The sequence below is a fragment of the Acomys minous genome (assembly GCF_964271855.1).
Source record: "Acomys minous genome assembly, chromosome: 14".
NCBI lineage: Eukaryota > Metazoa > Chordata > Mammalia > Rodentia > Muridae > Acomys > Acomys minous.
Window position 1 is genome coordinate 93,063,320 of NC_140496.1, and position 72,089 is coordinate 93,135,408.

At 43.2% G+C, this 72,089-nt stretch overlaps 2 protein-coding genes across 3 annotated transcripts; one reads left to right on the top strand and one right to left on the bottom strand.

The window, feature by feature from the left end:
* The first annotated feature begins 397 nt into the window (after window positions 1-397).
* LOC311582461 (alcohol dehydrogenase class-3) lies at window positions 398-14,973 on the top strand. The gene is made up of 9 exons (XM_084755626.1): window positions 398-524; window positions 2,876-2,977; window positions 4,716-4,857; window positions 5,550-5,637; window positions 9,356-9,575; window positions 9,707-9,967; window positions 12,494-12,629; window positions 14,050-14,188; window positions 14,531-14,973. Exons 1-9 carry the CDS (start codon window positions 513-515, stop codon window positions 14,553-14,555), a joined length of 1,125 nt encoding a protein of 374 aa, XP_084611752.1. The 5' UTR covers window positions 398-512; the 3' UTR covers window positions 14,556-14,973.
* A 4,949-nt stretch (window positions 14,974-19,922) lies between these two features.
* Window positions 19,923-53,564, bottom strand: METAP1 (methionyl aminopeptidase 1). 2 transcript variants are annotated; one of them, XM_084756258.1, is made up of 11 exons: window positions 53,345-53,564; window positions 46,967-47,018; window positions 44,390-44,499; window positions 42,252-42,312; window positions 37,987-38,078; window positions 36,664-36,747; window positions 33,814-33,952; window positions 30,126-30,257; window positions 27,431-27,574; window positions 22,285-22,350; window positions 19,923-20,299 (listed from the first exon to the last, which is right to left on the bottom strand). In XM_084756258.1, the coding sequence occupies exons 1-11, from the start codon at window positions 53,456-53,458 to the stop codon at window positions 20,136-20,138; spliced, it is 1,158 nt and encodes a 385-aa protein (XP_084612384.1). In that variant the 5' UTR covers window positions 53,459-53,564; the 3' UTR covers window positions 19,923-20,135. The 2 variants fall into 2 exon arrangements, with proteins under 2 accessions (XP_084612384.1, XP_084612383.1); XM_084756257.1 differs by having other exon boundaries at window positions 44,390-44,502; window positions 53,345-53,563.
* Between the last annotated feature and the right edge of the window lie 18,525 nt (window positions 53,565-72,089).

A 72,089-nucleotide genomic window follows, 5' to 3' on the forward strand; every position in this document is an offset into this window, starting at 1 on the left:
TGTACTTCTCTCACTTCTAACGAACAACGACTGCACTAAAATTAGATAGGAAAATAGCACAGAAAGGTTTTGCAGCGACTCAGTCAGGCCAGCCAGGAATAAACAGCTTCACCCCAAGACAAAATTGGCCTTTGCACCAGCGGAGCGCCGGAGCCGAAATCCGTGCTCCACTCCTCCACACTAGTCCCGCCCTACCGGCCCCACCCCTCACGCACGCCCCGCCTCTCGCACTTAGCCCCGCCCATCACGCACGCCCCGCCTCTCGCACATGGCCACCGCCACCACACACATTCCGCCCCTCCCATCCCACGCACCCCGCCTCCCGCACTCAGCCCCGCCCATCACGCACGCCCCGCCTCCTACACTCCGCCCCTCTCCTCTCGCACCCGGCCCCTCCCCTCACGCACGCCCCGCCTCTTGCACTCAGCCCCTCCCGTCACGCACGCCCCTCCCTTACCCGGATTCCGCTACACTTGCTGCGAACGTTCTGCGCCCGCATCCGAGCTTGCGGAATGGCGAATCAGGTATGGAGGCACGCGATGGGCCGGAGCCGAGGAGGGGAGCGCCGGGGTAGCTCGCTGCCGCCCACCGGGGATGGCCAGCGCAGCCGCAGCAAGGCCAAGGAGGCTTTGTTTCGGCCTCGCGCTTGGAGAGCAACTTTGCTTTGTGCTCTTTTCGGCCTGAGCCGGTGAGAAGAGGCCCGAGGCCCGCGCCCTCCACGCGGCAGGGAGTAGCTTGCTCGGGTCGCACTTGCAGGATGGCGGAGCTGGAGCCCGGGCTGAGCTCAAAACTATCAAGCAAAGTTAGTCTCTTCCTTCGGCTTTCGCTTCCTGTGTGCAGCACCATGTACATGTTTCTTTAAATCACGGTATTGACTTTTAAGCCCATCTCCTATAAACCCAGTGACTTGGCAACCTTTATTCTGTCAACACATTTCATAAGCATCAAGTGAACTGATCAAAACCCAACCTTCTTCATTAGGCTTGCCTCCGCGGTAAAGGAAGGCCTACACTGAGTGTAAGCGCTGTGATAGCTCATTGCTTTAGGGGCACGATTTAAATTGCATACGGAATTTTAAACTTTCCGGGAAACACATTAAGAACACATAAAATTAATTCGATGGTATGTTTACCCAGCCTACTAGTCAAAACAGTATTTCAACATGTTATCAGTATTTTTAAATATTTTTACTCTTAGCCAAGCGTAGTGGCACACGCCTTTAATCTCAGCACTCGGGAGGCAGAAGCAGGCGGATCACTGTGATTTCAAGGCCAGCCTTGTCTACAAAGCGAGTCCAAAAAAAAAAAATTTTTTTTGTTGTTAAGGTTTTTCGAGACAGGGTTTCTCTGTGTAGCCTTGGCTGTCCTGGACTTGCTTTGTAGACCGAGCTGGCCTCGAACTCACAGCGATCCGCCAGCCTCTGCCTCCCGGGTGCTGGGATTAAAGGTGTTCACACCATGCCCGGCCAAAAAATATTTTTACTCTTCTATGCTTTCAAAATATTACATTTATAGCCGATCTCGGTTCCCACTGGCCTTTTTCTTATGTTCGATAGCCACCCATGGTAAACAGCTAATGCAGTAGCTAGCACAGTTTTTAAGAGATAGTTGTGTTTTTACATATCCCGCATTTGGATATTTCTTAGGATCCTTTCCACTGTGCAGTTTTGCACTAAGGCAATGTTTTATAAGCGATCTCAAGGAAAAGATTATTAGGATACATAATAATAAACTTGTGATTTCATGAAGTACTTGCCAAACCTTCTGACAGGACCCGGAAAGGGGGATTTTTTTGTTTGTTTGTTTTGTTATTGTTCTTTGCTTGGCTTGCCTTTTGCTGTGTGTGGCATCAAATACAGGGCCTTGTGCAGTCAAGGCAGATGCTCTTCCACTGATCTGCATCCCTAGCTTAGGACCTGTATGCTGTATTCATTCTTCTCTCTCTCACTCTCTTCCTCCTCCTCTTCCTCCATCTTCTACAGTTTCTCAACTGTGTGTTGTGTGTGCCGCTGTGTGTTTATACACACCACATGCATGCAGGAGCTTCAGAAGCCAGAAGACACAGGTCCTCTGGAACTGCGATCACAAGTAGTTGTGAGCATGTAGATGCGGAGCACTGAACTGAAGTCCTCTGCAGGAGCAGCAAGTGCTCTTAACCACTGGACCATCTCTCCATTCCTTCAGTTAATTACACACACACACACACACACACACACACACACACACACTGTTGTGGTTGGTGGTGGTTTTGAAAGGAAAGGTTTGAGCTGGATCTCTCTGTGTAGCCCAGGCTGTCCTGGAACTTGAAATGTAGACCAGGCTGGCCTCGAACTCCCTGAGACCCACTTGCCTCTGCCTCTAAGTGCTGGGACTAAGGGTCTACCTCACTATACCTGGCCCTTTAATTATATATATTTTTAACTATATTATTTATATGACACCTAAAAACAATTCTCCATTTCACGTAGAGGTAATACCTCTTGCTGTGAATGTGCTGTTCCCTTTATTTTAGTTAGTTTTGCATGTGTCTGAGTTTGTAGTGTGTGTGAGTGTGTCTATGTGTGTTCAAATGTAGGCACATCGAGGTCTGAGGCTGACATCAGGCGTCTTCTTGCAGTTGCCCTCCACTGTGTGTATTCAATCGGGATCTTTCACTTGAACGCACAGATCACCAGTCCAGTTAGTCCAGCCAGCCAGCTTGCTCTGAGGAGCCCATCTCTGGCCCTCAGGCTTGCACAGCCAGGGCTCTGCTCACTGAGCCCTCTGCCCCACCCTGGCAGACCCTTAACATTAGCATTCATCATCATCTGATCTGACCACGGAGTAATTATTAATTTAGGAGGATAAAGCATTTACTCCTGTTCTCCCCGCTCCAGGTGATCAGGTGCAAGGCTGCGGTCGCCTGGGAGGCCGGGAAGCCTCTCTCCATAGAGGAAGTAGAAGTGGCCCCTCCGAAGGCCCATGAAGTTCGAATTAAGGTAATGTTACAGCTAAGGCACTGTGGGAAAAAGCTTACAGCTAGGTCTCCGGATAGAGGAGTGGAGCTGAGGCCCACAGAGGGTAAACCCCGAAGGGCGGTCAGTGTCTGGGAGAAAGCACTGGAAGCCTTCCAGCTGCAGAAAGTCACGATCCTTCTCCCACCTGCCCCCCTCCCTCCCAGCAGCCCCTCTGCACCTATTTGTATTTGCTCTGGGGCTGAGAAGCCAAACCTATGGATTAGCGGGTTACCACAATATAACTTTATAGTTTAGGTTTCAGGTGACTTTATGCGGTCCACACCCCACCCCCACCCCCACCGCCCCCTTTCTGCCGATCCCCGTAACTCACAAAGCATGGTTGTTGGCGTTAGAACCAAAGAATAGACACAGCCTTCAGGTTTGCTTCCAGAAAATTACAGAGAGGTTCTTGGCTGTTTACGGCAATGAACAGATGAAGTTCCCGTGCCTAGCAAGCTTTAAAGTGCCCTGCCCCTGATGGACAAGGTAGGGCGCCCTGCTCCTCACCCTCCTCCACCGTGGCTGAGAAATGACCCCCAGAGAGAGGCAGAAGACAGCATTCCCGAGACTTTGACCCCTTGACATTTATAAAACTTTGTTTTGCTCCTCTGCTCCCGGCTTGTTTATGATAGAGTTAATGCTTAAAGTCATAGCCGTTGTATGTGTTTGTTCCTTAACATTCTGGAAAAGTGTTTCCCGCAAGGAAAAGCTCTCCTGTACCATCATGTCAGGACTGTGCACACTAGCCTGCGTCCCAAGGGTCGCATGTATCCGATTGAGACACACAAAACCTTTCCATGGCCCTTTTCAGCCAGGGTCTGAGAATCTGAAATGTTAGCATACTTTGGGTATTTCTGTTCATGTTTGGAAGCTAAGCTGATTGTGCTTTTGCCAGTAAAGAAGGCAGCTTGTCCCAGATATGCTAAAGATAAGTAGTGTGGCCAGCGACGGCTTCCTCCCCAGGAAACGTCTGGCTTACAGCAGAGAGTGGATTCGTAGGACAGAAGCAGAAAAGCACACATACAAACAAGATTTTGCCTTTAGTTGATATTTTTTTCTTCAGTGTGTATGTTTATGTGCCTGTGTGAGTTTATGTGTGCCACATACATGCAGGTGCCTGAGGGCACTGGAGCCCAGAGGAGTTGCAGGAAGTGAGCTGCCTGTTGTGGGTGCCGAAAACCAAAACCTGGCTCATCTACAAGAGCAGTAAGCGCTCTTAACCACTGAGCTGTCTTTCCAGCCCCCAGATATAATTCTTAGAAGGCAGAGAAAGGCCAATGAAAGGAGTGTGCATGTTAGCAAAAGGACTCAGTCCCACCAACAGCAGTATAAGCCAGACAGGCGTCTCTCAGAAATAGTGCCATCTTAGGCATCACGTTCCCCAAGTTTGAGGCCCTAGTGGGATGGCCCCAGCTGTTTCCATCCTCTCTACAACTGCAGAAGGCACAGTGCTGGTGAAGCCACCAGCTTATTCCCACTTGCTCACGTTGCACCAAAAAGGAACCTAGCTGTGCTGCACCGCCTTGCACTACAAGGGCCACTACAAGGTCCTTAAGGGTGCCATGGTTGTAAGCATGCTGGCCTGGAAGAAGTTAACCTGTAAAAGAAGTGTATCTACAAATGGGCACAGTGTAGCATGCAGCACGGGGCCTTTTCCTCAACTCGTGTCTCTAGCTAAGTACGCACGCACACTTAGATGCTTTTCTGAACATCCTGGCAGATCATGGCCACTGCCGTGTGCCACACCGATGCCTATACCCTGAGCGGCGCTGACCCCGAGGGCTGTTTCCCGGTGATCTTGGGACATGAAGGTGCTGGAATTGTGGAAAGCGTTGGTGAAGGGGTTACTAAGCTGAAGGCAGGTAAGGAAGGCGTTTAAAGCCCTCGAGTGGCTTTGGCTTGTTTCTGTGCGGACACTACAGCTATTTATTTATTTATGAACAGTAGTCGAGGTTAATTTCACTCCTTATCTTGGAAGAACAAGTATTTGGGTTGATTTTGTTCCCCCTCTGATTTTGTAGTGTATTCGTTTTGAATACACTACCAAAAGCAATTCTGGGAAGTTAAGCAAGAATTTTTGAGTCACATCAATGAGTTGGTACTTTTGAAATACGTCGTTATCCTCCACAATTATTTAGAGTTTCATTTAGATCAAAAACTTTGAAACGTACTTTTGTGCATGGCTGGTCAGTGTCTGAGCCATGTTCTCTAGTTAATGTTCCTAAAAGCCTTGAGGCTGTTCCTTTCCAGAGTCATCTGATGAGAGTAATCGGACCGCCATGGCCACTTAGAGCAGTGGTTCTCGGCCTTCCTAACGCTGCCACCCTTTAATACAGTTCTGATGTTATTGTTACCCCCAACCATAAAATCATCTCATTGCTACTTCCTAACTGTTAATTTTTCTACTGTTATGAATCATAATGAAAATAATTGATGTGCAACCCCTGTGAAAAGGCCATTCAGCCCCCAAAGGGGTCGAGACCCACGGGTTGAGAACCACTGACTTAAAGCCAGCTATATCATTTGAGATGATAATTTTACATTTGCTTCTCAGGTGACACCGTCATCCCGCTTTACATCCCACAATGTGGAGAATGCAAATTTTGTCTGAATCCTAAAACAAACCTTTGCCAGAAAATAAGGTTAGTATCTTTTTATATTTGCATATATATGTATGTGTATACGCATACATATATATACATAAATACATATCTTTTTTTGTGTGTGTGTATTTGAGTGGGGGCGTATGTGCCCATGTCTTTGATATATCCTGGGGCCACAGTAGGACATCAATGAGGCTCCTACCCCCTACCCCCCACCTTCTTGCCCCTGGTGTGTGGCAGAACTTTTCCTGGGAGACAGCAACACACATCTATTCATCCCAGATATGAAGCCCGCAACAGACCAAAGTTCAGCTGCCACCAGAGTCCACCTTGGTGAGCCAGCGGGTTTTGTTGGGGTTACTTAGAGAAATATGGGTGAGGGGTTCCTTAGAGGAGCGGAAACACTCAAAGACAGCTGCATCAGCCTGCGCTGGGTCAAGGTCGCCTGATACGACCTTGAGAAATTAAGTCAGGGCGGCTGGAAAGTCCACAGCACTGAAGCTGTTTTATTGAGAGCAATCAGATATTGTATACCTTTATCTGAAACAACATAATGGCAGTTGCCAGGATACAATATACTTTGCAAGCTACATAGAGTACACAAGCTTAATGTCTAAGGCCAATTGTCCTGTCAGGCTTCCGTGCTTCCCTGATTACTAAGGGAACACAGAAACACAAAGAGGCCTGACTACTGCCTGAGGGAGTGTGTTTTGGCCTCTCGGGAGCTGGAAGGCATATCTAACCTAAAAACCCATGACACAATCAAGGCAGCAGGCCAGGCCAGCTCCATGGCTCCCTTCACCAGCAGCGTGCTCAACAAGTCAGAGAGTGTCCTTTCCAAGAGGCTCCGATTTAAACCTCTCTTTCCGGGCAGCGCTCTGGTCTGAGAGGGTTCTTGGCAGCTTAGCTCTCTTGTCTGAGGGATACTCTCGACTTTTATTGCTTCCGCTGGCAGGGAGGAGCCTAGTGGATCTGGCCAGTTCCAGGGACCTCCTAGTGCCAGTTTGAGTTGTTTGCCTTCCGGCTAAGGAATTTCCCTACGGAGTGAAATGTTTCAATCTCGGAGAAGAATGTCACATGGCCTCCCCAGCCCACACCTTTGGCCCAGGGTCTCTTACTTAAACTCTGAAGCTCTCTGTTTCAGCTGTGCTGGCTGGCTGGCAAGCTCCTGTGTCCTCAAGGCTGCATTCCTCTTTCCCCTCAGCACTAGGGTTACAAGCACATGGGTTGGTGCCTGGTGTTTTACATGGCCTCTGGGCTTTGATCTCAGGTCTTCATGCTTGTAAGTGCTTCGAACTGCTGAACCATCGCCCCAGCCCTCTTTTAATATACTCTTATAATAAGCGGTCTCATTAATGTTAAGTATAGTGCTAGAGCGATGGCTCAGTGGTTAAAAGGACTTGTGCAAGTTGCCCTTCTGAGGACCCAGGTTTGATTCCTAACACCCACATGGTAACTCACAACCATCTTTAGCTCCAGTTCTACAGAAAACACCGCCCTCTTCAGGGTGTCACACACACACACACACACACACACACACACACACATACACACACACACACACACACACACACACACGGTACACGTACATGCATACAGGCAGAACACCCATACACATACAAAAAAAAAAGGAAGATCTCAGTGTAGTGATTTATACAGCACATTTACAGGAGTTGCTTAATGCTGTCTTTAAAGAGGCCTTCCTTGCTGTCAGTGTTACTGAGCTCTTTCATTTCAAGCATGAGAAAAATCAAATCTCAGCAATCTCAAAGTTTGCCCGTAATCACCAGCCATTAAGATATAAAACAGAAGCTTGTTACAAGGCATGGTGGCCCAATCCTGTAATCTCAACACTCAGGAAATAGAGGCAGGAGGATCACAGATTTGAAGCCAGTCTAGAATACAGATATGGCCTTATTTCAAAGATTCAAACACCGGGGGAGGAATCAAATTTTTCTCTTCCTGTAACAATAAGCTAAATTTGCAGGGAAAGACATGTTTTTGAAAGTGAAATGAAGTCCTTTTTATGAGCTGTTTTATATTGTTCGTTAAAGCGAGTGTGAAGCTTGTAGGACATAAGAAATCCCTTGACACAGAAAGGGTGCTTCTGTTGTTAGGTGTGGCCCTCCATTTGAGGACCCTTTGAGGCCCTTTAGAGCTTGTTTGTTGCCTTTTTTCTTGATATAGACCATGCCTTAATACAGGACTCACTGCTGTGGCCAATTTAGAAGTGTGGCCCCATAGATACTTACTACTATGCTATAGCTATGATGGTGGGTCATATTAGCTAACCCACTTTTACAATCAATAAAGACACAGACACCTGATGTGTTTTAGAGTAAGCCTTTAGCTAGGACAAGGCAGATATTACCTCCTAAACCATCCTCCAATAACTCCCAGTCTCCATCCCATTCCATCTGCTTCTAACAATTTCTATTTGGGCTACCTCCATAATCCCATCCATAATGCCAAAATTCTTGCTAATGTTCTGCATCTCTTTCCATGTGGAAGTTCAGAGTTCCTCCTTCTCTGGGGCCAGGCGGCTCCTTTGCTATCCTATAGCGATTCTCCTCCTCCCTCCTCTGTGCCATCTTCTCTCTCCCAAGATCCTCTCTGTCTTCAAAGCCTCGAACCTTAGGCATGCCTATCCCATTTGCCTGCCCGGGTATGTTGGTCAAACAGGAATAAGTTTGTAGACAAGGTTGCATATCAGATACTTGGGGCACATTAAAAGACAGCAAGCAGTGGGTTAGCATCAAAATACACCAGACCAACCTCCAACAACTCATGGTACACAAACTGTAAATGTGCAGCGTGTTGAATGCTTGCGTGTATGCATACCTGCTGGATAGACAGACGTTTCTCCCAGATCGCTGCCAGCATCCCTCTGTTTTCTACATGTCCCTTCCGAATTCACACCTGACTCCTGTGGAGGTCGCCATTGTCCTGGTAGCTTTCCCTGTAGAACTTTGTAGTTGGAACCAGGGCCGTGTGCTGTCAGGTTTCTTCTTCCATTCGTGTCTCTGAGCAGTGTGCGAGTTCCTGTTGCAGGTCTGCTTTTGTGTTGCTCTGTCATATTCCACTCCAAATAACCAAGGTTTGTTCACTTGCCTGTTGGTGGGCACGAGGTCATACCGAGCCGCGCTGTTAACGCCAGTGTCTTAGGTGTTTCATGTTCGGTATGTGTCTATCTTCTCCTGTGGCTTCCTGCAATTTGACTGGCTGAGGTGTGAAGTGTACACACATAGCTCTCCACTTGTGTATTTATTCATGTTACATATGTCAAAGTGTCCATCTAAGTGTACATTGGGTTATTGTGCTTATTAGAAAGGATGAACATTGGTGGCTCAGTTGGGAAAATTCAGGTCCCCAGAAACCACAGCAGAGCCGCTGCAGAAGCACCCGTGTGTGAACCCGGCGTGCCCATAGGGAAATGGAAAGAGGAGACGGGCCTGTACCTTATCAATTAAGGCCAACTTCCCCTAAGCCCCTTACCCAATTATGTCATACTAAGGCTGGGAAAACCCCGCTTGCGGTTTCTGCCTTTAAAAACCTTGTATTGGAAGGAGTCAAGGCCGCCCACCTTCCTCAGCCTCTGGGGAACGGACGGTCCTGGCTCAGGAGCAAGATCAATAAAAAAGACCCTGTGTACATTGCATCTGGCTGGTCTCTGGTAGTCTGTGAAGTTCGTGACTTGGGCATTGCAGTATAGAGTTAAGGAAATGAGTCTACCCTTCTGTTTCTTGTCCTCCTTTAGAGTCACTCAGGGCAAAGGATTGATGCCGGACGGTACTAGCAGGTTTACCTGCAAAGGAAAGTCTATCTTTCACTTCATGGGAACCAGCACATTTTCCGAGTACACAGTAGTGGCTGACATCTCCGTTGCTAAAATTGACCCTTCAGCGCCTTTGGATAGAGTCTGCCTTCTCGGCTGTGGCATTTCCACTGGCTATGGTGCTGCTGTGAACACTGCCAAGGTAAGAGACTGGCCCCTGGCTTCGGCTTCTGCCTACCTTCAGTTCAATGAGACCTTGCTTGAACCCCGTGGCTGGCTGGGCGGGGAGGCTGTGACTCTTCGCAGGCTGCTTACAGCTGTCTCTGATGGTAGGTGGAGCCCGGTTCTACCTGTGCCGTCTTTGGCCTGGGAGGAGTTGGATTGGCGGTGATCATGGGCTGCAAAGTGGCTGGTGCATCCCGGATCATTGGTGTGGACATCAATAAAGACAAATTCGCAAAGGCCAAAGAATTTGGAGCCTCCGAATGCATCAACCCCCAAGATTTCAGTAAACCCATCCAGGAAGTCCTCGTGGAGATGACAGACGGCGGTGTGGACTACTCCTTCGAGTGTATTGGCAACGTGAAGGTCATGGTGAGCATGTGTGCCTTTGTTCTTTCTGCGCTTACACTACTTTTTTTAAAATGCAGTTTTCTTAAGATTAAAGGTTCTTTTGTTTTAGAAGGAACGGCTTTGACAGGAACTAATTCTAAAAGCAGGGGATGGAAATAGCTACTTGAACTACTAGGGCTATTTGCATGTGAAATGATAAAACAAGGGCTCAGGGAAAGATGAACAAATGAAAAGTGTTTCTTTGCCTTTGGGTGCCTGTCTGCTTGTCTCATGCAATGAAAAGTTAGGCGTGAGCTTTGGGACTGGATATGACACGGCGTCTTGAGGGAAGGGTGCAGATTCCAACAGCACGTGGCTAACATGTTTAGATTTGTTTCTATGTGTGAGTGATTTGCCATGTGTACCACATGTGTGTGCCTGGTGCCTACAAAGTCAGGAGAGGACATTGCATCCTCGAACTGGAGTTAGGGGGTGGTTGTGAGCCAGCTTGTGGATGCCGGCACCCACACCTCTGTAAGAGCAGAACGCGCTCTCAGCCACCGAGCCATCCCCCCAACCCTAAAGTCTTTCATTTTGCTTTTGAGTTAGGGTTTTAACCCGATATCTAAAAGCATAAAACCTGTGCATTTTGATGGATTACCTGGTAATGATCAATCTTTTGTGTACTGTGTCCATGTGGCATCTTTTATGGGGGAGACTTTGAAGGTCGCCCAGCTTTGGTACGTATGAACAGCAGCTGGCGGACGCATAGGCTGTGCTGCAGCAGACACGGGCTTCTCTGCTCTTGTCAAGGTCAAAATCCCCCTCGATGATGGTGAGGCCCCTGCACATGGTATTGGCATGCTCCGTGATGTCCTGGCATGTCCTCGTTTATCTCACCTGTGATGTCTCCTCCTAGCCTGACAGTCTGACTGAGGCGAGGCGATGAGCGTGACTTGGTTGTGAGGAGTGGGTGTTGACTTTTAGGAGCTGTGTTGGAGGCATACCATAAAAAGGTCTTTTCATCAAGTAAAAAGTAAAAGCATGGTCCGTCTCATGTGTCCGCTGCCTCCAGTCCTAGTCCTTGGTCTTTTTCACCAAATCATGTTATCTTCCAGCCATTACCTCAGTGGCAGGACAGCCCTTCCCTGCCCTCTCTCAGGACTAATTGGCATCCCAGGGCCTGGCCAGTTGAGACCACACTCTTAACAGCTCCTTTCTTACCACCTTTGCCTGCGTACTGTCACAAACTCTTGCAGAGCTGTTTTCTTCTGGACCTTCTCCAAGGTTACTGAGAGCTGCTACGCATTTCCATCTCTCCCTTTCCTGTGGTTTCCCTCCTCTTCCAAGAACCATTATCCATGCGGGGGCCCAAATCCCCACCTGCCAAAGCCCAAATCCCCACCTGCTCCATCCCTTTTTTCTCCTCCTCCTCCTCCTCCTCCTCCTCCTCCTCCTCCTTCTTTTCTTTTTAATAGAGACAGCATTTCTTGTGTAGCCATGGCTGTCCTGGACTCGCTTTGTAGACCTGGCTGGCCTTGAACTCAAAGAGATCTGCCTGCCTCTGCCTCCCTGAATGCTAGAATCTGGCACCTGCACCATCCTTAGCTGGCTCCTTTCCTCTGTTGGCATATAATTCCCTTGTGTTAGAATCAGAATCTCAGAAGCTTGAGAAATCTGTTTAAGCCTTTTTTCTCCCCCAGTGGCCCCTGCCCACCCCCACCCCTCCCACCCCCGTTTGATTTCTCTACTGGCCTTTTGTAATTCCTCCCAGATAGCATTGTGTTTGACTATCTCTAGCTACCACGCCCAGCTGCCGCCAAAAGAAAGTCATAGTGTTTTTTTTTTTTTAAATGTATATGAGTACTCATCTACATGTACACCTGCATGCCAGAAGAGGGCATTAGAGGGTATAGATGGTTGTGAGCCACCATGTGGTTGCTGGGAATTGAACTCAGAACCTCTAGAAGAGCAGACAGTGCTCTTAACCGCTGAGCCATCTCTCCAGGCCTGTAAGTGGTTTTCTTAACCATATTTAGTAGCCAATGACTAAGCTGAGGCCAGAAGGGTGGACAGCTCAGACAGCTCCTGTTCCTTCTCCTTTCATGCTGAATTCTAGAAAGTTCCTCTGCAACCATTCTGATAACTGTCATTCTTACTGAAGTGGGTATGTTTTGGTTTTGAGTCCCACTAGTGACTAGTGATGCTGAACAGTGTGTTTCCTGTACCTGTTTGCATCTGTGTCTGGTTTTGAGATTTTTTTTTTTTCTGTCCCTTGCCCAGGCTGTTAGTTGTTGCTAGGTTTTTAGGAGTTTCTTGTAAATTCTGGGTATCAGCCCATTGTCAGAGGCATGGCCTGCAAATGGTGTGTGCACCACTTCTGCGCTCTGTTGTTTTCTAAGATACTTGTTAAAATATAATTGCTCAATAAAATTAAAATAGCTAAACATGAAGATTGGGTATTTGTTGCTATTTTTTTAAAAGGTTCTGTGTCGCCCCAGCTCTACTTAGGTGTCTGGGGACGAGGGCGTTCTCAGTGCGGTTCATGCATTGTCTCTGTGCTTGCAGAGAGCGGCCCTTGAGGCAGCCCACAAAGGCTGGGGCGTCAGTGTGGTGGTTGGTGTAGCTGCTTCAGGTGAAGAGATCTCCACTCGTCCGTTCCAGCTGGTGACAGGACGCACATGGAAAGGCACTGCCTTTGGAGGTAACACAGCGGATGAGTAGCTTCTCTCTAGCCTGTTTCCAGTGGCATAAAGTAAATCCCAGTTTCATTTTCTTGTATTAACACACACCATTATGAGTTGTCTTTATCATGAATTGTTTCATAGGAGGCTTAAAGAGGCTTTCAGAATCAGCCAGTGTTGACTGCTGGTGCTGGGGTGACATTCAGCTTCTTACAGAGTACAGAACTAAACAACACAGCACACGTCATCAACAGATGAGCAAGAGCCGAATGTGACCATGCATGCCTTTAATCCAGCACTTGGAGGCAGAGGCAGGCTCAAGGCCAGCCTGGTCTACAGAGTGAGTTCCAGGACAGGCAGGGCTACCTAGTCTTTCTGAAAAAAAGAACGAGAAAGGGAGGAAGAAAGGAAAGAAAAAAGAAAGAGTTAGTGAGCAGGAAGCTGGAGTCGGGCTGGGTAAGCTGTGCCCGGGGCTTCTGCGTGGTTTCCTAGTTATCCTTTTTGCTCCTTTCATAGAGGACACAGCTGTCACTTGATGTGATTAGGCCTCTTTCCAAATAATCTTGGTTTCCATAGTAACCGATGCTGAGTCCTAAACTAAACTATTGACAAAACTTTTTAGCAAATTAAAAGGTTATGAAGCTGATCATTTCCCCTGGTGTGACCCTAAGAGGGGTTTGGTCGTTTGACGTTATCCAACCATAAGTAAAGGTTGGGGTCCTTTTGTGCTGCTCAGCTGGGGAGAAGCTAGTAAAGCATGTCTCGCAAATGTGTGACCTCCACAGTTCTAGGCTGTCGAAAAACTGAATATCCCAGGCCTTCTGAACACTCTGAGAGACCGTGTGCAGAGGTCTCATGCTGTGTGTTGGGCCAACCTCTTTGAAGCACATAAGAAAAGCTTTGGAAAGTAAGCTAAAATGAGGGCGTGGCCAAAATTCTCCTTCTTTGTGATACACTGTTTACCTTAGAAGCTGTCAGTCTAATTAACTGTGGTTTCTAGTGTCCTGGACTATTTAACCAGCACACGTCCTGGGGGCACCAGATCTCAGGGCCTGAATGTGAAAGGGCCTTTGAAGCCAGGGCTGCATATACTAGCCAAGCAAGTGCCCTCTATTGAATTGTACTGTAATTTATTTGTTTGCTTTTGAGACAGTTGACCAGGCTGGCCTTAAACTTGTATCAACCTCCACTGTAGCTGGCTTTTCAGGCCTGTGCCATCAGGCCCAAGTGTTCATTAACCCTAATGTAGGAAAAGAACAATTTTAAAACGTTTACTTTTTCACAGCTAAGGATATGTCTGATTGTTCTTCTAGAAATGTCTCATTGCCTTTGAATTCCACTTCATCTGTGTCGCCTCTGTGTCACCTGGGAAGGGAAATGACTAAGCAAACTGTAGACACTTGTGGTGTAAGTTTTCCATAAGAATGTGATTTCTTTTAGGATGGAAGAGTGTAGAAAGTGTTCCAAAGCTGGTGTCTGAATATATGTCCAAAAAGATAAAAGTTGACGAATTTGTGACTGGCGATCTGTCCTTCGACCAAATTAACAAAGCCTTTGACCTGATGCACTCGGGGAAAAGGTGAGTTTTCAGTTCAGCTGCGTATTAAAGAATCAGTAATGACTTGACACTCAGAAAGGGAGGGAGGATCAAAATGAAAAGAATGTTGATCTTCAAAGTTCACCAGTTGGGGCCCATGAGGTGGATCAGCAGGAGAAGGTGCTGGCTGCCGAGGCCAACAGCCCGTGATCCCCGGGACCCACATGGTAGACGAGAACTGACCTCCACAGACATGCCAAGGTGTAAACACACACACACACACACACACACACACACACACACACACACACTCATAGAATAAATAAATGTAATTATTTTTTAGTTCATCTTTCAAATTTTATTCATACTGCTTCTCTTTCACAGCATTCGAACTGTTCTAAAGATGTAAATTCTGAAGAGAACACTGTCCATCCTGTACTTTTCCTGTGATCGGATAGGAACAGTCTGACAGAAGATTTGCAAACTAACAGCCTCTTAAGACTTCAAAACCTAGTAGAAGGAATGTGTGTAATCATGGCTCTAATCAAGGACAAGGCAAATAGTCACTTTCTGAACTCTCCACATAATAATTGCTGCTCATCAAGGAATATTTTAACATAATAAAAAGATTTTCTGCATTTGTGTAGAAGTTGCCCAGTAAGCTGATGATCAGTGGTGTTTAGAAACAGTGCTGACCAAAAGAAAGGCTGGTTTTTCATTAATCAGCACAGGTTTAGTTAACAAACCAAAATCAGAATATTCTTTCTCCACCAATACCTTTTAGAAATGTGTACTGTCAAGTATTCAATAAACTTTTGTTACATTTTGTTGGCATAGTGTTATTGTATAAAGATTACCCTTGAGTTGTTCAAATGCTGGTTTCTCTGCCTTCCTTTCTGGTTGCAATCTGGACATGGTGTTATAACGCTCATCTTAAGAAACTCATCTCAAATTCGTGTAAACATTGTTCCCCACTTACTCTCTGATTTGTCAATAAAACTGATCAGCCAATAACTGAGCAGTAGAGAGATAGGGCTGGACTTCCAGCAAGAAGAGGCGCCAAGGGGATTCATCTATGAGCAGAAGTCTAGGAGAGAGGATGAGAAAACTGCTAGAGCCGAGAAAGCCATAAACTGCAAGTATCTCGGAGATTTATGCTGGGGGGCTGTTAGATTAGCTTGGAGGATAAATTTAGACTGGTGTTGCTCAGTTACTGTCTGTAAAAAAAATGTTGAATAAAACTTGAGGCTCTGTCTCAATTATTTGGGGCTAGCTGGGTTAGATAAAAACTGCCAACTTTAAAATTCATGCATTAAAGTTTATTTAGGAAGCTATTCTGATAATAAATGCATACTATTGTCTTGACAACAACCAAGTAGCCAGGCGAACCAGCCATGCCCGCTCCATAGGGCTACTTTTGATAGAATTCTGAGAACGAAACAGTGGACTCAACTGAACACTGACAGTTGCTATGTGTGAGGTAAAGGTGCTCCTTGCAAGTAAGGTGCATGCAGAATGCACCAGAGGACTACCAGCCACTTAGATGTGTATTCAACGACTCCCAGCAGCCCAAAACATGAGGCTATGCTGTGGTAGCCACAGAACAGGGCTCAGAAGCATGACTGTCATTTGTTCTCTCTGCTCTCAAATACACTGATATAAGTTTAAACGGGGGCCCTCAATTAACTAGTGGCCTACCCAGCTACTGATAATATAAACTGGCTTCATAATCACATTGTCATATAAACTGTTGCTAGGCTTTGCCATCAATGCACAAAGGTGTAATTTGTTCCCACAGCCAGGCAGTTCAACTCAGATCCCTGGTGTCTTGGTCATGTGCTTCTCTCAAAACACCATAGTACAAACGTGCTCACAAGTTCTTGAAAACAGCACCTTTGGCTTGTTACTGGAAGTTGAGTGGAGGAGGTGGAAGACTGTAACGGGGCTTGTTACTCAAGAACAAAGTAAGTTTGTAAAATAAAAGCTTCGCTTCTTTTTTTTTTTTTTCCTTTTTTTTTTTTAAGCTAGACATAGGGATTTCTCTGAATGGTCTTCACAGAAGCTTCTTGTAGGTGGCAATTAACAGACCCTCAACCTGTCAATTGGCAGAATAACTGGATTGCTCAACTGTAAATGAGATGTTTCGCACCCTTAAGAGACCTTGTAGAAGATGAGGTAGAATTAAGAGCCAAGGGTGGTGGGATGACTTGGAGGGAACTTTTCCAGACACAACCTAGAAGTTGAACATTGATGGCAATTTGTGACAACATGCCCAAGTCCTGCACATGCTTCCCATCACTAGCTGAGGAGCTATTGGCCTTTGGTCGCTGCTGGGAGAAGTGAAGTCAGATTTAATGACATGACCCCTGGGGTCACATCTCATGGCAGGCCTCTACTCTGAGCAGTTGGGCAACATGAGTTGGACTCGAAACACAAAGTTGAGTGGGTCTACTCAAAATACAATCAGATTCTCAAAAATGTTAGCAGTGCAGGGCAGTGCTGGTGCACACCCTTAGTCCCAGCACTTGGGAGACTGAGGCAAATGGATCTGTTTGAGGCCAGCCTGGTCTATAGAGTGAGTTCCAGGATGGCCAAGGCTACACAGTGAAACCCTGTCTCCAAAAACAAAGTGATAGCTGGGGTTAAGGGGATTGCTAAAGGAGGAGCAGTGGGCTGTCATCTAATAATCCTGGAGGCATGATACTCTTCTATTCTTTGTTAAATGCCAATAACTGTAATTAGAACACAAGATTTGGGAAATCCAACTTGTAGGCCAAATGCAAACAGTGGGTTCAGACAAGGATGTCAATGATGCTAAAAATCACTGCATGAACATGATGTTGTCTCCAAGTAGCTCCTGGCAATCTACTTGTCATAGGGAAAATAGAAGATCAAACACCAAGTGACTAAGCACACTGGAATACTGTGACAACTCATAGGATATTGTAGAAAAATATAAAAATGTTTATCATAAAGTTAGCCTATAATTATTACAGCAGTATTATCTAGACTGCGACTATTATCAGGAAATACACAGACACCTATTGTATTTTAGGATAGTCTTATTTTACCTGGGACTGGGTAGGTATTAACCCTCCAAACTAACCTCATCACTTCCCTAGCCCCATGCCAGGCCATCTGCTTTCATCACTCCTACCTGGGCTCATTCCCATCCATAATCACAAAATACTTGTTAATGTTCTTCATCCGGGCTGCTTTCCTCCCGCCATCCCATCCAGCCATGTGCTTCTCCATGGAAACCCATCTCAACCCTCAGCTTCCTGGTTCCTTCCCACATACCTGTCTACTACCCAAGATCCTTCTCTCTCCAAACCCCCTTGAACCTTTGCTCTGCCCCTTCCTCCTGCCCAGGCTTCAGGGTATTCTGCTAATTTCAACCAAACAGAAGTGACTTAGAAGACTAATTAGCAATAGGAAACACCCAGCATTCCTGTTTATGGGGAGAAGAGTATTATACATGGTGAAGGAGTTCTAAACTGTATCAGCAAAAGAGAAAAATGAAGATAAGAAATGTTTTATTCTCATTGCCAAACTTGACTGGATTTGGAATCATCTATAAGGCACACTTATGGGAGTGTCTGGAGCGGTTCCAGAGTTTTAATTGAGGTGAGAAGACCCATCCTGAATGCAGATGGCGCCAACCTATGAGCTAAGGTTCTGGACTGAATACAAAGAGAAAGAAGCCAGGTAGGCGGCGGCAGCATCTCTTCCAGGAGCAAAAAGTGGCCAGCAGATTGATGCTCTGCCACCAGGCCATTCCTCCAAGGTGTGCTTTGTCCCCTTTAAACTGTAAGCCCAAAAATATCTTCCCTTAGGTTCTTTTGTTGGGTGTTGTTATAGCAACAGGAAAAGCACTAATACAAAGGGCAGACATGTTTTTCTTCTTTCCAGTTCTAACTACAGGAAGTACAAGACAGACAAGAGGAAAAAGACCAGCTTACAAGTTAGCCTGGTTATGTTACAGCGGAGTAGAGCAGAGTTGCCTACTATATACAAAGCCACCAGTTCAATCCTAGCCCTGAACAAAAAAAAGTTAATGTTAACTTACTGTGGTTGTACAAGGATAAAAGTAGATGTTTTGTAAACTAGTATTTTAAATCCCGCATTAGTTCAAGATTAGACTAAAGGCTACATTGTTTAAAAAGACAAAACAAAAAACAAGGAAAGCATTCCCATCAGCATGTCTAATCATCTTTTCACAAAACTGCCAAGAGTTTGTTCTAGGAGCTCTATTTTCTAATGATGTAAACTGAACACCCCACCACACCCCATTACTAATTCTACTGTCAGAATATACAATGTTCCCCTAAATATGCCATTCTCTTGGCCTTAAAAGCTCTCATGATACAACTACACTTCAAGTGGCGCTGGCACTCTGCTGGATTAAACAACGCGCAATTGTGGCACACTATTATGCCTGAAAATGCTCCAATGGTAATGAGTTCAGCCTGTGAAATGCCTCATTCCCATCAGTTCCCTCTGAAATCCCAACAAATGCAACTAGAGTAAGTGGGATAATCGTCCAAACTTTTAATCTCCCTTTACATATTATATTAACATTCATATTACAAGGCATTCCTTTCACAAATATTACAGTTTGATAAAAACTTTAAACACACACACACCCAGAAGTCTACACCAGATTCAATCACTTTACTAAATCATTAAAATAAAGTCATGAAAACATCATCATTCTCTTAAAGCAATAAGGTGTGAGGCACTCTGGGAAAGATGTATGTGTCAGTGGTATCAAATTATATTACAATAAAGTCACAAGACACCCAGTAACCAAGGATACTCTCGTGACAACTTTATGATCTGGTGTGTCTCCACTGCACTCACTCACATTCGAACACCCATTGAGAAGAGACTCTGGGCACCAGGGTCGTGTCTGATGAGGCTCTAAACGGAGGCGAGGTGCTTTTGCAATACAGGACAGCAGCATCCATTCTGAGTGTTTACAGTACTGCAACAAGTTCCTTTCTCATTACTGTTTATTGTATGTTAAAACTCCTAGCCACCAGTGCCCGTGCTCACACCTGGGGACATTTTGGAACGCTCCCCATCATCTGCCACAGGGCAACTGCCGCTCTGCTCTGAGAATATGGAGGTGTTCCCTTAGGACATAAGGCTTCTGAAGAAAGGGGGCTTCTCCCCTCACATTCTGACTAAACAGACATCTGAAGTAGCAATGTACTGTGAAATTACTCTGCAGCTGCCATCGACTGCCTGCAGCATAGCTATTTCCACCAAACACCAGCCCTGACAAAGTCTGATAATCTTCCAGGTGAATCTTAACATTCAATCCCTAACACAGTCCACACTGCAGGGAGTCGTCCCTACCACATACAAGGGTAACTAACTAGCATGGGGCAAGAGGAGGCCAATTCCCAAGTAGGAATTAATCACTAACAAATTATGGATCCATTTATGACAGCAGATAATCCTGTCAAAGCAGAATCAACCCAGACCAAAGGTAATATAGTGTTCATTAATTATGTATATGGAATTTTAAATGTACGCATATATATTTCCATATATATATATATCAATATCAATATATAATTAAAAATCTGGAGCAACATGTTGCTAAAGTTTCAAGATTTCTCATCTTCAACATTCTCCTCGACAGCAGCTGGCCCTTGGCGCTGGTCTGTGGCAGTGATAAAGCAATGAGAAGCAGACTTAGGTCAAAGTACTCGAGGGGCAAAGAAGAAAACACAGTACAGAAAACTGAGGGCGTGAGGCCAAGGACTGAAGGAAGTAAGCCATGTTTCCTTTATTCTTCTCAGCTTTTTCAGACCCAAAAAAGCTCTTGAGGACACACACCAAATGCTGTAGTCCATTCTTATCCAGTCAAAACAAAAGGAGTGATTTAAAAAAAAAAACAAAACAAACTTCGTTTCTGTACTTTCAATAAAATGTACAGTACAAGATGGTGTTCAGATGTTAGGCATCTTGAAAGAAATTAAAACTGGGACATGAAATGAGGCCGAGAGGTATCGAGTCTCCGGGTGAGAATTTCACAGCCAGTGTCCGTGACCAGGAGAGTGTGCTCAAACTGAGCAGATCGCTTTCCATCCCTCGTCACTGCAGTCCAGCCGTCTGGCCAGGTTTCATCCTGCCATCCACCTTAAACAAAGCAAAAAGAGTTGCTTAGTTTTGTCATTCACATTCCTAAATAGTCTCTAGGCAAATCAAGAGGAAATAAGCAGTCAAATTCACTATCACGATCCTCTTAATACTTGGTTTTAGCTAAAGCCTTTCCAACTTCTTCCCATCTGGAGCACTAATGAAGTAACACTGTCTACACTTGTTTATATGTGTAGCAAGTTGACAATTTTCTATTTCTCAATATCAACTCAAGATGGCATTTCCAAAATAAAGGCATCAGACTGCAAACTCCTCCCACAAAACTGACAGAAACTTAGAGCAGCAACTTTCCAGGATAACAGAGTGAGCTATCCCAGGGTATAGTGAACCTGAGTTCCTGCCCTGCTATCGCATGTCACTCCTAAAGTAACTGTACGTAAATGGCAAGCTGAGGGCAGATTACAATATAAAATCCTCATAACCAGAGAAAGAAGGGCAAAGGGGAGTAGGGTTTTTGAAGACTACGGAAATTATGAGGGCAAGGAGATAGCTGAGTTGGCAAAGCATGAGACCTGAGTCTGATCCCAGCACCATTTAAGCAGCAGGCAGGCTCTGGGGAGGTAGCATGGACAGCTCTCGCAGGGCTTGTGGACAGCCAGACTAGCCTAACTAGCAAGTCCCATGTTCCAGTGAGAGACTTATTTCAAAAACAAAGTGAACAGCTCCTGACAAATAGAATGTGGGGTTGACCTCTGATCACTCAAGCACACGTGAGTCTTTACACCTGGCAGATCTGGAAAGGGTGTGCTTCAATGGAGGCCAACACCCTGCTTCCAATGAAGAACTAGCAGTTACAGTCTCATAACAACAAGCCCACCATCACAGCCCATGCCCCCACAGAGAATCATATCAGAATGGCTACAGAGATTAGTGTGTCTGTGATGTGCAGACTTGAGTGCTGACTGTAAAGGGCTGGATGGCTCATCAGTCTGGTAAACTTTGCCCCATGAGCAGCTTTGTGACCTGGGCAAGTTATACCCTTCAAGGATCTGTTTACTCTTCTAACACCTTCTCCATTAACTGGAATTAACTTGTACAACTGTCTCCTCTTCCCCCCTCCTACTACAGCAAGCAGGAACTTCTACAGAGGCTTCACGTAGGATCTTGTTATTACAACTCATCCTTTGAGAACATTTTTATGAATAGGCCCAAGATTCAGGTACTTTACAATTAATGACAACAGAAAAATCCACTATGTAAAAGTCTGACCTTGTTAGAAACCCTTAAAGTGTTCAATTCTCTACATATTACCAATCAAGATGCAACAGAGAGAAGGAAGAAAAAGGAAGCAAATAGAACCAGTTACTGACGTGATGAGTAACCAATAATACAAAATAAAAATTCAACAAATGTTAAAGTCCGGCAAGTGAGCAGATAAGTGTGCTTACCACCATGCTGACAACCTAAATTTGATTCCTAGGCCCCCACACACTGTCTGACCTCTACACCTTAAGTGTGCACTTGCAAAAATTAATAGACAAAAACGTAAAAGAGCCAGGCGCAGTGGCACATGCCTTTAATCCTAGCACTCGGGAGGCAGAGGCAGGCGGACCTCTGTGAGCTCAAGCCCAGCCTGGTCTACAAAGCGAGTCCAGGACAGCCAAGGCTACACAGAGAAACCCTGTGTCTGTTGATAAAGATAATGATAATGATAACAACAACAACAGCAAGAATAAAAGAAATGTTTCAAATTGTGGTGATTTGAACATGAATGTGCCCTACAGACCAGTGTCTGAATGCTTGGTCACAGGGAATGTCACTCTGAGGACACTCAGCTCCTTCTGCAGCACCATGCCTGCTGCACATTGCCGTACTTCCGCCATGACAATAATGAGCTAAACCAGTGAACCTGTAAGCCAGCCCCAATTAAATGCTTTCCTTGTAAGAGTTGCTGCAGTAATGGTGTCTCTTCACAGCAATAAAAGACTAAGACACAAAAATGCAGTATAGGAACACACACTCACCTTCACAAATCATTGGCTCAATTGTAAACACGTGGCCCGACTTCATTACACCAACTGCCTTATTTTCTGAAATTACAAGAAAAAGTCTCAAATGACACCAAAAGCCAACAGCATTGAATTGATCATCTCATGGGAGGGAGCGCAGGACTGACGTGTCCAACAGTCCCTTCATTATTCTCCCAATTCTCCCACAGTCTGTCATTCGGCAGAGGCTGTTTACAGGCAGATTTACTCTAGGCCTATGCTTTTTACAATGAAATACAGGGCTGCCCATGGGCTCCAGATACAATCACCATTATTAGATTCAAGAAGGCAATCACTGCTGCTGTGGTGGAGCAGGACTAAATTCCCAGCGGTCAGCAGGAGGAGGGGGTGGAAGAGAAGTTGCAGGTGTTACTGATTGCCACAGAGAATGCTGTTACCCATCACCCATCCATTTATGGAAGGGTGGGTGACATGTGTAAGGTACCGGAAGCCTCTCAGCTCTTTGGGAAGGGGAGTAGGTTTGTACAGCGGGGCACATACTATAGAAACAAAGGTGTGCAAGCAACTGCTTATCAGAACGCAAACAAAGCTGTGCACAGTAGGTGTCTGTCTAAATGATGAGGAGACATTTCCTTCTATCTGAAAATGAACTGCATCTCATGCTCTAAACTTACTCTGCCTTTGTCCAAGTTCACGAACAAGCATCCTCAGGACACCCACCATGGGCTATGATTACGAGCGCCCATTACTACCACATTTCCAAACACCAGAATTTAAAGCTAGGAGCAATCTTTTTGGAAGACCCTGACAAATATGAAGCAAAGTGTAAAAATGATGACTTTATCAGCTAAATGAACATTTGCTCAGGCTGAGGGCAAACAGGTCAGCCAAGGTTCTCGTCCTGCCAGAGGCATCACAGCAGCAGCTCACACGCACAAACACTACCTGTACCTACTCCGGGTACCTACTGTGACAGAGCCTCACCCACATGACTTCCGTTCTAGCCCCTTTCTGGTGTGCAGGCTAAAGCCACACTGCTCCCCACTACTTTAGACTTTCCAAAGTACCCTCACTGCAAACTCCAAATTCTATCTTCTTCCTTTAATATTTTTACATATACATTTATATTATTACACATATATAAAATAAGCTACATATAGCAAGAAGAATCACAAAACAATCAGGAATTATATTAATGTTACATTCATAGTGTTTTGCCTATTTGTATTTGGCAGCTTTGTAGAAAACACCTTTCCTAACTTGGTGAGTCTAAAATTCTGAATGCAAATCAGTATCTATCCTATCTCATCTCTATCAACTTAAAACATCTATCTAGACTTAAACACATTTTAACCCCTGAACAACTAAGCTTAAATGTAAGACTAAACTATCGGGTCTTCAACCGCATCAGAGACTTGAGAAGGAATAAAATTAATTACCTGAGTAAACAGGAAGTGCAAGTTAGAAGCTTCCAAAATGAAAAAAAAAAAATGACAGAGACAGTTTGGTGCCTGAACAGTCACCCAAAACTCTCTATAATGTTGGCGCATCGTCTTCAGCCTTCTGGCCTAGTATATCTGACAGACATATTTGTAAGGTAGGAACTATTAAGGACTTGCTTACCCTGTCTTGGCAGAGTTTGGTTGTCAACTCTGCCAAGCTTCCTATTTTTAGGTAAAATTTTGACTGTAGCAGAAACCAGGACATTTTGCCCACCAAATCCTGTTTTCAAATTCATGTGAATCCTTGGAAGCATAAATCAATTAACTAAGAACTATAAAAATTAGGTTTTTCATGTCTAAGAATGTGAACGTTCTCTCAAAATCGCCTGTAAGTTATGATTTACAAGCACTCAGTGCCCTGTGTCTATCAAAGAGAAAATGTTAAGAATTCCTGTGTGGTGTCACAGGAAACAAAAGGCATGAAGGAATCTAAAGCTGTGCTGTCTGATGCTACCACAGGAACAGAGACGGACTTTTAATGTAAAAAACACTGCAAAATTAAAAAACTAAAATAGTAGCTATTGTGTATCTCAATAACTTACATAGCTTTTAAATATTGGTCTATATTAAGTATACTGTATTCCAAAGGACAGGGTTAACCACTTTAACACAGCTACTACAAGTGGTAAAACACCTGCTAGTAGACATAGCTAATACTCTGGATTCTGCCACTCATCCACTGTTTGTTTAAAAGAGCAGTAACTCTACTATCATGTCAGAATATTGAAAACAAGTTTTCAGCAAACACTCACTCAGCAAACACAGGTTATCTGAGGAGTTGTATTATTGCCAGGTAAATTTTAAAAACTTGAGCCAGGGGGGAGTGGTTCACATCTTTAATCCCAGCACCTGGGAGGCAGAGGCAGGAGGATCCCTGTGAGTTCAAGGCCAACCTGGTCTACAAAGTGAATTCTAGGACAACCAGGGCTACACAGAGAAACTCTGTGTTAAAAAAGCAATAAAAATTAAAACCGTGTACCTCCTTTTCCACTACAGCAACTTAAGTGTGCATGTCAATGCAGTTACTATCACCATGACTTCCATCACTAATACGTTGGAAACATCCCAAACGTGAAAAAAAAAAAAGTGCTTCCTGCTTGAGTTTTCTTTTTAACTTTATCATAATTTTCACTTTTATTTTATATAGATGAGTATTTTGCCTGCATGTATGTCTGTGCAGCAAGTATGTGCCCTGTGTTTAAGAAGGACAGAGTGGGCATCAAACCACTGAACCTGGAGTTACACACAATAATGAAGTGTCACGGAGGTGCTGAGAATCTAACCTGGGCCCTCTATAGTGGCAGCCAGTGCTCTTAGCCAGTAAACCAAGTCTCTATCCCTGTTTCTTTTTAAGTAAATGTTTTAATACGAAACTTAGGTATCTCTGCTATGATCACTACTACTGACTCACAATATTACTATCTGCAGTCTTACTAATCCATACTTAAACCAGTTTGTTGCCTCTGCACTTGGAAAGTCAATTTTGCTCCCTCTGTGTAGTCTCTTACACACACAGCCCTGAAGATGAGAACAACACTTTAGCTTTGTGAATGGAATGGACACCCAGGTTACTTCAGAGTTTAGTATGTATGAATACAGTTGCTAGTTGTTTTCCAATGTTAATGCCTTCTTTCTTTCTCTTCATTTTTTCCTAACACCACAACGATGTGGTCTACAAATGAGTGCTGACTGATACCCTCCCTGTGTGCTGTACCACAGCAGCAGTCCAGCTTCCCCTGCCAGGGTTCCCACTCACCTTATTTCCTCTTCAGAGTCATGCACCTAGGACACAGTTGGCCCTCAGCACCACCTCGAGCAGCATTCACTAGGCGACAACCTGAACACCACTGCCAATTCAGTGCTCCCAACCTCCCAGCTTCATGACAGTCGCTTGTGCACATGTGTGTGGACAGGGTTTTCCTTTCTTTACTTTATGGCAGGACCACACTTCTACACGATGCGCTGTGATCACAGTGGTCCCCACTACCCTCTCATCGCCCCACCCCCCCACTCCACCCTTTCTCTTCTGCGCAGCTAGTTCCTCTCTCCTCTTGCTTCTCTTCCCCTTTCTTCTCAGACTCCATGTGAGCAGTCACAGTTGCTGTGTGCTCATGATTTCAGCTGCTGGCTTATATCTAGCTAACAGCACTCTCCCAATACATTTCTAAAGATTCCTCTATGTGCAGTCAGAACCCCATATTTTCTTCCTCAGACTGCCTGTACCCAACCCTTAAAACAACCTCCAGCCAAGCTTAGCTTAGGTCTCAGCTCAGAGCATCTATTCAGGACTCTCTCCACCGACAGTGCTGTCTCACCTCTTCCACCACACCAAAACCTCAGGCATGCTTTAGGTAAGCCCCAGGGCCCAGCCAGCAACTGCTTCATTCCTTACTGTAAGCAGCATTAAGTACAGGAGAAAAGACTGAATGCAGAGTCAGAGAGAACCCGGATCCTAAAGGTCAGCCAGAGCATGTGTTCACTAGACTGCCTAAGTCTGAGCATATGAATTGTCTATGTGAGCACATATCTGCTTTTAAAGGTGCGGCTGAAAGAGAATGAAAACGTAGCTCAGAGTTGGTGCTTGCCTAGCAGGAACAAGGTCCTGGGTTCAATTCAACACCAGAATAATGATAAGCAGAGCTGAGAAATGATTTAGAGATGTGACAATTAAATGAGACAGCGCATATCACCATCACTGTCATACCAAACACCAAGTCCCTTTTTAATACAGGAATGTCAGATAGAATTCTAAGTGCTTCCCAGGTATCAATTCAATCATAACAATTCCTGGACGTTACCATTCCCTACTACACTGTGCAAAGAGAAAACTTAACACAAAGACATTACAGAGTGTTTTCATAAAGCTTCAGGGACACAGAGGAAGAATGTACGTAAGCACATACACTCGTGGACACTAAATTCCTTCTCTTGCTCACTTTGATGGGAAGCTTTCATTTCTAATACTAAATAACAGATACACTCCTGCAAATGGCTAATTTTCCAGAGATCTTAATCTCTGGAACACAATGTCTCAGACTGTCTCTGCTTTCCTTTCACACCACTCTCAACATGAAATAAGTACGTTATTCTCCTTTATTAAACCAATAAATAATGCATGGCTCCCAGCAAACCAAGTAAGATGAACTGATTTATCTAAGGAAGCAGAAGGGTGATAGCAAGACTTATTATAGAAGACAGCTGATTAGCAAAATCGGTTTATGTTTGTCCAGCAGCACTCAATGCATTACACTCCCTATGTCCCTTGCAGTTAGATATAATTAAGCACTGAATTCCTGCAAACAGACACAAATACAGGTGACTTAAGCCAGTCCCAGGTTGGCTGATTTGAATCTCAAGCAGATTCTTGCAAGCATCTCTGCTCCTGACACACTCCGTGCTGAGCAGGAGACAAGCCAGAGTGACCTGAAAGGATGAGCTGAAGACAGCAGAGCATGGCCCGGCTCTCCTGGCCAGACATCTGCTCAGGCTGTCACAACAAAGACTTCACCTTGACTTACGTTTGGACAGTACACTTGAGAGGGAAAGGGGTGTGCGCCCAGCTTATCCATTACTTCAGTGAACACACAGTAGGAGGCCCTGACTTATATTTGAGTATTTGCTCATAAACAGAAACGAACAAGTATTTAGACAGTACTCACTGGCATAGTGTGGTACATTGGGGGCTGTATGGAAAAGTTTGTGGATTCCATGCCCACAATAGCTTCGAACAACCGAGAACCCGTTTGCTTGGGCGTGTTTCTGAATGATGTTCCCCAGCTCTCTGTATCGAACACCAGGCTTCACTGAAAAGAAAGAGAAAAGACCTGTGAGGAAGAGCAGCACTTAACTAAGCAGCTGGTGTCCTTGTGGCAAGAACCCTGGTAAGCACTAAGCCTTCGTGTCTGAATGTACATATGAGGAAACGAAGACCCAGGAAGTCCAGATGGCCTGTAAATGACAAATCTGACTCAAAAACACGAACATATCCTTTAATGCAAAAAAAGGGGAAGGGGGGGCGGGGGTCAAGAAAAGCACCTTTTGTTTTTCTCTAAGAATAAACACTAAACAATAAAATGGAAAACATTTTTTTATCTCTTTCACTAAGGGTTTATTAGTCAGGGTCCTCTAGAAAAACAGAACTTACAGAAATACATACATGCACGCACGCACGCACCTGGACGAGGACTTATTAGAAGAGCTAACAGGCTGGGTCCAGCTAGTCCAACAATGACTGTCTACTAACAAGGTCCAAGAATCCAGTACTTGTTCATTCCCCAAGCCTGGATGCCTCAGCTGGTCTTCAGTATGTGCTGGAATCCCAAAGATGTAGGCTCTAACACAAGTCAAAGGATGGACCCACTAGCTAGGTGAGAGCATGCAGGCAAAGACGAAAAGCTTCCGTCTTCCATGCCCTGCACTTTCCTCTTCAGCTTTCTAAGCTGCCTCACCCAATGGTTTCAGTAAAACCTCCCCTAAAAGAGACAAACTTCTGCATATAGTTAAATGCCTGTGTAACCAGCTAGAGGGGTATTTTAGACAGCACTGCTGAGTTTTGAGGAACTAGTCTGACCCAGGGCTGAAGGAGGTGGTGGGTGACCAACAAAGGTTCAAGCCACGGAGCACAGTACATATAAAATAAATCCTCATTCAGCAATAAAGGCAGAGGAACAAGGAAGAATTCTTGCCCAAATATCCAACTGGAGACAACCTAGATCTCAAAGGTCTTATCTGAAGACATGTGGGTCACATAAGGGAAGAGGGTTGGCAACGCCATCCAGGGGGTAGTCACCAGAGATAAAGTTAAATATCTTAAAATGAAGTAAAACACTAACAAACTCAAAATGCCATTAATAGATATACCCAAGATTTCTACTCTAGAATTTTAATCTCTCTCAAACTTTCCCCTGGGGTAGGAGGGCTGTTAAAAGCACTGTTGGACTTTTCTTTAAAACATGGGAACCCTGGCTGCATTTGTGTCACTCTTGCATCAGGACCATGCTTATTCTCTCTCCAGCCTTCCAGCCCCATGTGCCGCCAGGGCAAGCGGTGAGGTCGAGGTGCACAGAGAGGTGCTACAGCTGGCTCCAGGGCAGGCACCACCTGTTCTTTCCTTACTACTACGATGGTCAGTTTCTAGTCACTTCTTGCCAAGTTCTAGCCACATGTTTCTGTGAAGCACTCTAGATTCCTGGTTATGTTAGTGATGTCACAGAGGCGGAGGACAGACACATTGAACAAATTATTTGGTTAAAAACCTTAAAAAGAATTGAAACCTGAAGGTCTCACAATGAGAACATTAACGTTCTTATAATACCCCCTAAAGTTCTGAAGTTTTAAATAATCAACAGTAAGTAAGCTTGGGGGGGGGGAACCTTCCCCACACTAATATTTATTTTCATTTTAACCCATGTAGCCTTTACATGAATCAGTAAAAGCTTCATTTCTTGTATTTCAAACAGGTCACTGCACACAGTCAAAACTGATCAATATTAGACTTAACCATGTATTTGTCAAAGAATCTCTGTTCAACAATCTGCCAACGACATGTCAGAGTTCTGGTGAGAATAGAGTGTGACAAAAAGGATCACACAATGAATATAAAAATTCAAAGGCTATGGGAACGTTCCAGAAAAATGCTCCCAAACTATCCTTTTATCAGTAGTTCCATAACAAGCACTGCCTGTTCTGCCATCCCCAAAAACAACAGAAAAAGGCCTGGACACATCATCTGTATGAACAAAGGCAGCATACATACAAGAAACTTTAAAAAGTGTTTTAAAGGAGATACATCTATATATTCAGGTAAATAGACAAATTTGAAAGGATCTTTACGACGTTAGTTTTTTTAAAAATAGCAAATTAAGAGATAGCAAACAGGGGTTGGAGAGATGGCTCAGTACTCAAGAGCACCGGCTGCTCTTCCAGAAGAACTGGGTTCAATCAAACGTGGCAACTCACAACTGTCTATAACTCCGTTCCACAGGATCTGACACCTGCACAAAGATATACATGCAGGTAAAACACCAATTCACATGAAATAAAAATAAACAAATCAATGTAAAAAGAGAGATAGGACATTCTGTGATAGGCATATCCACTACCTGTATATGGCTTAAAGCACAGCAGAAAAAGAGAAAAAGACCCTGAAAGTACCTGGAGTAAAGAGCCATGAAAAGAGGGCACAAACATCAAAGAGGCTCCATGCCCATACGCCCAAATCCCTATTCTTGTTTGTCCTACAAGAACACAATGTTAAGTGAAAAGAACCAAAAAGGCAAATACAAGTGCCCTGGACACTGGTGGTGTGTGGTGCGTTGCCCTGTGCTACCAGTGGGGGCCACCGCTAAGGCTGACCTGCATCGATGGCTTGCATCAAGCATTCATACGTAGTCTGAACAAGTTTCCGAGCTCCTTCATCCACATCTCCAACAAAAAAGGTCTCGTTTAGATCCCCATGGTAACCATTTCGATAAAGAGTGATGTCCACTGGAAGGAAAAAAGAAAGTAGATATAAAGTCTATGTTTATTTGTATTTTAAAAATCAAGCATAACCATGCATTCTCAAATTCACCAGTGAGTGCAGTGCTGCTAAGAGGACACCCTCAGGGGAAATAACTCACTGTAGAGACCATGAGCATGGTTGTACAGCACAAGACAGATGCAGGCTTTTATGCTAGTAATAAGGTCCTTTGTGGCAAAAGAAACATTACATAGAAAACAGCTGTGTAAGATAAACAACCAGGTTAGTAACACTGAACTGATGATGTCACTAAGTTCTGAAATTAAGCAAAAACCATTTCCACTTATCTTTAGCTCACTCTTCCTCCTCCTGGGACACAAAAGCAAAGCTTAGCTTGTTCCAGGTTTTAAAAAAATCTCTGGGTCTTTCAACCATCTGTAAGTAACCAAGAGTCTTTATCCAGGATTGTTGTGCCACTACAATAAACTACGTGTCTATCTAGAGAACATAGTAAATGAGTGTTTTACATTACAGATGGCAGGCAACCTGTATTCACCACTGCAAAGCAGACAATTCGTTCCTTAAAAATGCCACATGCTATACGCGTAACTAAAAGAGTAAGGTTTAGCCAGGTGTGGTGGTACATGCCTTTAATGCCATACTGGGAAGGCAGAGTCAGGAGAATCTCTTTGAGTTCAAGGCTGGTGAGAGCTACATAGTGAGAGACTCTGCTGCAAATAAATAAATAAAGTTTATATGAAAATCAGGGCTGAATTAAAAACTTATAAAATGTTTATAAGCAAGAACCCTACATAAGTCAATAATAACATAATAAAGACAGTATTATATTTAATCTCTCCTATCTATACTGGCTCTAACATTTGGACTTTTGCTCCTTTTGATCCTAAAAAGACAAAATTCATTAATAATAAAAATGTCATTTGGGGGCCTATAGAGATGGCTCAATGGATAAAGTGCTCTCTGAGAAAGAGAGTTCCTATCACCAGCATCCATGTAAAAATGAAGTCAGGTGTGGGGCACACACCCAACCCTGCGAGAACAGACACAGAGGGGCCCTGGAGATGCACTGGCCAGCCAGTCTAGTTAAAACAGTAAGCTCCAGGTGAAGGGAGGGAGGGAGGGAGGGAGAGAGAGAGAGAGGGAGGGGGAGGGAGGAAAACACCCAAAGTTAGCCTCTGGTGTCCACCTATGTATGCAGAGGTGAGCACAAACACATACAAGAACACACTCATATGCACACAAGCTTTATCTTATAAATGTTCCAATTTTTAAGTTGACTTATATACATATATACATATATACATTATTTATCACACACACATAACTGTATCTAGGAAAGCCTATCGTTTTTTAATACTTTTTGTTTTGAGAACTTCATACATCCATATAATATTTTTGATCAAACCCATGCCCTATTCCTTCCTCTCTTCCATTCCCAACGTTAAGTGCTGGTTTAAAACACTCTTAGTGCTAGTGTATACGCACAGGAGTACGACTCTCCTGGAGCATGGGTAGCATCTCAGGGACCACATCTCTCACTCTCCCTCCCTCAGAAGTCAGGAGCCACTATTGCTCCTCAACTAAGAGTGGAACTTCATAAGCTGCCCCTCCTCCATGCTGGATTTTTGGCTGGCTTGAGCTTGTAAAGGTCCTGCATATAGTCACAAGTACCATGAATTCATGTCTCTATCATGTCCAGCAAAAGCTGTTTCACTGCAGATGTCACAACGTCTGGGTCTTAGGATCTTTCTGTCCCCTCTTCTGAAATGATCCCTGAGCTTGGGCAGGAGTGGAGGGAGGGGGTGAGGGTATGACAGCCATTTAGAGCGAAGCATTCCAGTCTCGTGTTTCTCTACATGTTGGCTAGTTTTGAGTTTCTGTATTAATCATCATCTACTACATTAAAGCTTCTCTGATAAGAGTGGCAGCTGTACTATCTGTAGGTGTAAGACAAGAACCTAGGGTACGGTTTATCTGTGTCCACTTAGCAGAATGGGAGTGCCATGGCTTTTGGCCCAGTAACAGTATCAGACACGAGTTTCTTAAATCAAATCAGAAAGTGGCTGGCTACCCCCTCACCATTCAGAAAACACCTCTTGCCAAACCAGTTGCTATTGTAGCTTACAGGGTTTACATCGGGGTATGCCTTGATTAGCCTTTCTCTAATCAAGAGCTTGATTCTCTCTAGGGGAGCTTCCCTCACGGACACCTTCAATCCCAAAGGGACCTGCTACCATAGCTCCTCTACACATGTAGTGTTTCCAAGACAGTAGAGTACAGAACTCTAAAGCCACTGCAGTTTAAAAAGGCACTTCTGTGAGAGTTTTTCCCTTTTCTTAAGGTAGGTCTTTGTAAGTCACAACTAAGGGTTTCTCTGAAACCACTCCTAAAAACCTACCATGATCTTTTCATAACCTTTAGTAAATATTGGTAAAAGAAAAAATTATATAATAGGTTCATTATTCCTTCTACATCAACATCTTTTGCTTACTTACCAGTCCCATGTAAAATAGGCTGTGAAGGTATATAGGTTGTACAGAACATACTAGATATATGCTGAAAGCAACACACACACAATCATTAAAAATGGCTTTTCTGCTGGGTGTGGTGGTGCACACCTTGAATAATCCCAGCACTTGGGAGGCAGAGGCAGACATATCTCTAGTTCGAAGCCAGCCTGGTCTATAGAGTGAGTTCTAGACAGCCAAACCCCATCTCAAAAATCCCCCAAAAAAGGATTTCTTGCTGAGTGTGGTTGCCTACACCTTTAATCCCAGCACTAGGAGGCACAGGCAAGTAGATCTCTGTGCATTGAGGCCAGTCTGGTCTACAGAGTTTCAAGACAGACAAGGCTCTGTAAAGAGACTCTCTCAAATAAATAGATGATAGATAGATAGATAGATAGATAGATAGATAGATAGATAGATAGATAGATAGATACAGGCAAACAAATGATATAGAGAGATAGAAAGAAAAAAGTTCCTTCAATTTTGAGTGACAGGAGTTTTAATTAGGGAAAAATCAAGTCAAGAAAACAGAAACCTGTAGGTGGTCTTTGCTACTTTGTGAGTTCTTCTTTTTCCCAGCTTTCCCCCTTGGTTTCACCCCCATCACTGGACAGGAGACAAGGAAGGATAGAGGGAAGAGAGATAGAGATCCCGGAATCTAATGTCTTTCTTGTTTCTCCTATGAGTACCAGATCTTAAACCACAACCACCCCCCAACAACCAACAACCACCAGCCCCACCTCTGAGGGCCTAGCATTTATATATGCTCTGAAAAGTTCCCAGAATCCCAGGCGTCACACAGTCACAGAAACTCTCTGCAGGTGGCCAAATCACACCTCTGCTAGCCCTTTAAGCAAATCACAGTCAGCTGCCGCAGACAATTGAAAGGGGGCCCAGATCCCTACACCTGGGGTAAAAATAAAAACGTATTCTGAAATATTTCTGTGGTTTTTAAAGAAACCAAAATCCCAGAATTCTTACTACAAAAACCACTTAACAGACTCCGGAAACTTGTTTCTTTCTCACAATGACAAATGTTACACATATTGCTTACCATTAACAATATCACCTTCTTGCAAAGGCCGTCTGTCTGGAATCCCATGGCAGATGACTTCATTCACTGAGGTACAACAGGACTTTGGGAAATTATAGTAATTCAAGGGAGAAGGATAGCAATTTCTTGCAATGCATGCCTATAGTAAATGAAAATACAGAGAAAATAATTTGGAATGTACAAAAGGAATCAGATCATAAAATCTGAAGAATTTTATGATGATGCCACCATTAAAGACCTGATGAAAATAGTGATGGGTGTACAGGTCTATGTATGTGTGTGCATGTGTATGAACTGTACAAGTTAACACACACACAGAAACACAGTGTCGTTGCCATCCAGGCTTTCTTAAAACTCACAGGCCATGAAACTGGAACTAAAGGAAGGTGAGATGACATCATGCCTGGCTGGCAGACAATCTCGTTCAGTATCTAGTAGGCTGTATGCCAGTTAAGCACAGTGTGTGTGTAAAGCAGTTTATTGATCTTCATGTAAAAGAGAATCAGATTCACACACTACAAATATATACAAGTGGCACATGAAAATTCTATTCTGATCTAACTACTACTTTTTAGGTCATATTTTCAGTAAAAATAGCACATATGAATAGGCACTTTCATTAATACTACCTTATATTAAGGCCAATTAAATCCCTCTAACCAGAAAATGAGTACATGTATAATCAAGAAATAGTAAAGTGTTTCTGGAACATTTGATAATCACTACACTCTGTCTGATCAAACAGCTCTGTTTGAAACTTTACACACTGGACATGAGTGTGCTGTAAGTTCTGTGTCCTCACTACTGTGTGGTTTTCAGACCAGTAACTTTCTAAGAGCTGCCAAAATACTATGGAATGGTCTATAATTTTACTAGCAATTCCACTACTTCCAGAAATCTGTTAAGTAATATGGCATTCCCTCCCCCAGAGGCTCTTCACTGTATACTCCAGACATCTGGGTTCCTCTCTCTCTGGATTTCCTTTCTTCCCTCTCTCCAGGCCCCCTTTCTGTCTATCTCCCTCTGCATGAGGACTTCAGTGACCCCGCCTTCCTGTAAAGTTGGTGAACAGCCTCCAGAAAACCTGCCTTATATTTAATTTAGCTTACACTGGCTCATTTCATCAATGGAGAATATATCAGTTTTCATCCTCTTTAAGTTACACTACCTTGGATAACTATAAAATGGAGATGACAGTAGCACCTACTTCCAGAAGATGTTGGCAACATTAAATGAGCACATTTGAAAGTACTTTAAAGACCTACAGGAAGTGCTCAAAATGCTTACCCATGATATACTAATATACACAGTACCCTAAATCAAAAATCATCTAAGTCTGCATAAACAATCCACCAGAGAAGGTGGAGGCGCTTGCCAGCAGCCTGACAACCTCAGGACCCATGGCAGGAGAGAACTGAGTTGTTTTTTCACCCCCACTCGCCTACACACACATCCAACTCCCATCCTCACAAACCAAGCAATAAATATAACAAATTCCAAACTGTCAAATAATTTTAAAGCATTTTTTATGAGTTCAAGACATATGGTCAAAGTCTTTCAGGAAGGTTGTCCCATTTACAATACCAGTATCAATTTCATCTTTACCTAATAAAGAATGGGTGGATAGAGAGAAATCTTCAGAACCATTGTCCATGTGCTTAGACTATTTAAGCCTTTTCTAAGAACTTAAACATATGATGTACGCACTAGTCTACATCTGAAAGACTCTAACAAGCCACCAAGATATCTCCAAGTCATATACACTAAAAATATTTATCTGTTCTGCTAATTGCCTTATTAGTGATATTAAAGATATCCATGGTGGTTTGAATTAAGCCCCATAGGCTCATGTATTTGAATGCTTAGTCACCAGGGAGTGGAATTCTGTTGGATTAGGAGATATAAGTCTGTCATTAGGAGTGGGCTCTCTTTCATCTCTTCCTCCCTTCCCCTCCACACCTACTTTCCTCCCCGCCCCCCACCCTCACCTGCCTGTATGCTGCCATGCTCCCCACCATGATAGTAATGGACTAACCTTCTGCAACTGTTAAAAAAAAAAAAAAAGGCCAGATTAAATGTTTTCTTTGTAAGAGCTGCTGTGGTCATAACGTCTCTTGCCAGCAAAAGAACACTAAGATGGCATCCTCCTATCTGATCTATTTATTGCCCTTTTTCTGTATGTACAAAAGGAAAATTGATTTCTAATCTAGTTTCTGCAGCTTATTCTGTATTAGAGAACACCTGGCATAGCAGTATGATTTATTGGAAGCACTGGTTAATCAATTCTCTAGAAGCTAAGCTAAATGGCTGAGGTTTTAGAATAAGAGGCCTCAAGCACCCTTGGATCTCAGCATAACAGATGCAGTCATGCCTAAGTATCTGTGGAGGACTTGACCCTCAACTCCTAGCTGGCTACCAAAATCTGTAGACACTCAAGTCCTCTGTACAGTGTAGTGTAGTGTTTGCATATGGCTACACATATCCTCCCATTCACTTTAAACCATCACTTTCTCACTTACTATTACACTTTAACACTTTTTGTTTAGATAACAGTATAAAAAATAAGGAATAAAAATAATAATAATAATAATAATAATAATAATAATAATAATAAGCATGATTGTGTTTTTCCAAAGATTTTCAAAAGGAGTTGGCCAAATGCCTAGCTGCCCAAGTTCTAGGAGTGCACTGACTGACCACTGTAATAGCTACAGAATGTTCCCACATTGGAGACAATACAAAAGTAAGCTTTCAAATTAGCTCAATAAAGTTACTTTGAACAATCCAAAAAATAAAGAAAAAAAAATCTGACAACATGAAGCCTCTGAAATAAGAAAGTAAAGTTCTTACTAAGTGCACAGCGTGATCAATCTCTTCAGTAGTTACGCCTGCTTTAATCATCCCAGCAGCTATGTCCAAAACTTCTCGGGCAAGCTGAAAAGGAAAACTAAGTACATTCAAAGAGAAATAAAATAAAATACCTATACTCTGTACTGTTTTTGATTTTTGTGAAAAATTAAAGGCATTTGATATTACTTTGTATGCAATATTAAATGTCAGAAATATGTAATATGAAAGTACATAAAAACAAATTTATTTAAAAGTTGAGATAAACAGACTTGTAATAAGTAAACTTAATGAAGACGTATTTCCTAAATTAGGTAAACAATCTACTAATGAAAGTCTAATCTGACATTTCTAAAGTGGGGGGTCATGAAGGGAAACACAAAAAAAGATTAATAAATTTCCTCCAAAAAAATCATAGCAAGTGAAAGAAATATAAAATTCTCCATCAAATCACTTTTCAAGTACTGCACAAAAGTCTGAAGTAAACATCTAAGGATTGTTTTTTCTTTAGAAAAATATAAGGCTGTGATTCATCTAATTAACCCCACCCATCCCTCCATCCCGAAAGCATAAGTATCTCACAGGCTTTAGTCTAACTCTGCGTGAGCCTTGGGCTTTGTCCTGGCCTAGAACATCTGTAAACACAGAACAACAAAGTATCATAAAAAACTTCACTCTTAAAAATAATGTTGCAAGCCAGGCATGGTGGCACACACCTTTAATCCCAGCTCTCAGGAGGCAGAGGCAGGCTTCGAGGCCAGCCTGGTCTATAAAGAGAGTACAACCCTGTCTCAAAAAAACAAAAAACAAAAAACAGAAACAATATCAGGTGTGGTGGCGTAGGCCTTTAATCCTAGCACTCCTGAGGTGGAGGCAGGCGGATCTCTGTGGGTTCAAGGCAGCCTGATCTACATAGTGAGTTCCAGGACAGCCATGGCTACAGAAAGAGACTGTTTATAAACAAAAACAAGATACAAATAAACTAATACTAATGCTGTAGAAGTTCTTGAGGGTAGAATACAGTCATGTTCATCTTATAACCTTTGTTAACTCAGCAAGTGTTTATGTTAATAAACCAACATCCAAAGGTGATCAAAGAAAATGACAACTACAGATGACTTGCTCAGTTTTATTCTAAATACATTAGATTTAAAGTATTATTTAAATGTAAAACAAAAAAAAAAGTTTTGAAAATTGGTGAAGAAAAGGGATGGCTTGGAACAGCTGACAATGTTAACACTCTTACAGCCTGACAGACCACAACTCCCAGGCTTCCTGTCTGTACGCTTAGCCCTGTTCTCCCAGCAAGGAGAAGGTACCACTTACCCTACACACAAGCCGCATCCCTTCTATGTCTTCAGCTGAGAGGAGCTTAATCTGAGACGTCCCTTTAAGAGCCTGCTCAGATTCAGACATTCCTGGAATGGAGAAAAGAGTGAGGAAAACCCCAACACACAGGGCAGGGGCAGCACCCAGCAGCTCAGTACCCTGATGTCACGGTTACACCGATTCTCCTTATGCACAGTACTATTTCACACTGACAGAGTCCAAGCTAGTTTTGGGGTTTTTTTTTTTTTTAATATTTTCAACACAAAGAAAGAATAAAAGAAACTGTAAAGAAAATTTTTCTAAAGATTCTACTAGGAATCAGTCAATGTTTTTGAGTGCTTACTGTATGCCAGGCAGTGTACTAATAAATTCACTAAATGACACATCTGGTAAGTACAGCACAACGTACAAACTTTTCATGACCATGCCACGAAGCATCTATGCACCAACAACTAATCATCAACTATACTGCTGTTCTAAAACACGAACCTAAGCCAATGTCACTCAAACTACAGTTTATCATCTTAGTCTTCTTGTCCTTTTTTTCCTTTTAGGTCCCCGTGCACAGGTATTCTGCATGCATGCCTTGTGGCCTTGGAGGCCAGAAGAGGGCACCTGGTCCCCGGGAACTGAAGTTCCAGGAGGTTGTGAGCTATGGGGGGGGTGGGGGGAGGGATAGGGGGGTTGCTATGAATTGTACCTAGGTCCCCTGGAAGGGCATCAGTGCTCTCTTAACCACTAAACCATCTTTCCAGCCAACTGTATGACTTTTAGTAGGCTATAACTTACATTTGGAAAGTGAAAAGAGGAATAGAAAATGGCAGGTTCTATATTATACAGCCCCATGTAAATACTGCTACAAAATATCTCATTATTACTTTTTGGTTTGGAGGGGAGTTGTTTGTTTTTGAGACAGGGTTTCTCTGTGCACCTTTGGCTTTCCTTGACTCACTCTGTAGACCAGGTTGGTCTAGAACTCACAGAGATCCACTTGCCGGTGCCTCTGTGCTAGGACTATAGGCATGCACCACCGTATCCAACTCTCATTATTATTTTTATGCACACAGATTATCATAAAACTCACTTCTCACTCAGGGTCATAATTAAAAGTTTGAGAAATACTGACCAAATACCCTTCAATAATGAAAGTAGTCTAATTCAAGTTTTACATAAACTTTTAAAAAATAGTCAATATAGCAATTATTTCAAAATTTTGGGAAGGGGCAATGTAACAAATTATCAATACTGTTTGCATTCTCTGAAATGGAAAAATGCCCAAACAAACTTTTCTATAACTTTTTTATGTATATATCAAATGTATGTGCTGGTACGTGGGGGCCAGAGAGAGTGCTGGATCCCCTGGAATAGGACTGGATGGCAACTGGGTCCTCTTAAGGGGCTGAAAGTGCTGTCAGCACTGCGGTAGCTCTCCAGCTCCCAATTAATGTTTTTTATTACCATAAATTAAGAAAAGATTCACCTCAACATTAGAGAATAAAGACAGCTGGGTGTGGTGGCACAGGACTATAATCCTAGCACTATTGGAGGCAGAGGAAGGAGAATATTATGAGTTCAAGGCCAGCCTGGTCTACAAAGCATGTCCAGGACAGCCAAGGCTACACAGAGAAATCCTGTCTCAAAGCCAAAAAGAAAGGAAGGAAGAAGGAATATAAATGGCTATCCAAAATTATAATAATCCTCACAACATGGGCAACCACCACCTTAAAGTACAGCCTTCAAGTCAGAGCGAGCATCACTGCTGATTCTCGTCTGCTACAATGCTGCACTGGCAGACGTAAGTGCACGAGAGAAAACATAAAGCTTAAAGGATAAAAGATTTATCAATTTCAAATATTACATAGCCCTAAAACAAAAGAATCATCTGGTAAATGGATGAAGGTAAAAATTTAGCAAGTTAACAATTAAGATGTCCAAAGTAGAAACTTTACCATAACACAAACAAGCTAAAAACTACTAAACAATAAAATACCCAGAACAAATATAGCAATAAAAAAAATTCCAAAGCAGAACTCTGAAAACGCCACGATCAAAAGGAGATTAATAAAACAGAAACTATGCCCTAATTTTAGACAGAAGAAGTAAAGGTGATAGCAACAAGGCCTATAAATCCAAAAACATACCCAATAGTGAAGTCTGGCAATGACATGCAATTACTCAAACATGCTAATCAAACACCAACCGAAAGACGTGTGAGAATTAAATATAATACAAGACACATTCATCTTACTATACATATAAACACTGAAAGTATATCATTATATAATGACAAAATGTTAGTGTTCAGATGAAGAAAAAAATTTTACCATATAGCTCAGAGTGTTAATATACAAAGAACATTTTAGAAATTTGAGGGGGAAAAAATCTAAAAGTCCAATTGGGAAAGAGGGTAAGAATATGAAGACATTCAAAAGAAAAGAAAATACAACTTTTAATACAAAGATGTTAAACCTTATAATTTAAAAAATGCAAGCTCAAAGAATATATAATTTTTCAACCTTTCAGATTTATAAAGAATATATAAACTTTGATAACAAACAATGCATATGACAACTGAAGAAAGCAAAAATCCCCAGTTTTGTTTTTTAACCCTTGAACCACTTCATAAAGCTGCATGTCATCATGCCACAGGGATCATGACAGTTGTCACTGTTTCGTTCCAATGTTAGCATATATTCTGTCAGAGCAAGTACACTCATGCTTTTAATGAGAGTAATAATTGGAAAAATGCTCTGAAATTTCTAATATCTCAAAATAAAAATGTATATATTCTTTGATCCAAACCATTACTTTAGGCTATTAACCTAAGAAAAATATTTTTCATCTCAGCAAAGATAAAAATACAACAATAGAAATTACAATCAAGTTCACAGATGCAAAATCCTGCAAATAAGTTAATCTAACCATTCATTAGTAAGGGCCTAGATGATAATTATAATACATCCACACAATCAAAGTAAAATTATTGAACTGAAGAACTTACATGAACTCATATATGTCCAAGGTAATACATTTACATATTAAGAGAAAACAAAAGGTGTGTGTGGTGTGTTCACTTTGTATAGAGAGCAGATCTAGGTCTGGTGTGTACTCACTGAGGACGCTTCTTACAACAGCTACCTCTAGAGGGTGGGGCTTCTCTTAGTGCATAGCATTTTATTCTATCAAAAGTTATATATACTTCTTAAATAAAAGTTGTTACTATATTCAAAAGAGAATAAAAATTATAAGTTTCTACATTATTGTATCATTCTTATTGTCTTTTCCTTAGGTTTATCTACAAAGAATTTAACTAAAATTTTAAATTACATATAGAAAAATAATACTATGGTTTTTTTGAGTCTTAAAGAAAAAGCAGCTAACTAAACTTATATTCAGTCATACATGGTAAACATGGCAGCACAGACATGTAATCCCACACTCAGGAGGCTGAGGCAGGATAACTGTACAACTGAGGCCAGCTTGGGCTAGGTAGTAAGATGTCTCAAAGACCAAAAAATATTTTAATGTTTTAAATTTAAAAATAAACAAATAAATCATGTAAAATCACTGGTATTCAACCATTTCTCATTTCTGACATGCACATCAGTCAACCCCTAGTCCAAGCTAAATCCTGTACAAGTCCACAGGTCAGAGCCTTGGTCCACTGACGTCTGTGGAAATTACTCATCTTCTCTGCATGCCTCACTCTTATTGTCTATAAAATAGAGAAGACAACAGAACCTACCTCAGAAGTGTTCAAAGTATTAAATGGAGTAACGCGTGCAAAGAACTTAGCACAGCCTGACACATAGTTAAGCAAAAATAAATATAAGTTAATATTAAAGAATCATCAGCACCATGCTCACCTAACTACCATCATCACCACCATTACCTATTCTTTCTATTACTGCTACAGCCCAGAGATTTTAGTGAGGCATTCACTCAGGCCTTCACAATCTACTTTTGCTTAATTTAAGTAAGAGCAAAAAGAAAAATCAAAACTTTTCCCTCCCATCTGGCAGTTCACTTAACACAAAATACAGTATTTTCTGAATGTAGCCACATAAACACTGTTTTCAGAACTGGATAGATTCCTAAGGAGGGGAAATATCTTTATCTTAAATGCTCTCATGTGGCTTTTTAAAAAGAAACAACATTTACATTACATGTGCAGCACTCAAAACTCTGCAAGAACACTTCTTGCTTTGCTGTGATGTCAAGGCTAAACTGAAAACTGCAGAGCTGAGCCAATCAGGACTTACCTAAGGGATGATCAGCATAGTCAGGCCTTTGGATATAACTGGGCACTGGCCTTGTTGGCATCTAAAAACAATAGTGAGATCAGTTCAACGCCTGCTAACTAGTACCAAAAATAAAACTGGGAGTAAAACTCAAGAGCGGAGTTCAAGCCAAAGCTTTCACTAGTTAGTTCAGTTGACACGTGTTATTATTATCATAAGCCTACTTTCTAGCATCACATATGTTTGAGAAAGGAGGAGAATGATCAGGGTGTCCACGCTTTAAGATTAGACACACAGGCTAGAGAAGTGACGCGGTATTTAAAAAGGACACCCATCATGCCTCTGACATGAACTCTGGTGCCCCAATTTGACCACTTCCGCTTGGTGGGGAGGCCTGGCAGCAGCACACAGAGGAAGGGGAAGCAGGCTATCTGGATAAGACCTGGTAGGCTGTGGTCATCTGGGTGGGGAGGAGGTCCCCTCTGTCAGAGGTAGGGGCAGGAAAATACAAGTGAGGGGATGATAACAATGGGGATGTAATCTGAATATGCTCATCAGGTGGCTTACAAGCACTGTGACTGCAGCTCCAGAGAGCCTGGCACCTCTGCTCTCTGCTGGCACATGAACTCATGTGCTCATACCCACACAGAGATATAAACACGGGATTTAAATAATAGAAGTGGTGACCTTAAAAACAGCAACAAAAGACTAAAAATCACCAGGCACCTGCTGTTTCAAACTGGCAAGTGGGTGGTAATAATAAAGTGGCATTTCAGAGTAAAAGTAAACATTCCTAGACATGACCACTGGGGAGTGGGGTATACAGAACTTTCTTATGTATCTGGTAGTTTTCCAATTTTATATTAAAGACATACTCATTTTATTAAATGTACTCGTCAAACCAGCAGTCCCAGCACTCGGGAGACAGACACAGGTGGATCTCGTGAGTTTGAGGCCAGCCTGGTCTACACATACACGCGCGCGCGCGCACACACACACACACACACACACATCACTCTTGAGTCCTGTGGAGAAATCAAGCTTTACTGAAATGAAGTTTCATCTACTGGTTAGCTTTCATAGTTCTGCAAAGCGCTGTGTGTGCTCCTGACAAGGGAAAGTAACCAACAGCCTTACTGAGCTATGAATCCTTCCAGCTATAGCAATGACCAGGGTGATCCAAGTACCCAGTTCGAAAACAGCATGAATGCTTTAGGAATAAAGAATCTATTTCTCCTTGGATTTAAGGTCTCCCCCTCAAGGCAGAGACTGTGGACATGTTCAGCAAAACATTTACTGTACATGAGAGGGCTGCTGCACACAAAAAGTGACTGCATGCACAAGACATGTACAAGATCAAACCAGCCAAAAATCTGGTATGGATGGGGGAGGGGCTCATGGAGTCCCACACGCAGCAGAGGAGCTATCGGCAACTGATGCCTGCTAGAAATGTGAGTCAGTTTTCTTGGGTTGCAGCCCCTGAAAATTTGCCTATGCTCTAGTGGACAGCCCTACACCCATGGCAGCATGAAGTAGACTCAGTAATTTTTTTTTTAAGTACATGAAGTAGAGAAATAGGGGAGCTAGAGAGAGGAGCTGCAGGTGAGTCTGATCAAAACACATTGTGTTCATATATGTAACTCTCAAACAATTAATTTTTGAATACTAAAGAAGGGATAGGAGTAGTACTTAAGCCATGGTAATTAGGCTACAATGTGTCACATTTAAAAAGTATAGAAAAGCAGTAACATACACTACTCTCATCCCAGCCATAAGAATATTAATCTCAGGGCTAGAGAGATCGCTCAAAAGTAAAGAGTACTGGCTGTTCTTCCAAAGGTCCTGAATTCAATTCCCAGGAACCATATGGTGGCTCATAGCCATCTTAATGAGATCTAGTGCCCTCTTCTGGCATAGAGGCACACATGCAGGCAGAATACTTTATAAAGAATATTCATCCCATTCTTTTATAAAATTAATAAACTTTTAATCTTTACATCTAAATTTTTCTCCACTTCTTCCACAACTGCCAATTATCCCTTCTAGCTCCCAAATAATATACCCTGAGAGCTAGAATATGCAAATTACAAGCATCAATTTCAGAAAACTGAAAATTGGTTTAAAGACAATGTTACACTCTAATTACTTTCCATACTCACCAGTGGATAATGTGGTCTGAGTTTACCCGTATACCGATAACCTGCCCATGGGTCAGTGTTAATATCACCCTCCACAGTCCAGGAACACACTTCTCTTTTTGCCTTTTCATCTTCTGGGAGAGAGAGATAAATATGTGAAAGAGAGGAGAGAAAAGGACGCTTCAGTCATCGGCCTACTGAACGCAGCATACTTTAATTCTCACTTAGTTGAACCAGAGAGCCCAGACACAAATATCCAGCAAGCATACTATCTAATGTGACAAAGCAGCTGCTTTCCTGCTCTGGTCACAAGCCTCCCAGACCCTCTCAGATCTCAGTGCTTCTCCGGAAAGGAGTGCTACCTAGACACGTGCTGTACACAGTCTCAAGCAGAATGGCGTCCAATGGTAGGCATACGCTCTCTACAATATCAGTTCATACAAAGTTAATTTTAAAATATCAAATATAAGCAAACTTTCCTATCGGAAATCAGACTTGATGGCTGAATTCTAGGCTCTTCTTTAAAAACAGTGGTCTTAAATCATCCCAAAGCAAACTTACATAAAAACAACTTCATTTAACCATTCAATGGCTTTTATATGAAGGTTTTTAATCAATACAAAACTATTTCTGAACTCAAGACAAGAACGGACTCCATTCACTGTCACTAGATTTAGGCACTACTGACAATTCCTCAACAGGGCACATGAGACCACCTGGAACAGGAGCCCCTGGGATGTGTCTCTTTAAAGCTAGGATAGAAGAACCCTGACCCAGGCCCTTGCTAAACACAGTGGTACAAATCTGTAATCCCAGCAGCTGAAAGTCTGAGGCAGGAGGATCATTTAGTTCAAGTCATACACGCTGTTCCATCACTACATTCCAGGGCCATGGCGATGGCTCAATGAATAAAGGAGGCACTTGCCGCCCCAGCCTAAGCTTGATCCCTAACACCCCGTCATGGTAGAAGGAAAAAATCGTATCCCCCCAAAAGTTTCAACTTCCATGTATTCATGCATGTGCATACACAAAAATACAAAAAAAAAATGATAAATGCAATACTAAATCTAGATTCTGTCTCAAAACAGATTCTGTCTCAAAACAAAAACCTCTCCATACTCAGGAGAGGAAGCAAGGAAAAGGAAAGGAAGTAAAGCCTTTCAATCTAAATCTCCCTGTTGATCTGCATTCCTGCTCTTCTATGAACAGTATTTTCAAAGGAGAATTGAAAGCAGACCTCAAACAAAAAACACAAAAGCCATCAAGGCAAACAAGGCTAGAACACAGCTAATTCCTTTCTAATCTCCATATAGAACGCACTAGAAATTTACACCTGAAAATTTAACTAAGCTTACACTTCAGAACCCATTAATTCAAGGTCCAAATGCTAGATAAGCACTGGATTCCCAGTAATCCTGAAACAAGCTAAGGCTGGAAGCAAACTTTTTAAACAACTGTGAAAGCAAAGGACACGGTAGGCTATTTTTCAAAAGCCATGGTGCAATACACCCAGATAAGATACAGGCAGTGTGCCAAAGAGCATCAGACTGCGATGTACGGCCCAAAGTACATGACCTTCAAATCATGCACTTCTATTAATGGGAGCAAACCAAAAGCAGTTCATCTCTTCCTTTATGTTTTGATGAACTTTTACTTACAGTATTTCCCACTCCCACACTACATTTACTCCCATGGATAACCCAGAACTCTCATGAAGCACAGATATCACTTTATACCACCATGAAAAATACATCTTTTTAAAATTTTTATTTCCTTTTCTTTCCAAGGTGATTTGGCTAACCTCAGATGCTTTGGTAAAGCAATCAAATAAAAATTATTAGACCAACTAACTCCTAGAAAACAGGCAGTTGTGTACAAGGCACCAAAGTCACAAGACAGAAAGTTTATACCAACTGCCACATACCACCTGCCATGCCTGCGTCCATCGGAGGGCAAGGCTTTATGCATAGCAAGTCCTTGTCAATTTCCAGGTAACCATGACAAGATGTCTGAGGTCAGCCACATTAATGACTACATTTACAGGATGAGGAGCTGATGCAGAAAGGCTATCTTGAAAAAAACTGCCACTCAGTGTGGCTGAAAACAGCTAAGAAACAGTTAATAGTTTCATTTTGGGGGCTCATATAAGACACCCCCTTATCATCAGGGTATGGTGACACATGCCTATAATCCAGCACTTGGGAGGTAGAATCAAGAAGGTCAGGAGTTTAAGACCACTCTCAGCTGCAGAGTAACAGAGATCTGGCCAAATAAAATCCAATAGCCTTGTGTCCTCAACCTACAATATGCAGATACTTCTACCAAGACAAGAGGGTATTAAAAGATTAGGGCACTGTCAGGTACTAGCCAAGCTAGATCCACCTATCCTAGCAAAAATCTCATGTTTTCATATTAAATACAGGAAACAAGATTAACCAGATATAACTTAGACATATTTTATGCATACTACCGAAGATTAATAATTCCAGATGTCAGAATCATGCTTTCAGGACACTCAAACACATACTTTCAGAAGTCCCAACACTAGCACAAAGCTGCACCAAGGCAAAGGGCATAAGGATACGCAACATTACTCACTTGCTTTCTTATGCAGTAACTTGTGAGTAGCCCAACTTCCTTTAAAGCATTCCTAAAAGAGCAAACAAGGAAATCAGTTTCAGGCTTTCCTTAATCAGAAACATTTTTAAGGACCGCTACACAGAACAAACAGTTAATGGCCAGGCACGGTGGCACATGTCTTTAATACCACCCCTCAGGAGGCAGGGACACGCAGGTGGGTTCCAGGCCAGCCAGAACTATACACTGAAATACTACTTCAAAACTAAAAATAAATAAAAAGACTAAAACACATGGGTTTGCAAGATAAATGTTTAGAGAAATCTTAATAGATGATATCAACTCATCCGCAGAACGGCAGAGCATTTGCATGAAGTGTGAAGAGCCTTCAATACCGAGTATGGGCGCCCTCCCCTACCTCACCCAGTAGCGTGTTTGAACACTTACTCTCTAGCTATCAGTACTACGTGGGAAAGTTGCAGAAACCTGACGAAGGAGCCCTGAGGGAAGAAGTGCTCCTGCTTCCTGACTGCAGACACAATGTGACCAGCTTTCCTCACTGTAATGGACTATAATATCCCTCCTTAACTATAAGCAAAAACAGCCAATTTCCTGACAGAAGATGTTAGTATTTGTCATTGCTGTTTTGAAAGAACTACTGTATTTTCCAGTGTGTAAGATGATCCCCAACTTGAACTTTTCCAGTTAAAATATAGCTTGCAGCCCGAGTCTGCTGCACAGGGTGTGTGTTGGAAGAGATGGAGTCTTATACAGTGAATACATCCCCAAACTCTTCCAACGTACACCCTGTGCTGCAGACTCGGGCTGCAAACTCTATACTTTAACTGGAAAAGTTCAAGTTAAAGTTGGGGGTCATCTTACACGCCAGAAAGTACAGCTGTTATAAGAATTTGTCAAAATATAAATTAGGCATGGGCCTGTAATCCCAGGATAAAAAGCTAAACTAGGATTGCCACAAGTCCTTAGGGAGAACCTGGCCTGAACTACATAATGAGAATGTATCTTAAAATAAAAATTTTACCCAAAATTTTTTTCTGTGTAATAACCCTGGTGGCTTTGTAGACCAGGCTTGCCTCAGAACTCACAGACTCATTGGAATTAAAGACATGTGCCACTATGCCCAGTTACCCAAACATGTGTGTATGTATGCATGTATGTGTATATATATACATATATATACATATATATAATTTATTTTTATTTTATGTATACTGGTGTCTTGCCTGTATGTATGTCTGTGTGGAACAGGAGTCACAGAAAGTTGTGAGCTGCCATGTGGGCGGTGGGATTTGAATCCGGGTCCTCTGGAAAAGCAGTCTTCTCTTAACCTCTGAGCCGTCTCTCTAGTCCCTACCCAGACGACTTAAACAATACTTACTCTCAAATACTTTAAGCCTTCTGTAGGTCTGACTTCAATATTAAGGCTGGGAGCAGAGCAATGCTTCTGCAGGTGAGGGCACTTGCAGAGGACCCTAACTCAGTCCCTAGCACCCACACGGTGGCTCACAACCATCCTTAACTCCAGTTCACATGTGGTAAATAAAGTGCTAAGCATCCTGAAATCACTTAGCAAACTCTAGGCTAGGCTGTTTACATATTCTTCTTATTCACCCTCTTCCCAGCTCTAAGAATGGTACCATCCTCCATGCATCCACCAAGAGGAGCAAAGACTGAAAGCAGGTCTCACTGCAAGTGCACTCTCCTCCCACTTAGCTACCATCACTGATTCTCCAAGTTCTGATGGACACAACAAACAACGCATCATTTAGTTCCTTCTCAGCTGATTGTCTGGCTCAGGATAAGACAATGAACAGCACAGAACCTTGCTAATAGCAACAGTTAAGAAACTGAAATTTTGCCAGGCATGGTAGCACACACCTTTGAGGCCACCCTGGTCTACAAAGCGAGTCCAGGACAGGCAGGGTTACACAGAGAAACCCTGTCTCAAAAAACAAAAACAAACCAACAAATTTTCAGTTCAGCCATAATTAATAAATGACAGTAATTAATAGACACTTTTGTCCAGTATATTATCTATCCTTCAAAAAGATAATGGGGGGGGGGGGCACATGTAACAAGCCTTTAATCCCAGCACTCTGGAGGCAGAGGCAGGTGGATCTCTTAAGCCTAAAGCCAACCTGGTCTACATATGAGTTTCTGGACAGCCAAGAGAAACTCAGTCTTGAAAAACTAAAAAAAAAAAGAAAAGAAAAGAAAGGAAGGAAAAAGATAATATAACTGTACAATTCCACTTTCCACAAAAGACCCATTCCTTCCTTCTTTCACTTAATGAACTGAGCACTGAGCACATACTGACAAGAAACCTCAGAAAAAACAATGGATAAACCTCAAGCCCCATCTCAAAAGAAAGAAAGAAAGAAAAAAAAAACCTCCTACAACTGAAGGAAATAAGGCACATACTACTAATTTAGTAAGATACTCCAACATCACAACCTTTAGAAATCTTAAAGATAAAGGGTCTTAGCCAGGCAGTGATAGTGCACGTCTTTACTCTCAGCACTCAGGAGGCAGAGGCAGGAGGATCGCTGGTCTACAAAGTGAGTCCAGGACAGCAAAGGCTACTCAGAGAAACCCTGTCTCAAAAAACAAAAACAAAAAAATATATATAATGGGTCTTATTCCTTTAAAGGGGAAAAAAAAATGAAACAACTCAGATAAAAATCTTTTTATGCTTTTAAACACAAATACAGCATTACAGTGAATAAACTATTATTTATACAGCTACTTTTCTAGTGGGTACCTTACCTGCTCATTTCACCTATCAAACCCTATGACAGGAACTATTAGTGGCCTCCTTTTCAAAAAATAATGAAATCTAAAAGTTATACACATGAAGTCCCACAGCAGAGGAGCCTCTGTTCTGCCTTTTCTGTCACTCGTTCATTGACTGTTGACCACTTGCTGCATACAAAGTGCCGTACAAGGACATGAGAATTCAGCCGTGACAATGAGAGCTCACCTTCTGATCAGAGACACTGTTTAACAAATAAGGTCACTGCAGGCCATTAACATGTTGTAACAGTGTTATGGTGTTATAAAAAAAGGTGCCTTTCTAGTTTGGTCTCGTTTGGTTCCAAAGACAAGCTGGCCAGTATTAGGGAAGAATGAGAGGTAGAGGAAAAAACTCTCTGAAAACAACATGAAAGGAGAAGCCTCAGTCTCAACACGGACATAAACTGTGTTTAGGAAAAGTTACAGTGACAAAGGACAAGTGACATTTTGGCTAAGTAAAGAGTATGAAGAGCCCGTGACTACAGCAAGATAACCCGGCTCGCCTGGGAAGAGCTACACTAACTGTGGAACCACAACACCAGAAGCAGTAAGCACCTCATGACTAAAACAAGCACGATCCAACTGTGGAAGCGCTGTACATCCAATCTATTGTGGTTTGGTTTGAGTGGTTTGTTTACAAAGTGAGGAATCAGTGGAGAAATGGATCGACTACTACAACTGACTCAGTGGCAAATTTTACCAACTGGCCATGGGAGGTAACAATAGGAACGAGAAAGGCGGCGTAAGCCACTCTGGATATTTGATTGCAGATATTAACAGTAATACTAGTAATATACCTACAAACTCCAGCCCAGGCCACACTCATTCCCCCACACTGAATTGATGGTCTGTCAACTCCAAACTAAAACAACTCATTATTATTTATAACAGAATCCAACTATGCTTAATGAACAGTTTTCCAAAACCTTTTAAACACTTGATATATTTTTAATTAAAATATAGTTACATCGTTTTTCCTCCCTCCAACCCTTCCCATAACCCCCTTATTCTTTCTTAAATCCATGGCCTCTATTACTTTGCAACACATGCCTATGTGGATTTCTAAACATATAAATACAACATTCTCAGTCAATTTAATGATCCTTGTATGTGTATGACTTCAGTGCTCACCATCTGGCATTGGATAATCAATTTGGGAGCTAATGTCAGTGTTAATCTAAAGGTCCCTCCCTCCCTGGTTCAGTTCGGGCTTTCAGCGCCAATGTTAAATATGCACCACACACAGGCAAGGTAGAAGATTTATTGTAGAAGCATGGGAGAGAAGGATGGGGGAGGGGCAGACACAGAGAGACAGCAGAGAGAAAAGAGAAACAAGGTTGCAGGCTGGCCCTTTATGGTCTGGTACACCTTGAGGCAGCAGGCAATGACATCATAGGTTGCTAAGGAACCTAGAGGCAGGCTGCTTGTATGCCAAAAGTCAGTAGTAGTTATTAATCCATGCATCTTTACAAAAATGCCACCCAATTATTTTTAAGATTTTATTTCTATTTTATGTATATGAGTGCTTTACCTTCATGTATGTGCGTACACCATGTGCGTGTCTGGTGCCTGAGAAGACCAGTTGAGGCCTTGGTGTTACAGGAGGTTGTAAGTTGCCATGTGGTGCTGTGCACTGAACTTGGGTCCTCTGGAAGAGTAGCCAGAGAGATGTCTCTACAGCCCAGCTACCATTTCTTCCTCTTCTCTCTTTTTTTAAGACAAGAGTCTCACTAGGCAGCAAAGGCTGAACTTGAACTCACGACGTCAATCAGGCTGGCCTACTAGCACTCTTTAAGTCTCTGCCTCCCAAGCCCTGGGATTACAGGTGTGTGCCACCACACCCAGCACCTCCCAGCTCTGAACGCTTGTATGAACTAAAATTAATCTACTCAGATGGCACACAATTCTCATAGCCAATTTTTGCTTGAAGTCTAAGTTCCAAACAGAACTCCTAAGATAGAACTGGAAAATATTAAAGCTACAAGAGGCCCTTTACCGGGTTGACAGCCCCAATGCTATTTTTAAATCAAGCAACGCTTGTCTTCCATGTGCAGCATTTTGGAAAATGATATCAGGGTCAAGGATAATCTACACTCTAAAAAACAAGGCTCATACAGCAGTGATGGTCTCCTGCAATGGCTTACCTATACTTCAGGCTTTTAATCATAGGCTTTATTTTATATTTATCTTTTCAAGTGCCTTACACTTGAAAATAGTTGGTTTTGCTGCTTTCACATAACTATCTCCACCACCACCACCATAGGTTTCTCCCAGAGATAGGTTTTCTCTGTGTAACCCTGGCTGTCCTGGATCTCCCTCTGTAGACCAGGTGGCCCTAGAGATCTGCCTGCCTCGCCTTCCAATGGCTGGGATTAAAGGCGTGCACCACTGCCTCTGGCCACATAACTACACTTTCGCAACTTTATTTAACTATCAGTACTAAACTGTACTGGAATCCTTTAAAAAAAAAAGTCTCAAAGTGTGGGGCTTCCGGGTCTTAGCTTAATTTCAGTGTCAAAGAACCTTATGAAACACAGAAGGAGGCCGAGCATAGTGCCGCACACCTTTAGTCCCAGCACTCGGGAGGCAGAGGCAGGCGGATCCCTATGAGTTCAAGGCCAGCCTGGTCTACAAAGTGACTCCAGGACAGCCAAGATAACACAGAGAAATCGTGTCTCGAAAAACCTAAAAAAAAAAAAAAAACCACAGAAACACAGAAGGCAAGCTATCCTACCCTCACTCTGTCTGTACAGGGTAATTTCACTTAACTCAAGGAATTAGCATATCGAGGCCTTAGGACAATTGATTAACCCCCTTCTCCCAGAAACCTGTCAGTTTAGTAGCCTGTCTTCCACAAAGTCTTAATTAAGAGCCTAGAAGCTACTGCTGCCTTATTCTTAGTCTCGAAACGCAAAGGAACACAAATACTGCGCGGTAAACACGCACTTCTGTCAGGGCCCCACTCAAGAGCTGGCTTTGCTTAGCTGCACAAAACTTCTACATCAGAGCCTTAAAGCCCTAAGTTCCCTTGAAGGAACTGTCCTTTCTACTCCGTGGGAACTTCAGTAACAGAAGTGACTCATCTCTTTACCTTACCAGCTCTCTAAATTAAATAATTTGAGATGCCAACGGAAAAGAATGAATTACACAGACAGACCCCCCCCCCCACTCCACGTCCAGTCAAAGTTGCTTAAATGTCAAAGCACGGTAGTAAAACACAATAGAAGTGAAGCTGAAACCAGCTCTCCTCTCCGGGGGGCTGCGGCCACCCCGAGGCCCTGGCGGGTCGCTTCCGTCTCCATCCAGGATTGCACAGGCTCCGGGGTGAAGCCCCGGGGAGCACGGCCCACGGCGTCCAGACTCAACCCCGGGCTCGGGCGGAGGGCATGGGCTACCGGTTCCCGCGCGTCCACCCGGTCGTCCCCTCCAGGCTGCGGACGTGAGGCCCGAACTCGCAGCAGGTCAGCTTCCGCCCCCCGCGAGGGCCGGCGGCCGGCTCCGGAGGCCCGGGCCGCTCGGAGGCCGGAGGGGGAGGCGACAAGGCCCAGGTGGGGAGGGCCGGAGGGGCGCGGGGTGGGTGGCTACCTGCGAGCAGAAGTACGAGCCCTGGATGCCCAGCTTGATGCAGGTGGGACACTGGAGCTTGGCCTCGCTGCTGCAGCCATCCGTCTCGCACACCCGCGTCTCCACCGCCGCCATGCTGCCTGGCTGCCGGAGGAGGGAGGAACCGCCGGAGGGAGGGGAGAGAGACCCAGCCGGGGAGGAGCTCCGCCCGTGGGCCTAGGCGCCGGACAGAGAGGAGGAGAAGGAGGAGGAGAAGGAGGACCCGCCCCTACGCTGCGCGCCCCGCCCACACCGCGCACGCGCCCCCCGCGCGCGCTCGCCTGCTGCCCCGCCCCTCCCGCGCGTCGGGCAGGCCCCCGGCAGCCCCGCCCCCGCCGCGCACGCGTGGTGCCGCCCCGCCCCGCCCCCCTCACCCTGCCTCTCGCTGTCTTCCCAGCCCCGGCGCGTGGCGGCGGCGCCACGTGAGGTCTCCGGAGCTCCAAGACCCTACTTCCGTTCTCTGGAACGTTCGCTTGCCCGCCTCTGGGGTGACAGCGGACACGGACCGTGAAATACCTGAGCCTTCAGTGTATCCCGCGCTCGCAGGTGGTTGTTGGAAAGGGCGTAAGGTGCCTCTGCTCGGTACACCTGGAGCTTCTTGGAAAGTTATTTGCATTTGCTGATTTCCAGAAGCTTGGCTCTGTCAGTGCTTGCCTCAAACCTGATCCTCAAAAAAAAAAGCTCATTCTCAAAAAAATATAAATGGAGTCCGCCCTTCCTCATTTCCACCGCGCTGTTGAAATACATAGTGCTGGTAACTGCCAGATTGTTCAGTACCGACTTTTTTTTTTTAATCTGATTTTACGGTTTGAAACAATTCTAATTAAGAAATGTGGGAGTTAGCCGGGTAGTGGCGGCACACTTAATAGCCGACACTAGAGATCGGCAGGCAGGCAGATCTACAGAATGAGTTCCAGGATAGCCAGGGCTACACAGAGAAACCCTGTCTTAAAAATCTCAAAAAGAGAAGAAATGCGACAGTTAAAAAGCTTTTAGAAAAAAATAGAGAAAAAAAAAGCTTTTAGAATTTATCAAATACAAACCTGTGGCCTAAATCTTTCAACTACATATAATCAGTAGATTCCAGAACTACCGTTTTCCAACTTGTGTTTATCACTAGAGGAGAAAAAAAAAGAGCTGATTTTTATTTGATCATCAACTAAATGCTGTGGGTTTTTAAAAATCTTTTCCATCTTAATAGACCAGAAAAGCTCATATTTTCTTTAATAACTTTTGCTATAGAACCACCGTCAAACTTTTAATAAAAATGTACATACTGAAGCAAAAAAAAAATCAATGACTGCTGTTAGCATATAAACTGCTGCCTCTAGATTGCTTAGCAACCTGTAATGTCATCACCTGCTTGGGTCAAGTGTGTGCCAGATTATAAAAGGGCCAATCTGCCTCCTCGTCTCTCTTATCCTCTCTAAAGTGGGCCCCTACTTTCCCTCTCTCTCTCTCTCTCTCTCTCTCTCTCTCTCTCTCTCTCTCTCTCTTCCCCCCCCCCTCTGTATCTCTCTCTCTGTCTCTCTACCCTCGTGGCCCACTCAGGCCCCCTCCCCTCTTTCTTTCTCTCCCTATGCTTCTACAGTAAATCTCTCCATATCAGGTCTGTTGTGTCTCACTCTATTTTTTAATCCTAACAACTACGTATGTGTATATGTTTGTACAAAACCCAGCTTCATAAACAGTGGCTCACAACTTCTAAGTGTTGAGTCACAAAATATTTGGCAATAGAAAAAGGTTTTTGAAAGCCGAACCACCGAAAGTTGATTCAAAATTAAATGCAAAGTGCATCACAGGTATTTTGGCAACACTCAGCATGTGCATCAGGACTTCTCTGCAGCCTTGATTCTGAACCCACTGCTCGCATGCCCTGCGTTGCCTGTGCTGTCTCCTAGGCAGCAGCCACCACCACCACAGGAGCCTACTGTGTGTTGTGAACTGCAGTGTTTTCACTATATTTAGCAGTTTGCTCTTAAACATAATGGTTTTGGTATAGAAAACAAGCACACCGTTGCTCTTCATCATGTATGAAATCAGGACACCTTTGAGTTGAGTTATCTTTGCGGCAATCCGGTGGTAGGGCACACTCTACATTGTGAATTGAATGTTTGTTTCTAATTATTGCTATTTGAGTTGCTGACTTGGATTTCATTTTTTAAAATTACTATGGCTTTTGGGTTCAATTAGCCAGAATTTCCAACAATTTCTAAAATGGACCAAAATATACTTCTGCTATTTTGTATGATGTGTATATGCAAAGCAGCACTCTCATCATTAACAATTAAAATAAAGATATTAAACTATGAGAAACACTAAAGATACTTTATCACGTATAGTGCCAAATATTCAACCAAGAGTTCTTTCTTTTTTCTCTTTAATTGTTTTCTTTCTTTCTTTTGTTGTTGTTGTTGTTGTTATTGTTTGGTTTTTCTAGACATAGTTCCTCTGTGTAGTCCTGGATGTCCTGGAACTTGCTCTATAGACCAGGTTGGCCTTGAACTCAGAGATCCACCTCTGCCTCATGAGTGTTGGGATTAAAGGTGTGAAGAACCACCGCAGGCAAGATAGCTTTCTGAAGAATATTGACTAAGCACATATGTCTCATTAGCAATGTGAATTTGCTTTTATCTTTAATAGAAAGTATTGTGGTAATCTTTTTTAATTTTTTATTTTTTTTATTAATTTATTCTTGTTACATCTCAATGGTTATCCCATCCCTTGTATCCTCCCATTCTTCCCTCCCTCCCATTTTCCCCTTACTCCCCTCTCCTATGACTGTGACTGAGGGGGACTTCCTCCCCCTTTATATGCTTATAGGGTATCAAATCTCTTCTTGGTAGCCTGCTATCCTTCCTCTGAGTGCTACCAGGTCTCCCCCTCCAGGGGACATGGTCAAATATGAAGCACCAGAGTATGTGTGAAAGTCATATCCCACTCTCCACTCAACTGTGGAGAATGTCCTGTCCATTGGCTAGATCTGGGTAGGGGTTTGAAGTTTACGGCCTGTATTGTCTTTGGCTGGTGCCTTAGTTTGAGCGGGACCCCTGGGCCCAGATCTGCCCATCATAATGTTCTTCTTGTAGGTTTCTAGGACCCTCTGGATCCTTCTACTTTTAGAAGTCCAATGCACTATCCATTGCGCCACAGAGCCAGGAATGTATTGTGGTAATATTATAGTAAGGGATGGAAAGATGGCTCATCAGTTGAGAGAACTTTACTGCCCTATAATCCCAGTACTCCAGAGACAGAGGCAAGTGGATCTCTGTGAGTTCGAGGCCAGCCTGGTCTAAAACGCCAGTCTAGGACAGCCAAGGCTACACAGAGAAACCCTGTCTGAAAAAACAGAGAGAGAGAGAGAGAAAGAGAGAGAGAGGTTACTGCTCTTGCAGAGAGGGAGTAAGACCTGAATTCTGTTCTTCGCAGCCATGTCAGTAGCTCACAACTGCTGTATCTCAGTTTCTTGGGATTGTGCTCTGTCTTCTAACTCCCATGCTCATCTGTACACATGCATATACTCACACAGACACATGAAGTGAAATATACAGAGATCTAAAGATATTTTTTTAATTATTCTAAACCAAAGAAAATTTTCTTACATTAGTGTTTGTGTGAGTGCATGCATGGGTATATGTTGGCCCATTCATTCTGGTGGAGGGGTGCATTTGGAGGTCACTGGACAGGTTGCAGAGTCGTTTCTTTCCACCATGTGAGTCCCAGGGATGGAATCCACACTGACTGGCTTGGCATCACATGCCTTTACCAGCTGAGCCATCTCACTGGTCCTAAAGAACTGAAATACATGTCTTCGTGACTTACTGTCTGTGAATGTCTGATTTGTATACTGTGGTGTGTACCTCTGTGCTTAGGATTGTGTAAGTATTCCTCAGGCAAAAAAGGTCACAACTGGGAATGATTTATCAAGTCCTGGTGTGTATAAAGTATAAAGTATAATGAGGGGACCGGCAAGAGGGCTAGTTGTGTAAATCCCAAAAATACATTTAAAAGGAAGAACAGTAACTGTACAGTGGAGGAACACATTGTCTAAGGGACAGTACAAATCAATTCTGTACATTTTCTTATGTGAACAATGAGTAAGTTGGAGTGTCCTCTCTGATTTTCCTACCCAAAAATATATAACTGATTCTAATCAGAAGGAGATATCAGTATAACTGATCTATACTCTCCAAAATTCACTTATTTCAAAAGACAGAAAGCTATGGATCATCACCTGCAGTGTTCAGAACATGTTTGTGTATGGCTCTGTTTCAGTTTATGAACCTCTTCTGTCATGATTATGTTGTGGCTTGGTTATCATGCAGTGGCTAATTACCCAGTTGTCTGCTGAACATATTGCAATTCCATTCTTAGAGTGTCTTATCATTCCATTCCCCTGGCCTAAAGTATCTTTTTCCATTCTTCATCATCATCATCATCATCATCATCATCATTAATTGGCAAGGCAGCATTTACTTTAGCAAAAGAGTGCATTGCTTGATTCAAGCAGCAAGCACGTAGCGGGAAATGTGATAGGTTTTTATCCCAACTCCAGAGTACTGTGTCTTTTTCCCACGGGGTGGAGTCCAAGCACACAGGCATTGCAAGTTGCCTAGTTTAAAAAAAAAATCAGAGGGATAGAAAATAAGGCACCAGGTCAGGCCCTGCAGGCCACCACGCTTCAGGAATGCAGCAAGGCCTGTAAAATTCTTTTCATAGAAAACACTTAGATTGCGTCCATTACCCTCATCAATAAAAGAATTTAGAAATGGACTCAAAAGGAAACTTGAGAATAACTTTATTAAAGAAAAACAAGGCAGGAAAGCTGCAAACGCTGGCAGCTGCCGAAAGGGAACTGGACAAGGAGAAGAGAGAACACCATATGCCACACCATTGGCCACGGAGGGTTCTCTACGTGGCAAAAGAATAAGTGGCTTAGGAGGAGTAGTGACAAAACTCAGGAGTGCCAGGAAAAGCATGCTTAGTGCTGGGGGTGGGGGATAAGCAATGGAACATGAAAAGTTACATTCTTCTGCATTGGGACTCAGGATAGCTACCCCATTTGATCCTTTCATGGAATGATTGATGGATACATTTTTTTTATAGATATGTTCTAACTCTCACCAGAGCTGGCATTGAATTATGACAGTCCTATCTCAGCCTCTCAAATGTTAGTATCTCAGACATGAGATACCATACCTGATTCTATTTCTTTAAGATCCAGCCTTGAGGAAAAAAAAAAAGATCCAGCCCTGAGGCTGGAGAGATGGCTCAGCGATTAAGAGCATTGGTAGCATTTCTAGAGGTCCTGAGTTCAATTCCCAGCAACCACATGGTGACTCACAACCATCTATAATGTGATCTGGTGCCATCTTCTGGTGAGCATGAACAGAGCACTCATATACATAAAATTAAAAATTAACAAACAAACAAAAAAAGAGCCAGCCCCAACACCACTTAACCCGTTAAACTGTTGCTGACTTCCTGCGTTCCAGTCAATCTAACAGTGTTTACTGTGCTATTTTTTTAAGATTTATTTATTTATTATGTATAGAGTATTCTACCTGCATGCCAAAAGAGGGCACCAGATCTCATAGATGGTTGTGAATCATCGTGTGGTTGCTGGAAATTGAATTCATGACCTTTGGAAGAGCAACCAGTGCTCTGAACCTCTTGAGACATCTCTCCAGCTCTATACCTAGCACAAAGTGCCATTGTTAACAATTAAAAAATTTTAGATAACATTTATTTTAAAAGATCAGGGGCTGGAGAGGTGACTTCAGAGCTAAGAACACTTACTACTTTTTCAGAGGACTCATATTAGGTGACTCACAATTGCCTGTAACTCCAGCCTGTAACTTCCTGATACAGGGAAAATCAGAGTCCCATCTTCCGGGTTCTCAGGCTCAAATGGAAGCCCAGGGGCAATTTTATTAGAGTTTCAAAGAGAAAACTTCAGGGCAATCAAGATATAAACTTCAGCAACTGCCCATAAGAGATAGGAGAGAAGGAGGAGGAGGAGGAAGAAGGGGAGGAGGAGGAGGAGGAGGAGGAGGAGGAGGAGGAGGAAAAAGGAAGAAGAAGAAGAAGAAGAAGAAGAAGAAGAAGAAGAAGAAGAAGAAGAAGAAGAAGAAGAAGAAGAAGAAAAGCCATGCTATTTACGCTGGCAAATCAGACACATTGGGGCGGGGTGGAGATGGGGTCAGGATTGCTTTAGAGAAAGAGCAAGGAAGGCCAAAATGTTAGAAAATCCAAAGGCTTAGTGAAAGTTTGTTTCTAAAAGAGAGAAGGAAAGAAAATGTTATACTTTTCTGGAAATTTCTTTTCCCCATTGGTTCGATCTGAATTATTCTGAAATCGGAACAAATGGAGTCATAAAGCTAAATAGCTGTAGCCAATAAGCTAGCCGCAGAATCCTGGGAAGGAAAAGTACAGTACCAAATCTGGTCTTTCTGTCCCAGGTTTCTTCTTTAACTCTCTCATGTTGCTCACAGAGGCTTCCATGGCGCTTGGCATCAAAGTCCCTCTCAGCTGATTCTACCCATCCCACTTGGCCTTGCCCTTGAGATCCCACAGCCCTGGCAGATCTGTGTTTGTGCTGTCTGTGTCTTTCTGGAATGGCTGGAGTTGAGCAGCATCTCGTTGACGTCAGTTGCCGTCATCTTGAGGCGCTTCACCTCAGGCTATGAAATTCAGCCTGAGGCATGCGGGTGAGGTAACCTCAATCCCAGGCATGATGGTGCAAGCGCACACAGACCAGGCAGTAGCCTGAGACTAGGGGACTTTTAAAGTGATGTATGTTTTATATTATGGTACTAATTTATTGTATTGTGTTTTTAAGTGTGAGTGTTTTGTGTCCACAAAGGTCAGAAGAGGGTATTGGCTCCCCTGCCACTGGAGTTATAGATGGTTGTGAATTCTGTGTGGGTGCTGGGAATTGAATCCTAGTCCTCTGCAAGAACAGCAATCTCTGAGCCACCTCTCCAGTCCCACTGATATTAAGATCGTGGGGATGAACAAGAAAGAAAATGTTATGGATTAAAAAATGATGTGTTTGAGCGTCAAGTTGACAAGTGGTCAGTAAGTGTTAGCGTATAGGCTTGCCTCTAGCTTGCCTTTTAGGGGCCTAGCGACCTCTGATGTTATCACCTGCCACCAGGTGTGTGCTGGATAGTCTCTCTCTCAGTCTCCCCCCCCCCCACTGTGTGTGTGTGTGTGTCTGTCTGTCTGTCTGTCTGTCTCCTGCCTGAGGATCAAGATGTAAAATGTGCCCTTCCCTGCCCCAGGGAAGGGAGGGCAATGGGAGCAGGGGTGACGGATGAGGACACTCATCTTCAGGGAGGCAGGTAGATTTTATTCAAGGTAAACGAGCGTGATATAGAACTTTGGGGGTGGGGTAAGGATATCCAGGGTGGGCAAAGGTCATTGGTTGAAGGGCTAAGGTCCTGAGATGCCTCATTTATGTCGGGAGGCATTCCAGGAATCCTGGGTGCTTGCTGAATGGGTTCTTATCGGGAGAAAGGGAGTTGGACCTGCAGGTAGACCCCAAGGACTACATGACAGTCTTCAGGTAGAGGTAGGGGGTGTCCAGGATCCCCACACAGAGAAAAGGAAGCCTCACCGACAAAGGGAGTCCTCCATTTTACGCCGAGCTCAGGCTTTCCAGTCATGGCAGTCTGTGACCTTAGCCGCAGGGTTTCCCAACAGTAAAGCTGTCTGTTACCTCTCCAGGATCATGAGAGCTTGCCTGCTTTCATACTTCTGTGTTCCCTATTATGACAATAATGAACTAAGCCTCTGAAACTGTAAGCAAGCCCCAGTTAAATGTTTTCCGTGGTTGCAGCTTATGTCCCTTCACAGCAATAGAACATTGACTGAGACACTGTGTTAATAATATCTACTGCAAGAGGAAGCTTCTCTGATGCGTCACTGATGCACTGATCTATTAGTATAGCAATATGTCATTAAGAGTTGTTTTATTGCTATTTCACTTAGCAGTATTAATTTTAGTAAGTTTTCCCCCTGGGGCCTATGATCTATCTAGTCTCAGGTTCTTGGTCTCATTAACACTGTCAGGTATGAGTCCTGTATCATGGATCAGGCATTAAATCCAATAAAAAAAAAGTAGTTCATCACTCCCACAACATCCGTGCCACTATTGCCCCAGTGGGTATGTGTTGCAGGCCGATTGTTATTGGAGCTCACAGGATTCATAGCTGGGTGAGACAGATGACTGCTTTTCTCCTCCGGTAGCATGTGTATTACCTCCAGCACTAGGAACACAAGTCACTAGTGGTGAAGCTTCAAGTTGAGCGGCAGCTCAGCTTCTCCACAGTTGATGACATAGCTATGTGATGGCTTCAGCAGTAGGGTCTTACTGTTGAAAAGCTCTAGCCAATGTGACTCCATTTTGTCAGCGGGCACCATCTTTAGCCTGTCCCTAAGTTCATTTCTGTTGCTGGAAAAACTACAAACTATTCCAGGAAAAGAATAGGCCTGCGCCAATCAGGGGACAGCAGAAAAGTACCTAATGTTCCCAGATGACAGTAATAGATTGTCTAAGCTTCTATGGTCAAGTCTCGACCAATCCTCTAGCGCCAACCTAACTTTGCTAAATGTCAACCAATCCTGCAATTGCCAAACTGGAAACTCCCATTCCTTCCTGTAACCACAATAAAACCCTTCCTAACGATGCCAGTTCAGGGCTCCCACTACCGATCCACTGCTTCTGTGATGTTTGAGAGCCCTTGAGCTCAAGTTTGAATAAAGGTCCCTTGCTTTTGCATATGTTTTCAGTCTGCTGGTGATCTTTGGAAAATCTAGCGATCTGGGCATAACAACCCTTAGGTTGTGGAGGTAACATTGGCAAGAGCTTGTAACATTTCAGTGCGTCTGAGGGATACTTTTGGCCATCAGCTCAAAAGCGTGTAACCCATTCTTAGTTGTAGCTGCTGTCTTTTGTTTTGTTTCTGTCTTTCCAGTCAAGGCTTCTCGGTGTAGCCTTGGCTCTCCTGGACTCGCTTTGTAGACTAGGCTGTTCTCGAACTCACATCGATCCACCTGCCTGTTCCTCCCTGAGTGCTAGGATTAAAGGTGTGCGCCACCAAACCTGGCTCTGTTAGGTATTGTCTTAAAATGAAGAAAATTCAAGAAAAGATATGGTTTAACTTAGGTAATATACTACCATTAGCAATATAAAATCTACATTTTTTATCCAACATTTCTTACTTCACTTTAATTCATAATTTCAGATTTCAACTGTTATAAAAATTTGCATCATACAATTTTTAGGAGTAAGAAGACCTTGGACCACCCACCCCAGCAAGGATGCAAGAGCAAGAGAGAAGCCCTCTGCTGCTGAGGAGGCCCTGTTCCAGCTCCGCCCCTGACCCTGAGCATCTCCTCTCAGAGTTTCCATCCTAGACCCCAGAATAACAGGAGGGGCCCAGGGAGCCCTACTCTCTTGAGTACCATCAATAAAGCTTTAAAAAAAAATCTTTAAAAGGTATGGACTTACAAACCAAAAAAGCTCTACTTTTCTCAAAAAAACAGGCTTTGGTCTACAATTCAGCCTTAAAATTAATTGACTCAAATTTTCTGTTAAATGCAACTCTGTCATCTGAAATGCAATGCCAAAGATAAACGTCAGCCAAGCACTGAAAAGTTTAATTGGAAATATGCGTTCCCATCTGGTTCCCCTCTATGCCATCAAGCAAATTACAATGGTAAGTGGCATCATCTGGCCCCCTGTGAGGTTAGCAAGGGGCGCCGAAGATTTGCTTCCTCTCCACTGACATAGACTACAGTGAATTACAGCACGACCCCAAGATTGATTACGGACAAGTTGAACTAAAAGTAATTTTTCAAGCGGGTCTGTAGCTGAAGTGTGAAATCAGCCCCACTCTGGTCTTCTATCCTGAGTGTTTGTAATAAAGTTGGGAAACTCTGAGTCACTAGAATTAGGCAAAACTGTAGGATATTTGACATATACATTAATATCATAGCTTCAATGCAAAATTCAAACTTTCTTATTTTAACCATGAAAGATATACATCATCTGTAGGGTAGGAGAAACTACTAGCAAGTGAACCTTGATTACCCAGAATCATAGCATTTACATGTGAGGAAATGGTCTTCTACAATCTGTGTTTACTCACAACAATCTTTTAGCAAAGAGCAGCCCAGGCAAGAGGACAGAGGAAACATGACACCTTTTCACACTTCCAACTTGGCTGCTAATTGCACTAAGGATTTGTTACTTTCCCCAAGTAGACAGAGTAGATAACCACACAATACTGAGTCAGTTTGGAAATAAAAGACAAGCATCTACTTGGTTTATACATTTACCAGCTTCCCAGACTCCTCTGCGGCAGCCCTACACTGTGTGGTAGTGTTGAGCTTGCTGGGTTCCTTTGCTTCATTTCTTAGCAAAGTGGTCCTCTTCTGTCACTGCTTTCTGGTTGGTATGTGCGCAGCTTTACATCTTTCAAAAGAACACACACCACGTAGCATATAAATTAGGACTTTGATAGTAGGTATTCATAGGCATTGATTTATAGCAGGATTGCATTTCAGCTTTACTTGGGGCATGTCTGAAAGCGATGCATGAGTTGAGATCCATGGGGAACTGGCAAAGAGGGCTTGAAGAAGAGGTCAAGCATGCTACCGAGGTCAGGATGCCTTTGTCAGAACACGGCTTCATCCAGCTGTGAGGACAGCTGCTCTTGTTAGAATGGCCTTGGTGACTATGCAATGCTATTTAATCAAATGCTCTTGGTAATTCAAAAGCTAGCGACAGGCAACCTTGGATCGCACAAGCCATCTACTTCACTTTGTTTTAGCCCAGCCTCATCAGCATCACAATGAATAATGCAATTCAAGCTCCTTTTCCATCATACAGCAAAATCATATTTCTCTTAAAAACACTCACTACATTTAGGCAAGTTCCCGTTCAGTAACAGTCTTTGTAACAAAAATATCAGTAATGCATCTCTAGGGATTCTCAAGTGATTCTGTGTTCATTATTGTGATTCCATGTGTTCTGATGGGTTGTATTTTTTATGTATATATAATGATGAACAGGATTGGATTCTAAGTCCTAGCATCATTTTTTATTTAAACTGTTGGCATTATTTATAAGTACTTGATCCTGTGTTTCTATAAACTAAATAGGACAAGATGATAAAAAGCTTTTGCAAAACCCTGAAAAGTCCAATATTAATGAAACGGCCTTCCTGGGTCTTTCATCTTACTTGAAAAAAAAGAAAGAAACAGACCATGAACAGAATAGTGACATGGCATACTCTGGCATGACGAGTAACAGAGAATGAGCTATTTAGAGGAATCACATCACTGCCTTCTATTTCCCTCAAGAAGAAAGTGTTTGATAAATGTGTGGATTACCAGCAGAACCTTCCGTGAGCACCGTCAGCAACAGGCAAAGACTGAAACAGCTGGGGGCTTAGGGGGGACATCTAACTGAACTCAGAAAATCAAGCAGCAGAGATGCTGCCTGTGGAATCAGCAAAACAGAATGTCTGTGTGCCCAGTTTAGAGAGGAAGATACCAAGACCCGCATCCATGCTGTGCCGCTTACAGCTGTGACTTAGAAAATTCAAAGGTTCAGCATGTTGACTCTGAGGGACTGTGTACTAACGATGCCATAACAAAACAGTACTGGCCATAGTGCTTAAACAACAGAAGCTTATTTCTCAGAGTCTTAGAAGCTAGGAATCCACAGTTATGGGGTTGGCAGGTTTGCTTTCATCTGAGGTCTTTCTTTTTGGTTGGTAGATGACCTCCTCCTTCTTCTTCTTCAATTTTTCTTATTTATTTGTTTGTTTGTTTGTTTATTTTTGGTTTTTTGAGACAGGGTTTCTCTGTGTAGCCTTGACTGTCCTGGACTCACTTTGTAGACCAGACTGGCCTTGAACTCACAGCAATCCGCCTGCCTCTGCCTCCCGGGTGCTGGGATTAAAAGCGTGCGCCACCACCGCCCAGCCGATGACCATCTTCTTGCTGAGTCCTTCCAATGTCATCCCTACATCTGTACTGTCTGTGTTTGAATCTTTTTGTACGGGCACCAGGTATGAGATGAAGGTCTGCCTCTAGGACCTGGTCTTACCTCCCCTTACTTCTTGAAAGGCCACATATTTAAATGTAGCGGTATTGTGAGGTGCTGGAGATTACGGATTCAGTGTGTGAATGTTGGCTGTAACACAACTCAGCCTATAACACTGGAAGATATGCTCTCTAGACCTATCAGAATGAGGCCCCGTGAAATGCAGAGGTTCTTCACGGTATTTCTCAGTGAGCAGTCCTTATTATTCAGACAAAATACTGGGAGGCCCAAGGCAAGATCCTCTAGTACCTCTTCCGGCATACCGCATACCACTCACATATCCATCCACACGGAACAGAAGAGCTCATCGTCGTTAGTCTTCAGTGGAGACCCGCGATTGTTTACAGTCATTCCTGCTCAGGGTTTTGTCAGAGTTGTTGATGGCATTTCAGTGTCCATATCATTTACATAATTAGACCGCCTCTCTTTGTCAGCAAACTATTATATTATTCATAAAGGGAGTGTTTTCATCTTATGTTTATTGATTTATACTAACTGCTATAGCCATTTTCAAATCTCAACACTTTACGTTTTGTGCCAGGAATGGTGGTGTACACTTGCAAGCGGAGGCAGGTGCATCTCTGTGAGTCAGAGGCCAGCTTGGTCTGCAGAATGATTTCCAGGGATATGTAATAGAGAGACTGTAATAGTAATAATAATAATAATAATAATAATAATAATAATAGGCTGGAGAGATGGCTCAGTAACCTGCTCTTCTAGAGGTCCTAAGTTCAATTCCAAGCAACCACATGGTGGCTCATGACCATCTATAATGAGATCTGCTGTAATATAATCTTAAGAATTTATTTCTTCCTTCCTCTAAGACTAGTACACATTTGCTTGGTCAGTCCTTCTGGGCAGGTCTTTAGCATAGTCATTCAATTGCAGGCATTTTGAATTCTATGGAGTTGCAGCCTTAATCAGATGGGCTACAAGGTTACGGAGGAAGAACTGAGCAAATCACATCCTTGGCTTACAGGAGAGACACAGTGGCCTTCCTGCCATGGGCTAGTACCAATACTCCTCCCACTTAGATCCTAAGAGGAACCAGTGATGAATTTGTCAGGTCTCCATTTTTCTCTTTGAAAAATGAAAACAAAACTGAGAACATCTGGGATTCGGCTCAGCGGCAGGGTGCTTGCTAGCACACATGAGGCCCTAGACTTTGTTCCCAGTAATCACAATATTAAAGAAGAAGAAAGCAATAACACCCACCTGATGGGGAGGAAATTCAGTAAAAATAATGTGAAGTGGCAATCACCTAATATATAATAACTGCTCAATAAATACGCATCTGCCCTCTGAGCTATGTGTCAGCAGATAGGCGAATCTACCCCACCCCGCCCTCCTTGCAGGGGAGTGAAAGCTGCTGGTCTCCTCTGGGATGGTTCTCAGCTGGGTATATACTTCTCAGTTACAACTGGATACAGCCAGCGTAGAGTTGGGGGTCTTTGGTGGTCTCCTACCCATCATTCTCCACCACACACAGAAGCTCCAACAGAAGTTTTGTGAAGTTCACATGCATCACAAATGCAGTGGTCCAAAGCTAATAAATGAGCTAAAGTTCTAGGGTTGTGCTACTGGACACATGGTCCCAGAAACATTGCTCCATGCTAATCATGTCCTCCTCCTCTGTGAAGTGGGAACATCATTTCAAAGTACTAATGCTAAAGTACTTGAAACAATTCTGGACCACAATTACCACACTGTAGAAGCTGTTCTTTTCATCATCATCGTCATCGTCATCATCATCATCATCAGTAGTAGTAGTAGAGGAATGTTAATTCAGAACGTGGCTGTTCTGGCAAGAGACCACATCCAAAGATCTTCTAGGTCTGCGTGATCCAGCTGGAATACAAACACGCCTTTAATCCAGGAGACAGAGGCAAACAGATCTGAGTTCAAGGCCAGCCTGTGATAGAGTAAGTATCAGATAAAGAAAATCTTAGGTCCAGGTGTGGTGGTACATGCCTTTTATCCCAAACAAAGGTAAAGTTAGTTTGCAGAAGGAAGTGCCCATGTTTGAAAGTGATATCTAATTGACTGGCAGAAAAGGTGATGAATCAGAGAAGATTTGACAGAATAGGATACGCCCAACTTTCAAGAGAACAAAAAGGAAAGGGAAGCTACTTAAGAGGCAGTTTTACCAGGACAGTAATAGAGAGATGGGTTGCAGACAGAATCAGGTGAAGACTAAGTAAGCCATAACCTGAGAAGAAGCCAGAAGATTAGAGCAGATTGCTGAGTTAGTTTGAGGCCAAGCAGAGCAATTCCAGGCCAAGAGAGAGGCCAGATTAAATTAGTCAGCTGGGAGAAGAGTTTGAGCCAGAACAGCTGAGTTGAACCAGACATCCCAGAGCTCAGTCAGAACAAGCAAGGGTGAGCTTATTAAGCAGTTAAGTCTCAGAGGCTGACAACATTCTAGGCCTAAGTTAGATTGTGTGGAGGCTAGAAGCTTCCAGGACTAGGCCTAGGCTAGCAGAAGGCGGTAGTAAGCCTCCCAGACAACAACTGAGCCAGGAGAATAAAAGTCGCTTTCACAATTATTAATATCATCACCATCATCATCACCACCACCACAACACCCATAGAGTCAGCTACAAACACAATCCCTTGTGAGATGGGCTCAGAAAAGCTTGACAGCCCCAACCCTGGCCACAGCTTAAGACAAGTGTATGATTTGGGGTAGTAGCTCTGCCTAATAGAGGTGCCCCTAGTGACATAAACACATCAGTATTCTCTCTTACAAAGCAGAGTAGGTAACACACAAAGAAAGTCAGCAGTTTGACAAGCAGTGTTCATAAAGCAAAAAGAACAAAGGCAGAGAAAAGGCAGTGATCAGAAGCTATGGGACAATAAAAAGTCAAGAGTAGTCAGAAACTGTGAATGGCCGGAGCTAAGAAAGACAATGGACAGAAGCCAGTTCACTGCCCGGCAGCAGGAACAGCAGCCATAGAGAGTGGCTGAGTCGCCAGAATGGTATAGGATGGCATTGGGGACCACAGGGGCAAGGACTGCTAATGATGCGAATGACCATCTGGCTTGGTTCTAGCTGGGGAAGGGATAAGCCCTAATACAGATAACTGTCTTCTTTCTTCCGAGAGGATAAGGTTCTCCTACCACGTCTGTACGGTTTGTGATTTAAAAGAGCCTGCTGTTGCAGCCACTGAGATTCATTAGAAACACAGAAGTGAGCTTGGTTCTTTTCTTATTATTGGTAGCATGTGAACCTCAGGGCTCAGATCTAGATGTAGAAAAGATGTTCTGCCTCAGTGTAACTTGAGTACTCTCCACCCTCTAATTCTACTAGATACTTTATTCTTTGAGTTTGACGGAAACCTCTCCAGGATCACTCGTGGACCTGGACTCATGTAATTAAATTGAGATGGATAACAAAAAGTCCCACTGGTCACCGGTCATCTTTTCCTAACCCTGGCCATACCCTATCTGTGACATTCGTTTGGAACCAGAGGCTCTCAGCCGTGTCTGTACCAGGTTTGGCACATATATATTTTTGTCATGGTTGAGGATTCCAGGCTTGGAATTTCATTCATATTGTGGCCATCCGTTTCTTCAGTCAGTGTCCCAACCCCTAGGGCTGCAGACGAAGCGCAGAGCCTCACACATGCAAAGCAAGAGCTCTTCCATAGAAAGATACCCTCAGATCTTCCAATCAGTCTTACCCACTCAATAGAAATACTGTATGAAAGCATCATTTGAATTTCAAAGCTCAAAGCTGAAGTTTCTCTGCTTGTGTTGAGCTTGTAGAATTTTATTTAAAAAACAAAAAACAGAGAATTCCTTTGGCTTCAGCTTTCCTTGAGTCATTTGTTTCTATCTGCTCGTTCTTTCCTTTGCTGAAGTTTGCCTTTTGAAATAAAAGCCAGAAAGTTTGCTGTGGGGTGTCAGCAAACCCTGGGCCTCCAGAGTAATGACCTGTGACGCTAGATGGACTTCCGGTTCAACACAACTCAGTGGCCAGAGTTGGCTCAAACTTCTGGAGTCTGATGTTGGGCAGTTTATTTCTGACATATTTTAAGTACAGTGCAATGTTGGAAATAAAGTTTCCTAGTGACAGTTATCACAATAATACTTAAGGCATAACTAATTGAAACTCTTGTGCAAAGTACATGTGACCTCTTCCGTAAGAATGGATTCTATGCCGGGCGTGGTGGTGCACACCTTTAACCCCAGCACTCGGGAGGCAGAGGCAGGCAGATCACTGTGAGTTCGAGGCCAGCCTGGTCTACAAAGCGAGTCCAGGACAGCCAAGGCTACACAGAGAGACCCTGTCTCAAAAAAGCAAACCGAAACAAACAAACAAACAAAAACCCAAAAACAAAAAAGAAAAAAAACCATTTTAATCGGTAGAATGGTTCAGTGTACATGTGTCACCTTTACATGTGAGTCTGGTGAACAGATTCCAGAACACTTGCTGAATAAAAGTGTCTGTATGCATATAATTTTCACAGAGACTGTAAAACCTCCTGGACAGATATTTTACCCATTAGCACACTCCCCACTGCTCCGTACTCTGAAAACAAAGTAAGTAGTCAACTTTGTACTCCAAGAATTTCTTTTTGTTTGTTTGTTTGTTGTTTTTTCGAAACACAGTTTCTCTGTGTAGACTTGGCTGTCCTGGACTCACTTTCTAGACCAGGCTGACCTTGAACTCAAAATGATCCTCCTGCCTCTGTCTCCTAAGTGCTGGGATTAAAGGCATGAGCCACCGCACCCAGCTACTCCAGGAATTTCATGAACTATAAAGTAATTTTAGCCTTTGTATTGTCTGATGAGTGAAGTTCAGTCTTCACGGTGTTTAAGGATATGTCGATCCCTCCCCTCCTCTCTCCTCCCCTTTTTATTTTTCTTTTCTCTCCATGTCTTGCTGTTTTTGGGGGCTTTTGTTTGTTTGTTTGTTTTGTTTTGTTGGTTTTTCGAAACAGGGTCTCTCTGTGTAGCCTTGACTGTCCTGGACTCACTTTGTAGACCAGGCTGGCCTTGAACTCACAGCAATCCGCCTGCCTCTGCCTCCCAAGTGCTGGGATTAAAGGCGTGTGCCATCACTGCCCGGCTATCTTGCTGTATTTTTTTAAATTACATTTATTTATTTAGTTGTTGTATGTGCACATTGTGGTGCCACAGCATCTGCCTGAATGTCATCAAGCACCTTGCGGGTGCTTGGGTCTTTCCTTCTGCCAAGTGGGTCTTCAGGGATCAAACTCTGGCCATACGGAGTAGCAGCAAGCACCTTTCCCCATGGAGCCGTTTTGCCAGCCCAGTGCCTTGATCTATTTACTTTTGAGTATTTCATTTGTTTGTCCATTTTTCTATGACTAATGGTCATTTTTATTATGACTTTAGAAACCTGTTGCATGCACCTATAGCAATTTGTATTAACTGCTTTGTATGTGTGTGTGTGTGTGTGTGTGTGTTAAGGAAAAAATTTTTTCCCATAAATTGTACTTTTTCTCTAATTTCCAGACACATTTATTTGTTTATCCTGTAGGTTGTTGGTGCATGCTACAGTACTACATAGTGGCCAAAGGACAGTTTGAAGGAACCAGTTTGCACCTTCCCACTCTGTTCTGGGGATCAAAGTTGAATTGTCAGGTGCAGCAGCAAGTGCCTTTACCCACTGAGCTGTTTCTTTATGTTTAGTGGTCTCCTCATAACATTGCATATGGTTTATTTTATGCTTAGGCAGATCTGAGGGCATATGCTAACTTTTCTTTTTTGTGGCATTACGTTTAAAGTATTGGTCTATTTGGAATATCTTAGTATCGTTTTAAAACTATTATCTCATTATATTATGTTCTTTTAAAAAAAGATTTATTTTTTATGTATACAGATCTCATTATAGATGGTTGTGAACCAACATGTGGTTGCTGGGATTTGAACTCATGACCTTTGGAAGAGCAGTCAGAGCTCCTAACCTCTGAGCCACCTCTCCAGCCCATATTCTTTAACTTTTTTTTTAAAAAAGGATTTAGCCGGGCATGATGGTGCATGCCCTTAATCTCAGCACTGGGGAGGCGGAGACAGGTGGATCACTGTGAGCTTGAGGCCAGCCTGGTCTACAAAAGTGAGTCTAGGACAGCCAGGACTGTTACACACACACACACACACACAAAAACCTGTCTCAAAAAACCAAAAGAAAAGAAAAGAAACAACAACAACAAAGGATCTAGTGGTGGGGCATGGTGGCATCCCAGCACTCAGGGAAGCAAAGGCAGGCAGATCTCTGTGAGTTCAAGGCTAGCCTGATCTACAAAGTGAGCCCAGGACAGCCAAGGCTACACAGAGAAACCATGTCTCAAAAAACGAAAACAAAACAAAAAAGGATTTAGTGTACTTTGTGTATATGTGAGTTTTGCCCATATGAATGTATGTGTGTCTGCCTACTGCCCTTGGAGATCGGAAGATGGTCAGATCCCCTGCATGGAGTTCAGATGCTTGTGAGCCAACATATGGGTTCTGGGAACCAAACCTTGGTCCTCTACAAGGGCAGGCAGGACTTGTAATGGCTGAGCCATCTCTCTGGCTTCTGAAGTATATTTTCTTTCACTTCTCCTTTGTATATTTATTATTTTCTTCTGTTTTCAT

Bases quoted from the DNA above. Each gene is read 5' to 3' on its own strand.
- METAP1 (XM_084756257.1), bottom strand. From the start codon at position 53,458: ATGGCGGCGGTGGAGACGCGGGTGTGCGAGACGGATGGCTGCAGCAGC. The intron at 36,748-37,986 runs GTAAGTGGTACC...TTTCCTTTTCAG, and splicing joins GGATGCGGCTTGTGTGTAGG to CTTGCCCGAGAAGTTTTGGA. The intron at 30,258-33,813 runs GTAAGCAATATG...TTTTCCTTCCAG, and splicing joins AGAAGGTGATATTGTTAATG to TGGACATCACTCTTTATCGA.
- LOC311582461 (XM_084755626.1), top strand. The intron at 2,978-4,715 runs GTAATGTTACAG...ACATCCTGGCAG, and splicing joins CCCATGAAGTTCGAATTAAG to ATCATGGCCACTGCCGTGTG. The intron at 5,638-9,355 runs GTTAGTATCTTT...GTCCTCCTTTAG, and splicing joins AACCTTTGCCAGAAAATAAG to AGTCACTCAGGGCAAAGGAT.